The sequence below is a fragment of the Protomyctophum parallelum genome (genome assembly GCF_964188405.1).
Source record: "Protomyctophum parallelum genome assembly, chromosome: 22".
Lineage (NCBI taxonomy): Eukaryota > Metazoa > Chordata > Actinopteri > Myctophiformes > Myctophidae > Protomyctophum > Protomyctophum parallelum.
In genome coordinates this window covers 29179638-29251726 of record NC_139714.1, presented here as the reverse complement: position 1 = coordinate 29251726, position 72089 = coordinate 29179638, and the positions used below count along the sequence as shown (strand labels likewise).

General features: G+C 41.0%; 3 protein-coding genes and 2 long non-coding RNA genes across 5 annotated transcripts; 3 read left to right on the top strand and 2 right to left on the bottom strand.

Moving 5' to 3' along the window:
* The first annotated feature begins 25202 nt into the window (after window positions 1-25202).
* On the top strand, window positions 25203-32521 carry LOC310853686 (tetraspanin-8-like). The gene is made up of 9 exons (XM_083758081.1): window positions 25203-25456; window positions 27195-27251; window positions 28299-28424; window positions 29063-29137; window positions 29487-29585; window positions 29804-29905; window positions 30605-30637; window positions 31195-31278; window positions 31767-32521. Exons 1-9 carry the CDS (start codon window positions 25397-25399, stop codon window positions 31866-31868), a joined length of 738 nt encoding a protein of 245 aa, XP_083614207.1. The 5' UTR covers window positions 25203-25396; the 3' UTR covers window positions 31869-32521.
* Window positions 32522-34827: 2306 nt separating this feature from the next.
* LOC310853687 lies at window positions 34828-36288 on the bottom strand. The gene is made up of 2 exons (XR_014568820.1): window positions 35565-36288; window positions 34828-35214 (listed from the first exon to the last, which is right to left on the bottom strand). It is a non-coding gene; the product is annotated as an uncharacterized lncRNA (long non-coding RNA).
* A 5304-nt stretch (window positions 36289-41592) lies between these two features.
* On the top strand, window positions 41593-46976 carry LOC310853453 (tetraspanin-8-like). The gene is made up of 7 exons (XM_083757789.1): window positions 41593-41772; window positions 42898-42972; window positions 44392-44490; window positions 44789-44932; window positions 45832-45879; window positions 46022-46105; window positions 46245-46976. Exons 2-7 carry the CDS (start codon window positions 42910-42912, stop codon window positions 46344-46346), a joined length of 540 nt encoding a protein of 179 aa, XP_083613915.1. The 5' UTR covers window positions 41593-41772; window positions 42898-42909; the 3' UTR covers window positions 46347-46976.
* Window positions 46977-47166: 190 nt separating this feature from the next.
* LOC310853195 lies at window positions 47167-50871 on the top strand. Its single transcript, XR_014568749.1, has 3 exons — window positions 47167-47261; window positions 48594-48698; window positions 50806-50871. It is a non-coding gene; the product is annotated as an uncharacterized lncRNA (long non-coding RNA).
* A 3502-nt stretch (window positions 50872-54373) lies between these two features.
* Window positions 54374-58607, bottom strand: LOC310853114 (uncharacterized protein; the record flags this gene model as incomplete). The annotated part of the gene is made up of 5 exons (XM_083757352.1): window positions 54374-54649; window positions 55248-55376; window positions 56056-56193; window positions 56432-56500; window positions 58443-58607. 5 exons carry the CDS (start codon window positions 58605-58607, stop codon window positions 54545-54547), a joined length of 606 nt encoding a protein of 201 aa, XP_083613478.1. The 3' UTR covers window positions 54374-54544.
* Between the last annotated feature and the right edge of the window lie 13482 nt (window positions 58608-72089).

Genomic DNA, 72089 nt, shown 5'->3' with positions numbered 1-72089 from the left:
TACAAACTCTTCTGACTCAAACCGTGACAGTTCTTTTTCACTACTTTAGCATGGCAATGTTCCACAACGAACTAAGGCATTCATTTATGGAAGAAAAATAAAAATCATTGAAATATGGAAATTTCTGCCTGACATCAAAAAATCTATATTGGGGTTGTATTTTCCATAACCGTTATTCTCCTGTGATGTTATGTTGTGTGTGATGTGTGCTAAAAATGAAATCTGATTTGATTTTGGGGTAATTTAATTTCCTGTGCTGCCAGAAAGGCTGCCAGCTAGCAGAGCCTCCCAAAAATATCTCTCTCTCTCACTCACACGCACACGCACACCGCACACGCACACGCACACGCACACACACACAATGGAAAACACTTGAAGAGTGAAAGCAGCTGAGGTGAGATCAGACAGACGACAGACAGAGTGTCTCTGTCTAAGAGAGATTATTCATGTGAAACAATGTTAGATAAAACCTCTGGGAACAAATGGCAGTGCTAATGGAAAATTGCTAAAAGCTAATGGTAAATACTAGCGCACTGCTTCCAACACGGGTCCAAAAGGACACTTACAGTACGGGTCTGTAAATGTGAGTGTAGCCTATACAAATGGCAGTTTCGACAAACAGCATGCTGTTAGAGGTGTGCTTGTCGCAAAAGTAACAGTATTAGATTAAGCACAAATAAAACTCATGTATATTAATGTACTTTAAACTGAAGAAGAAAAATCCACTGCAGAAGATTTGAGAGCAGAAATCCACCCCCACCCACCCACCCACCACTCCCCGACGAGAGTGTTGCGTTTCCTCATGCTGATCGGCTACTTTCGCACAGTGCGTATGTCTAGCAGCGGAACTGTTAACTAAATTAAAATGGTCCAATCATGGTGCAGAAACTGCAGATGGTCCGTATCGTAGACCATTCCCAACACGTGGGCCACATGTGGCCCACTGGTGGGATGCGAGGATATTGCAAGTGGGTCCACAAATAATTGGCAAAAGGCCCCTTTAGGCTGCTCAACAGTGCCACTTTCGGTCAGCCAGCGGTATTGCAGCTGTTCGTACCACAGACAGACAGGCAGACAAAATCATGGCACACAGTGACACAAGATGTTTTCAGCCTACAGATATATAATGTAAGTTCAATAGTCTGATAACAGATTGAGACCAAGAGAACATTTCACTTATAAAATGTAAATACAAGTGTGAATATTATATTCGATCTTGGCATTCAGCCTATCTGCTCCATTACTCACATTATGCACATTAGCAGACAACCCTTTAAAGGGAGATGTACATCTGCTTTCTTCGAGGCTATTCACACTTTTCCTGGGCTGTGTGTGCTCCAGTTCCTGTTGATTTCATTGGATATCATTGGTCATCTGACCAGTTTAATTGGATTTCATTGGATCAAATCGACTGGAGCACACACAGCCCAGGAAAAGTGTGAAATTTGTGAATACATCTATAAAGCTGAGGAAGCCTATCAGGTCCAGACGTGTCCGTTGCTTGTCCATGAGAGGTAAATAAACCATGTGAAAATGACATGTATTGTGTGCTGGTTACTGTGTGCGGGCCTTCTGCTTTTGCAGATATTTTCTCTCAATCTATAAAGAAAGCAGAGCCTAGCCTGGTGGTGTTGATGGTGGGAGCAAACAAAACACACAGCCTACAACCATAGACCTAGATAGGTTGACGCCTCCTTCAGCTCTGGGGCGTGTGTATCGTGTAACGTGACGCGGAAGCATCGCGGGGATGTTCGGTAGGCCAATCAGAGGCAATGTAAAACGCTTGTTTTCTCATGCCAATAAAGCTCATTTGGATTGAATTGAAATGTCTTGGAAAAGACATGGAGAAATTACAGTTGTATAATTTGCCATAGGCTATTAAGAGATGAATAGTGAGCCATGCTTTACAGTGTTGCAGCTGCACATACTGGCTTAAAAACTGTGCCGCGAGTTGAGACTTGACATGAGCTTTGATTGTAGCTCACATCCAAATAAATACTGAGCTTTCTGTGTCATTGAGAGAGAGAGAGAGAGAGAGAGAGAGAGAGAGAGAGAGAGAGAGAGAGAAGCATGAGAGTGTTGTGAAATAATGTAAACATTTTGTTCATTTGAATAAGACTAATTGAGCAAAGGTCTGCACCCAACATTACAATATAAACTAGAAATGCACTCTGTGGAGGTGCCAACTTGAGCCTTGCACACAAGTAGGGCATACATGGCCACCATCAGCAGCCAATAAGTGTAAAATGTGAAAAAATGGCACCCAATGCCTCCCTGCTTTGGCACTCTGCTTCAAGGGTTGGACTAGGGTAAGTCACTCGAGGTTCCCCAATATGGCGGCCCGCGAGGGCTAATGAAAGTTACAGGTACAGTATGGTGTGTGCATAATAACTTGCACATCAAGGTGCCTCACGCTGCACGTGTCAGGCTCCTGCCAAAATGGACCTCAGGATCGGCAAGGCTTCTATTGAGACATTTAGATTGTGTCAAAGGTCATGTCTCACCTAGACACATGATCTGACACAAATTTTGACCTGATGATCAAGATTCATTCAATTCATCCCCTGAGCAAGCAGGCAGCTATAGGTTCTATTGGCTCAATGGTAAAAATTAGGGCCCGATCACAATTCTTTTGCTCCTGATCCGATTCCAATCATTTGATTTTGAGTATCGATACCGATTTTTCCCGACCCGTTATTATTATTATTTTACACTTATATATTTTTACACTTATGCCATATCACAATAGTACAATATGCAAAATGACAGATGATATCCAGTCTAATTTCATGATATGGATATTGATACTATGAATGGCCCGATCACGTTTTTTTGCTCCGATCCAATTCCGATGATGTGATCGGGAGAACCCTAGTAAAAATGGCATCACTTGCGCAGCTAGCCGGTATTGGTTTAACTAATTTAGCTGGGGGAACCCCAAGGACATCTGGGGTCCCCGAACCACACTTTGAGAACCATTGTAGGGTTTCAGTAGGCCTACTGTAGTTCACAGGGTCTATTGTGAGGACCCACTTGGATTTTGGTTTTTAGGATCTGACCCAGGTTCTATTTATAGAGGGTTTGATATGGAAAATATTATGCAGAGCTGTTTTCTTTACTTATCGGGGTGAACCAATGAACTCTTCATTTCGTTAGGGACATCCTGTCGCCATTGTTTAGTTGTGTCTTGTATGTTTCTTTGTCTATTTTCGGCATCAGTGTTATTTGTGTTTTATTTAATCCGACCGCCACTCTCCACAATAACATGACAGATTTGCACATATTGATGATAACATTTATTCTGTGTTCTGTTTTATTGTATTGTTTTCTCAGACTGTCCAAGATAAACAGACAGGAGGAGCAAAGCTGAGAGGGAGACGGTGCAGGAGAGACAGACAGACGGTAGGAAAGCTATGATGGCGAATGTGTAGGACTCGGGAGATACAGATGGGAAACCTGAGAGGAAGGCAGAGCAGGAGAGACAAACAGGAAAGCTGCGAGGGAGACAGAGTATTACTTACTTTATAATAGACAATCAGACATTTATTTACTGCCTGGGCTGTGGCTCAGCAGTCCAGGCACCCTGGCTGGTAGCCCAGACAGGCAGTGTACTGCGGGTTCGACTCCCGATCCTGACGGTCTTTACTGCGTGTCACCCCCCCCATCTCTCTTCCCATTTCCTGTCACCCTACTATCTATCCCTCTATAAAAAAGGAAGAAAAAAAAAAAAAAAGTTGAATGGGACGGCCTTGTCCACAAATCATATAAATCTTGTTTAACCTTTCAGAGTTTGACATTTGAGTTTGTTGATACTATACAGCCCTCAAAATGATAAAATCATTGATTTACAGGTTTACAGCTGTGGGCTGAGAAACTAGATGTCTTCATTGCTTATGAATTGCTTATCGTTTCTAACGCTTATTGTATATTTGGGTATATTTGTACCTTCAGTCGATGCTTCATATCCATATGAGTGAAAAGGCCAGGGTGATCGGTTTATTTTTCAAACAGTTCTTATGAGGCGATCTAAAATCCCCCTATGGAGATTACAATGCAAATAAAAAGTACACGAGCCTGGGGACTGACACCCTCTACTGAGAGTGACGTCAGGACTTCGGTGCTCTATTTTGATACAGCCTGCCTGCTCATTTCCATCTTTCATCTTTATGTTTTTGTTTTCATAAATTAATGCCCTATTTTGTTCTTTGTGTACAGTGTTGTGGACATGTAGTCGCACACGTGTCGCAGTGCAATGTGTTGCTGTTTTATGTTCAGACAAGTCTGTAGATTTCATAAATATTTAACCAGTCAAATCTATTAAGTATTAACAGTTTTCGCCTAAATAATAACTGCAGTGGATCCATTGGAACATATTAACAGTTTTGGACATAGGCTACAAGGTTTCCACCCACTGCAACGATATACTGCGTAAACATGTTGCTGATATAGGATATAGTTCTAGTAAATGTTATATGCAAGCTTGAGGGTTGTGAATGAATCTATGGGTAAGGTATGCAGTGAGTTTCCTGCCCATTACATTTTACAACGCCACCATAAGTGGTAGTGGAAAAAGTACTCTTGAGTAAAAGTAGCAAAACCACAGTGTAAAAATACTTCAAATCAAAGCACAAAAGTATATTGGCATCAAAAAAGTACCTACAGTCTGCTGTATGAAACCAGCCAATCTACAAGCACATGTCATGAATGTAATGTAACACTTGGTGAGCTTGCCTTGTAGATGTCTGCAAAGTATAGTCAAATGGGTGTAGTATTACATAAATTACTTAAATATTAAATATAAATACATTTAATTACTCAAGTAAAGTAAGAGCACCGTGAAATTGTACTTTACTACAGTATACTTGAGTGATTGTACTTGGTTACTTTACACCACAGTGGGGTATGGCTGCTTTATTTGTGGGACAGCTAGACCACAGCGCAGCCAGACGCATGCACAGTTTGCTCTTTAAAAGACACAGGGAGCCATGTTGTCTCCATAGTTCAGCTCTGGGGCTGTTGCTTGGTAGCCCCGAAAAAACGAGGCCACACAAGGACACACTAGTAGACATGAATCCAGTTTGCCTGGGATTCATTAGGCCAGTGACTCATTCACACGCACGCACCCACACGCATGTGTGCACACGCACGCAAAGGTTTGCATTACTATGCTTGTGAGAACAAGCATTTTGACCCTAAAGCCAAAAATACGGCTTGCACACACACACTCACGCACACACGTGCGCGCGCCCACACACAGTAGTGAGGTAAAGAGAGACTGTTTGCTCTATCACTCAGCAGGATCATACAATACATAACACAGTCATCATGTTACAGGGCTCCATGCCAGTGTATGTACATACCATACAGTTACAGTACGCACGGCACGGCAAGAACCATTTCATCTAGGGAATGCTTCATGTTTCTCATAATGGTTCTAGAGCAGTACGTGGTTCCCAAACTTTGTAGCTCGAGACCCAAAAGAGAGATATGTGATATGTCTCCCTGGGACCCAAACTAATGGAAATAGCCGAAAAATAATTTGTAGATCTGCTATTTTCATTATATTCTTTCTAATTTATTTGAAATGCATTTTATTCATATTTTTATTTTTGTATTTGAATGTTTTTAATTCAATTTTGAAATTATAATTAAAAACAAAATGTAGGAAAAAATAAATAAAGGATTTTTATTTGCGACTGGGTCCACAACCCAATAATGGGTCCCGAGCTAATTTTGGGAAACAATGTTTTAGAGAACCTTTTTACTTCTTTGAGGAATGTCTTAATAGGTGAGCAAAATATCAGATCTACAAGCTCACAAGAGCTACTAGTGTTGTGAGCTAGTAGATCGGCTCAGAGTTATGGGAGTGTGGCCTACAGTATAATGCATAGTAAAGTGGGGGTCCTGACTCGAGAATGAAAAGAGAATCGCTGTTCTATGGCATTTCTCTGAAGAACCAGTCTTTAGTTCCAGTTAGCATACTCATACTGTGTGTACAGTAGAGAGGAGAAGATGGTCTGTTTGCTCTCCGTCACTCAGTCAACAGTGTTTTGTTTGTTCCCCGTCACTCGGCTCAACAACACAATAAGGTCTCCCAGCTTCTGTTTGACCCCAGCAATTACAGGTCGTTTGCAATGGCCCTCCCTCCCTCGTTCAGTCCTGTGACACTATTGGCTCCGCTCCTTATGGATAGGCCCGGGTAAACCCATAATCTTCCACAACATGCTTTCCGCAACTCGTGAAGTTCTGGGATAAATTCTTTGTTTACAACTGGAACTGGGGAGCTACGTCATTTAAAAAAATCTAAATCTGAATTAAAAAATCAGACGAGTCTGAAGTGAGTGGTACTGTACTGTACTGTAAGCTCACACTGAAGGTATGAGTTAATACCATCTCCCGAGCAGGGCCAAATCAGGCTCTCGGAACCTTATCTGATACAGAGCCGTAGCGTTTGAAAACAAGTCCAGTCCAGAACCCATGACATGCATACACGCCACAACATGGTTCACTTGGTTCTGTAGTAAAAAAGAGCCATACATGTAGAAAGCAGAAGAATCGCCACCAGCACTCACACAAATATCCTTTGCCTTTTTATTAATCTCAACCTTTTTGAGTGGTGCAACCACTCCAAGGAACAGCAATGTCCGTGTTCACCTATGTGTCCGTGTGACGTTAATGAGCACCAGTATAAGACTATTAGTACCAGTAGGGGCGCTGTTGTGCCAGAAACAGAGAGAGAGAGAGAGAGAGAGAGAGTGCTACACTGTTGCCTGCTGAGAGAGAGGGGGGGAGGTGGGTGGGAGGAGTTGCACAACTCAGTTTACACGCGTGTGATTTTTATTTAAAGGATGCCCAGTATGTATACACATTATAGGCCACGGACCTAATCTGCGCTGTATAATACAGTGTTAATTTAACAAATCAAAACGGGTTTGTACAATTTTGTAACAGTTTTCACTCTCTCTTAGTTACAGACCCGTAGGGTTAATTTGGTCTCTATCAATCATTTTGTCAAAATATTTCCAGATGGGGGGGGTTAGTCTCCAGCCACATTCAGATCAATTTGGAGGTCCTTGACATGAAAACGTTTAAGAAACCACTGCTCTAAAAGCATCAGTCTGCAGAGCGCTAATAGATGTTGACAGGTCTCATATGGATCAATACCACTGGAGCCTGGGTTCTGCTACTTTAAATATCTTTGCCCATCATTCACATGCTGAAGATGTCTGCTCTGACCAACAAAAGAATTAAGACTGATGACTAATTGATGAGGATCACTAATCAATATCTTTGTTTCCCTTTTCTATGAAATATAAATATGTCTTCGATGCATTGAGCTGAATGTTTGAGCTGAATGATTAGGCCTAATGGTCGAGTATGATTGTCTTATAAACCTAAAAACATGTTTTACTACTACTTTACTTTAAGATAAAAAAAAAAAAAAGGTTATGTAACAGATCTCTGCTAGTATGTACCACAATGGAAACTAGTCTCCAGATTTTTTTTGTGCTATTGTACCTCTGTGCTCTTATGTTGACTAATAAAGTATACTAAAAAAACAGTTAAATGGGTTAACTGGTTACTTTGTAAACCGTTCTCATGGAACCCTACAAATGGAACCATTTTTATGGGAGTTAGTTTGCCATTTTATGGGGAACTCTTTTCGTCATTCTTCGTCAACTTCATCGTCATTCTACAAGGAAAACATTAGAAGGAAGAAGGATGGAGAAAATAAGGAAAGAATTAAGGAGCTGCCAGGCAAGAAGCAGAAGGACAATTATTGGCTGTTAAACTTTCCCCTCTCGGGGGGGGAGGGGGGTGAGAGAGATTGGAGATGAGGGTTCTGGGCGGGAGACGAAGAGGAATGCCGGGTGGAGGGTATCGAGGGAGTAGTAGGAGTGGTGCCAGCCCCAATGTTATGAGGCTCTCTGTTTTGGTCCAACCTGGCAACACCCCACTCCGCGCCCAATGAACTCTGTCAGTTCGTCCTCGTCCATTTTTCTCCTAAGGGTACTAGAGACTACTGATTGATATGAAATTGCACTGCAGGGCGTGAGGAAGGAGACTGTTCACACAGTAGTATGCCATGGGATATGCCGCAGCCCGCAGCGACCCCTTTTAGCCCCCGCCCCCTTTTTCCAGAGAAAGCATTCCATGTAACTTGATAAGATCGAGGCTTTCAAAGCTAGCTCACCATATTTAGCTGTTTGTCTGATCAATGTGTGTTGTCCGTTGAGAGAGTTAAGACTATAGCTATTCCACAGGTTTTTCTTTTAAGCCCAAACCCACACCAGTTGCAACTCATTGCAACAAAACCGTTGAGGTCAACCACACCAATGCAACTTCTTCCAACTCAAGGAGTTTCACTATGGGTTGTCTCCAATAAATGCTGCAGCTTTGATACAGGCTTCATAGAGTTGTTGGAAAGCACTATCGGTGTTGTGTAAATAAATGTGTAATTTCAGACATTTTTGTGTGTGGGAAAAATACAAAATGTTCCTATCACACAAACATTTGGTCGCCCTCTTAACAGGATCCCCTGTTGAAGACATCTGGGCTATTAGAGTATACTGTATAGTTGCAATTGCGGTCTCCGCAGGTTATGGGATCTGTAATCGCAGACTGTACACGGTCCTATAGGCCGGGTGAACCTCAAACAGTTCGTTTAATTAGCCCTTCGCTAAATTCCACCCCAAAAAGTGAATCCAAATAGTGACAATCCAAATAGTTGATCAACTGTTGCTATGCAGGTCAAGCTTTCACCACCTGTCAATGTTATTTTGCATGAACATGTTGACGTTGAACATGCATGGCTTAACGTCAAAGTCACACGACTGACCCACCCAGGTGATGGCAATAATACTAATGACCGTAGTCTTGTGGTCTTACCATGCAACATGAAAACTCTGGTAGGATGTTAAAAGTAGTTTTCTCCCTCTGTCATTTCTTCGTATTTCTAGTTTATTTAAAGATGGAGTGCCACCCTACAACATGATCGTCAGGTCTTATTGTTCTATAAAGAGGAAGAAGTTTTTTTCTTTTTAATGTTTTTATGTGGGCACGCCCACAAGTATGCCTGGTTTGCCTGGTGGGTGGTGATGGTTGGTGATCCACCTGAACGTAAGCCGCACCCACACCTGTTGTTGTATGATAAAGGGGGAGGGGCTGATAATGTGATGTCACTATATTACTGGTCAGCCTTCAGGAAGAAACCCTAAATACAAAGTGAATACACCATTGCACATAAAAACGACTCCAAGGTGTCTAATGAAATACTGTCACCTCATAGACACATGACAAACTGGAAAAATACAAATTGTGGCACCCAGAATTTTTTAGTCACAACTTAGTTCTTGTTAATGCTTTCCAATGGTTAAATATTGGAATCCCTACCCACATCAATGCAGACAGCAGTGACACCTATACATTTAAAGAGGAATTGACACAGAAGTTGGACCTGGAATTATCCTTTTGGAATCATAGTTCTTATTGATTGAAAATGTCAATGAGTGGCTGGATGAGTTTGAATGGGGATGAAAAAGGTTTAGAGACAGACTCAAGCACGTTATGGATCTTCCTCTCCGTTAGAAAAGATCCTTGTGGCCTGGGCCATGGCTCAGTGGTCCAGGCACCTTGGCTGGTGATCCTGTCTGGCAGTGTGCCGTGTGTTTGACTCCCGATCCCGACGGCCTTTACAATTTACAATTTAGGCATTTAGCAGACGCTCTTAATCCAGATCGACTTACATTTAAGCAAGAACAAAAGCATGGGAATACATCACATAAAAACATTTATCATGAAACATGCGTAAGCTAAGAAAGTAACAGTGGAATATCTATATAATGAAACTATACATACACTATACATATAAACTATACATATTTACTACTATGCTATACATATGTACTATGGCGTGCTATGACTATATACAATACAATTATAGTGCTGTCTACATAACATGCTATAAGTCTGTGTCAAATGCTATCTAAGCCAACAGAAATGCTATCTAAGGGGTTAGGGTAAGTGCTATGGGCCATGATGGAGTCTGAAAAGGTGGGTTTTCAGGCTACGGCGGAAGATTGGGAGTGATGCTGCAGTTCTGACTGCAATGGGAAGTGCATTCCACAGTTTTGGAGCCTTTACTGCATGTCTTCCCCCCCATCTATCGCCCCATTTCCTGTCAGCCTACTGTCTGTCCCTCCATAAAAAATATAAAATAAGGGCGAAAGCCACACAAAAAAAAGATCCTTGTGAAAACTTACAGTAGGCCTAGTTAGATGCAATTAGATTGTTTCTGTTCTGTTTGATTATATCTAGGCCTACTGTAAATTCTCTGACCAGGGAAACAATGCATTTTCATAAGCCAAACTAGCATGGAAAGGTTGACAGACCTTTACAAATCCCTCAGGGGAAATTAAGCATGGAACAAAAGGATATGCACGTACATGTAAGAGTAGGGCGTTACAACTAGGATTGAATAAAATGTATAAATAATAAAATAAATTGGCAGTCATCTAGAGCTGACATCCTTGGGGGCTTATCTTTAACAAAGCTGTGACCCTTTCACGCACGCACGCATGCACAGACACACAAACTTCAGTTTTTCAGACATCTTATGTTAATTGTTAACCACTTAAGCCCTATTTGTACAACGAATAGCGAAAATAGCCGATCTAGACACTCAAAGCTTGAAGATCTTGTACAGCTTGGCAGAGCTCTGTATGTTGATTTTTGTGCTACATGTTTTTAAAACATAATGATATGGTGAAAGTCTGCAGTCTCTGGAGTTTCCATGATGCAAGCCTTTTGTTTTCCTTTCCTGGGTAGAGGCCGGGTCCCAGCAAAGATATTCACAGCACAGTAATCTAGATTTGTAGGCATTGTTTCAGGAAAAACTACAGAGAACCGCCGTAATGATAATATAAGGCTCACTTTATTTTGAGGGGAAATGGGGGGAGAGAGAGGTGCAGAGTATCCGAGTAACACCCAGCAAAGTTTGTCGAGATCAGGATTCAAACTCACTGACACGCTGTCTAGGCTAGGACCACTATACGCCAGCAGCCTGGGCCTCATGCAATCAACTTTTATATTTGACATGGAAAGGAATATATGACAAAACAAAAAAGTGATGTTTGAAGCAGTTTTACAATTTGAAACCAAAATAATTTGTTTTCTCATGCCAGTAAAGCTCAATTGAATTGTAGCCTGGCGCAGCTTGCCTTCATCTGCCTTTGAAATGTGGTCTATTAGTATCGCAACGCAAGCCTAAATGAATTGATCCCAGAAAAGAGGGAAGTGTAGCTATAGGGTTAAAAATGTAAAAAGAAGCGAGACCATAATCCACTCAGTCTTAGTCTTGGCCTCACTCCACTGGATCCCTTTAAGCTTTTAATGTTATTAAAATAAAAAATGGGTTGGCTCCCCCGTCTAGTGAGACCACATTACTCCAGTCTTGGCCTCAGTCTACTTACTCCCTGTCCACTTCCGAATTGATTTTATTAAGCTTTTTTTAAATCCAAAATGTGTTGTCTTTCCTGCCTCTTGCAGAACTTTTGTAACCACCAGCGTTGCATTGGTCACTATTGCACGTGGTACCACGCCTCCGCCCAGAGATTTTTCAGGAGCACATGCATGATGCACATGCATTGATTACAAAAAAATCACACCCGTGTGAACTGATTGGTGCAATTAACTCCCCTCTCTCTCTCTCTCTCTCTCTCTCTCTCTCTCATTAGCAGGCAACAGTACAGCACTATCTCTCTCTCTCTGTTTCTGGCACAACAGCGCCCCTACTGGTAGGCTACTAATAGTCATACTCGTGCTCATTAAAGTCACATACATAGGCGGACACATAGGTGAACAACACGGACATTCGGAAAAACAATTGTCTGAAGTAAGGGGTGCTCTTATCATCATACATCACATTTCGTGCTCATACACACAAAACTGTGCATTCCAGGCCCATTCCGTTCTCTCTCTCTCTCTCTCTCTCTCTCTCTCTCTCTCTCTCTCTCTCTCTCTCAATTCAAAGGGCTTTATTGGCATGAGAAAACATACGTTTACATTGCCAAAGCACAATACAGCAATACAATCGAAACAAAAATGATGTACATTTGAAAGTCAGAATCTTCAATAGATCAATTTATATGTACCAAGATCACTGGATGCAGGTATAGTGCAGGGATATACACAATGATTAGTCTTTAGGGTGGTTGTGTTACGTTTGATATCCCAACCCTTAAGCCGGTGTAAACCTATAGGTTCACACCACACAACAAGGTTTACAAAGGCTGCCGGGTGTCACACTAGCGTAAATTAACATTTTCTTGCTTTTCCAGCAATGGATAGAACGCTCCCAAAAACAAATTAGTCTATGTGACACATCTAGGAATCTGCATTCAAAGATGTTCCTAGAAGCTTTGTCATTGGTAAAAAAAAAAAAAAAAACCCTGTCTCAATAGTAACCAATCAGGAAGTAGACAGGCAAATCGACCAATGACAAATGCAGATTGCAGCCCGCAGATGTGTCACAGAGACAAATGTTTTGGGAGCATTTTACACATTGCTGGCTGTCTGAATACCAAAAAAAATAAAAGGACATTCAAATTTAGACAAATTATTGCTTATAGCAGCTTTAAGTGACTTCTTACAGCTTTGATGTTTAATGTTTTCATAGATAACTCGGGGGCACGGTGGCACAGTTGGTAGTGCTGTCGCCTCACAGCTAGAAGGTCCTGTGTTCGATTCCCGCTCGGGGCGCTGTGGGTGCTGGCGGCGTGTTTCCTCCTCCACGTCATCAGTGCCCATACCCGAAGGCGGGGTTGGCGAAAGGGCCTTTCTGTGTGGAGTTTGCATGTTCTCCCCGTGTCCCCTATAGGGTAGGTACCCTCACAAAAACATGCAGTAATCCTGGTCTCTAAACTGCCTCCCCCTGGCCAGCCGGGACGCCTGATGGAGGGGAAAGGAACTGGTTGGAATAACGTGTTCCTTCCACGCGCTACGACGTCCAACCAGGGAAACTCCCCCCTGTCAGGTGTAAAGGAGCAACTTGGACACTCAAGCATGAAGGAAGCATGAGTTAAGTCCGTTGCTCTCCCTAGGTTGGCGGAGGGTGTGTAGAGCCCAGGATCACATCACAGGATGATTGACACAGGGGTGAAAAATGGGTTACAAAATCGTGGGACAAAAAAAGAAAAGAAAAAAAAAATAGATAACTTTTGGTTTGTTTGCTTACATATTGTCTTTGCTAATTATATTGGATTCATGTCGAGATGCATTTTCAGACAAGGCGACCCCCTGTAGTAACCGTAAGGACCCCCTGTTGAAGACGGGCTCTACTATAGTGAATAGGCTAATAAACAACAACAGTGCTGTGGTTGCATATTGGCTTCAGAGACAGAACTTCTAAACAAACAAAAGCTGAAAAGGCCCTTATAAACATCATCAAATGATGCATACTGAGTTCATTGTATGTTAGCCCACAAGCCCCGGGAAACTGAACATGTATTGTACTCCTCCTTGATTGTGTGGCTTCTCAACCGTAATTGTGATGTAATTCCTTGTCTTGAAAAGAGTACATTGATGTTAATCGTCATCAAATTATATTGTTTACATTTTAGCTATTGGTGGTTTTAAGAAAAGCTGGTGCAGTGCAGTTAGTTGCTATCTGTTGTTACACACAACAATCTATTTTATTTTTATTGGAAAATGAAAAATATAAAATGTTATGTTAAAAAAGAAAGCTGATAAATGTATATAAAATATGTATCAATCAACATAAATGTCAGGGGTGCTCACAAAAGCCAGAGTAATTGTTAAACTGACCCCAGACATGTTCTTGAACCTTATTTCTGAGGCTTCATAGCTTACATTAGATAATCAAGTTAAAAGTAAATCAATGATCCTGAAAATCTGAAAAGCAAAACATCATTCATTTAAGTGAGTGCATGTGTGGGTGCGTGCGGCGTGCGAGCGTGCATGTGGCGTGCGCGCGTGCACGTGTGTGTGTGCGTGCGTGCATGTGTGCACGTGTGTGTGCGTGCCTGATTGCGTGCGTGTATGGTTGTACATGCATCTGTGTGCCAACTGCCAACCCACAAGCTTGGCTTTTTCCACTCTCTCAGTGTTTTGGGCGGGAAGCAGGGGAGGGGGAGGGGTACAATGAGCCTGTCGTATCGGATGCACAAAATGTTCCTTTTACCTCTTTCAGCTTTCAAAGTTCTTGAGTTATTTTCGCTCATGGCGTACATGCCAAGCATGGCCCCTTTCCAGACCTGCCATCATGTCCTCGAAGGAATTTCACGATCCACTTTCTAATAGACCAGATCATGCACAGTAAAAGTCCTCGGGTGTTGACTTATCCATTTGTAAATTAACTTGGATTATAGCCTACAAAGGTAACCAAATAGGGTTACCTTTGTACTACACTCCCAGCGTTAAATGTACAACGAAGACTTTAACATGTCGTGTATACTGTGTAACTGGCTTTGCTGTGTTTACACAGTATTTTATTAGCTCAGCTGAAGACAAAACCAGGCTATTGGTGGTTCGGTCCGTAGAGGATAGGCGAGCATACCGCAAAGTCTGATTTAAATCTGTGTCATGCGAAAATAGCCAACATGCAAGATCACATATCGGCTATTTTCGGCATGCGACACCACCATACAACGGTAGTAATGAGACTTGAATGTGCTGGAGTCACTTCGTTTCAGATCCCACACTAGCTGGGGTCCACAGGAAAGGGTGGAGAGTGAAAGAGCAAGGAATGCATGTGAACTTACATAATAGTCCTGTCCTGTTACAACTGGCATTTTGTAATAACAGGCATGTCCGTCAAAGTGTTTTTTTTCCCCGTTTTTTTTTAATACAGGCCATGACAATGGTCCTGTTGTATATGGGCCAATTCATCTTTTAGTGGGGCTTTGGCCTCACATCACCCCAGCTGCAGCATCAATCTGGAAACCCATGGGCAAACAAAGGAAAGAAACGGCACCCTCTGCTGTTTGTTAGCTTCCTTTGAATTTGCCAATAGAATGTGGAAAACAGGATGTTGGTCCTCCCTCATCCCTCCTCTTCCGGTGGGGCGCTTATGTTTTCATTCCACTAATCCCCAATGTATACACAGTAGCGACACTAGGAATCTGTTCTTGAGAGATAATACTGCAGCACTGATATCTTAACTCGCTGAAATCTTGATGGATTTACAAACGGTTTGGTTTATTTCAAACATTATCAATGTGGCTATGATTCAGCATGCTTATCTTATGTTATTTTTTATATAAAAGTCCATTAGGCCTATAAGTATGCAGTATCATAACTACATATCTTTACGTTTACAACAAACCAAATTATGGTTATTGAAAAAGTACATGCACCATAGACACACATTTCAATGTTGTGAGTGAGTGAGCTGACTGTAGCAAGATGGCCGCCATGTGGCAACGTTGCTCTCCATTGGCCAGCAGCTCGAGTCATCTATAGCCTTTATATGTCTATTTCTATTGTGTCTATATGTCTACATGCGGAAACATGTATTGTATACCTTTGCTCATGTTCTGTGCTTGTACAAGTTGCGCTGCTTAAATGCTAAGTGGCAATATTAAGTATGTGTTGCTTAAATGATAAAAGGTCAGGCAAGAGAAATAAATGTACAACCCAGAAAGATTTCTGGCCATGAAGTTTGTTGGAAATGGAAAATGGGGTACAGTAGCAAGCGTCCTGTACTTTGGTCTGTTTACCAGACATGCAAGCACAATAGAATACATAGGGCGTGGGATTGCATTATTATCATTATTGCTTCAAAATACAGACATGTGTGGAGCACATGAAAACTACTTTTTATATGCATGTGATGTATTGCCATGCTTTTGTGTTCTTGCTTATTGTAAGTTGCCTCTAAATGCCTAAATTGTAATTGTAGGAACCAAATGGACCCTTATGGGTCTGCAACTCAGACAGTGTACAAATAGGTTCCATTTGGTTCCATGCATGTGTACACTCTCAGAGTTAAATTAACATTTGATTTTACAATATAAATTGGGGGTCCCAGAGACTGAGGGATAGAAATGCCATTAAATGGGGGTCCGTAGACACATGCATGTCAAACTGGGGCCCCTTGAAATTAAACGGGTTGAGAATCTCTGCTAGAGACGTACAAATCTTCTCTTATGGGGGGGTCCCTAGAATATCTTTTCAAATGGGGGTTCGTGGGCTAATTAGTGTCAATTTGGGGGTCCTTGACGTGAAAAACTTTGGGAACCACTGAACTAGCACACCTAAAAACCACCACCTCCTACAGTATAAGGGCCTCGACAACCCAGGCTCCTGCTACCTCTCTGACCTCCTCAAACACCATGCCCCTTCCCGCTCCCTCCGACCAGGTGATGCCAACCTCTCTTGGACATCCCCAAAACAAAGAAACGCACCTGGGGTGACAGGGCGAACTCCCACACACATCAAAGCCGGCCGCAACTTTCCCCTGTTCAAAGCCTCCCTCGATCAAAACCCTCGTTTTCAGACTCGCTTTCCCGCCAAATTCAAATCCCCCTTTATGCCTTTTAATTTTAATACTTTTTCTTTGCTTAGTTTTTAGACTTTAACTAGTTATTCTCTTAATTAAGTTGTTGTAGCCTACCAAGAAAAGCTCCATAGTTTTTCACAGCAGTAAGTTAACAGGTGTTACCAATGACACTTCCATGCAGTGTGAGTGCTGCTATTGTGTATGTTCGCTCACTGGAAAGCTTATGATACAGTGACACTAAGGAGCGCAACCATAATAAATTATCATTAACACCTGTAACATATCCTGCTATTTCATTTCAATATGTCTGGCATTAAAGTCTGCTTACAATTGGCCACTGCATTCCTGGAAGGGGAATTTGAGATCCTCCAGTCTGTTCAGAATAAGAGACCTGTAGATTCAGGGGGCTATCAGGAAACCAAGAAGAAAATAGAAAATGATTTGGGGAGTTTAATCTAGCCAGATAGTTCTGATAATGACAGACACCGTGCTCCTGGCGACTGATGTCTGTGGTGCAATACACATTTGATTTGTAAATATAAGTGTAGACTTGAGAGTTTGAAGTGTGCATGGTGTGTAAGCCGGTTTGCTGTGACTTGTTCTAAAGTCATAATAAGAACATTCTTATTGCTATCATGCTTTGCCAAAAGTGCCAGCTAGGTCCCCTGCTTGGTTGGCATGTGTGTGCCATAGATAATACTAACTAAACTGACATATTATGTTGCCTTAGCCTTACACAGCAGACTGGCTACAGCAGCCTGTCTACAAAATACATATTTACTTGCGCAAGCAGAGCGTGCAAGTAATGTTATCAGTCTGGTGCTACGATGCGTATGTCCCTTTACTGTATCACCTTTCCAGTGAGCGAACATGCACAATATTCTCTGAATGGAACAGTGTCATTGGTAACACCTGTTAAATTACTGCTGTGAAAAACTATGGAGCTTTTCTTGGTAGGCTACTCCAATTACTTGCGCAAGCAGAGCGTGCAAGTAATGTTATCAGTCAGGTGCTACGATGCGTATGTCCCTTAGCAGCATATGATATGACGTCATATGCTGGCACGAAGCAGACCGTGCAGGTATGTTTTCCGCCATGCTACGAAGCGTATGTCCAATGACGTGATGAAGATGTACAAATGCCAGGGTATAATTGGTTTACGATGGTGACGTAATTATATGTTTCAGTGTCGGGTGGATTAAAGGGACATACGCATCAAACCACCCGAGTAACCACATTATACCACTAATCAACTCAGAAATTATATATACATACATATAGACATACATACAGTACATGTATATATAGACATATGACGTGATGAATATATGTACCAATGCCAGGGTATAATTGGTTATCGATGGTGACGTAACGATGACATGTTTCAGTGTCGGGTGGACTAAAGGTTATGCCCCTATGTATACATGTATGTAATCTGACACCACTGCCATAACGGGCATAAGTAATCATTACCATACTTCAAAAACGTTCTTTCACAGAGAGGCTGAGATTAGAAAGTTTGTAGTGGTCTACAGTACTTGCACGCTCTGCTTGCGCATTACTTTATGGCCTAAATGGCCTACTTGTGTGCAGGGACGGATTAACCCCCATGAGGGCCCCTGGGCCGGTAATATTTGCAGGGCCCCCATAGCGCGCAACATTTTTGTGTTTTTCCGTGTTTTTATCATCTTTTTAACCTAAATTTAAAACAATCAACAGCCAATGAAGGGCCCCAGGAGCCCTTTTCAGGGCGTCAAAACTAGTACCTCACGGTCCAATTTCCCCAAAGGGCCCCTGATAGCCAAGGGCCCCTGGGCCACGGCCCCAATGGCTAATTTGTCCCTGCTTGTGTGCAACAAGCAAGTAGGCACTCGACAGAGTGCAGTTCTAGTTTACCATAATACAAAATCTGCTTCAAAGTGTGTGTGTGTGTGTGTGTGTGTGTATACCCAAAAAAAACACTAAATTATACAGACATCTCAAAACAAACTTAATAGGCCTTTTCCCAAGGACTCACCTTATCCCAGCCCGCTTTGCTAGTCTGGCTTGGCTAGTAGAGGACAATGGGTCTGGTCTACCCTTAGAAGAGCAATCACGGGAAAACCCGTGAAGTAATAGCGTTCCGTAAATGGGGAATCACTGGAAAACCCGTGATTCTGTTTCTTGATTAATATCGATATATTAATAACCTCCGCATCGCTGTGTGAAGTCCCTTTGTTGAAATTCCAACTACAATACCCAGAAATCCCGTGTCACGTAACACGCGCGCACATCTTGGCTATAAAACGTGCCCGCCCCCTGGGGATCTGCATGCCTGGCCTGCATGGGGAGCAAGCCAGCTGCTTGCGGGCTTTCCGAGTTCGCTCTTCCCGGCCTGGCTCGAGCGATGACACCGTACTACGATCTGGACGGGTGACCAGATTTTTCTATGGTAAGAATCTTATTGTCTGAAACATTATATGCTATATCTATTCAGTGTGTATTATAGTTTCTAATCGCTGTTTGCCGCGCCGCTGGGGTAAGGCAGGCCGCTGAGCTAATGTATAACCAATAACCAATAGATCTGTATTGAGCTTACATGATCAAATGAACGTATTGTACCGTGGTTTATATGCTATATATTATGAGAAATACTTCCCCCTCCCCTCCCATATATTCAGATCGCTATTTTAAGATCGCTGTTTTTTTTTCTTTGCCGAGCCTCTGGAGCGTAGCTAGCGTTACAGGCTGCGGCCTGCGCTCCAGAAGCTCTGCAAAGTTAAAAAAAACAAACGCTGCACAAATGGTTACATACATACGTGATACTAATTATACAATCATCCATTTGTAGCGACGACTCGGCACAATAAAATCATTTGATCGCTAGCAGTCATCGGAGAATATATAAGGGTCGGTATTAGCCCAAACCGACCATGTAGCTGCTAATTAGTTAGCATTACTATTAGCTATTTGTAGCATCGGCCCACGGCAGCACAATAAATGTATTTGATCGCTACCAGGCGGGTAAAAAACACCATGTAATGGACATCGTAGCGATCGAGCACTGACTACAGCTAAATGTTTCTTTATTTGTATATACATCAGGCGAGTCGCGACGACGACGATGATGATGATGATGATGATGATGAAGAAGAAAAAGAGGCTGGGATGGACTTCGACACTGAACCAGATACATTCATTCATTTCAGGGGGCAGTTGTGATTTCTATTTAGCCTACACAGTACACACCGTCAATAACTGGACTGCAGTGGTTTGGGGACACTGGGGGAGGCGTAACTGTTTTGTATGTAGAATGAATAGTTTATTTCGATCTTTTGAGAGGGAGACATTACACAAAAACAGTTTACTTTTTCTTTTGTGATCGAAAAGGCATAGGCAGAAGTTAAAGCTTATTAGTGCCTATCCTTATCTCAACGTATTCCAAAATACTGTTGAAGATATGCATAACAATCAACATGACAACAAAAGCAAATGACATTTATAGAAGAATAGAAAATTAAACAAACAAAACAAAACAGACAACGAGAAAACAAAACAAGGAGGGGAAAAAAGACAAACAGCTACAATGTTATACCTTAGTCCAACACTATACATGGCATAAACAAGGCTCAGCTCCCCGCCTCATTCCAGGTTATATCTATGCAATAATTCCTGTTTGAGCCTCTTTTTAAATTGTTTTAGGCTGTAGGCCTATTTATTTTCTGTAATATGTATTATAATTTTATTATGTTGGTAGTCAGAATAAATAAAAATGCACTATTTCAATCCGAGATACATGTCATTTTTTTTACACTATTCTGAGGTTTATGTTCTGACTAAGCGAGTTTCAACTGTGATTTACTCTGTAACGGTAGATGGTAAGAACCCATTTTTTTTTAAATATAATACAGTATACATTCAAGTCTACATTTCTATACATATCATAGGCACCAAGTCCGGAAAACTATGTCATTGGATGTGTTTTTTATCAAAACTGTGTTTCTTCATAACAGGTTTTTGAGATGCATGAATGAATAGACTAGGGTACTGGTAAGACAATGTAAACATATTATATATCAAAATATGCGTAATTTAGTCAAGTTTGATGAAAAAAGAACAATGAGTTTCTATCTTGTTCCAGTAGGGGGCAGTAGGCAGTTTTATATGGGTTGGTGCAGTTTGGTCAGGAGTGACTATGCTATTTATAGATGGCAAAATATCTACAGTGGTACATGTGGCAAACTTTTTATTTTTTTATTATTGAACTAGACAACTCACCCTTTAAAATGAGATATGTCATAGGTATGTGCTCCCTGTAGAAAAAAAGTTGTTACCAAAATAAACCTTAAAATCGCTGTATCTTTTTTTCATGTGCTAAAAACACTACATGGTGTAAGCGCACGTTTTTTTAAATGGCTTCCAACACAAAAACTATACATTGTATCAACTCAATTCATTTTTTTCCTGGAAGCAAACTTGTCAAGCTTTCTCTGAAGGTCTTTTATTGTCGCAGAGTCACAACAGAGAATTTTCAATAAATCATTCAAAAACGCATATTTCCCATAGAGAAAAGCAATAACAACATGGGATTTGACTTGAACACTTCAGAGGGTTAAGATGCTCAGAGGATCATTTCCCAGATACAGTACCTGTTATCTCTAGAGTGAGTGATGCTCATGGACATTACACCAGAAGGAGCTCATACTGTATCTGACCTTGTTCTGCCAAAAGTAAATTCAAACATAATGGCAAACAATAATGACATACTCCCCTGCAGTCTACTGTCAATGTGCCTAGTATTCTGTTTTAAAGTAGCGCCAGGCTAATTACACTTTGAGAGAAAGTACCTGTTTTTTTTGTGATTGGATAATAAAATAATAGTACCATTACAGAGGTGTACTGTAGTTCCTTCAAAGCCACCAGGATTTTGTTTACATAATGATCTGTGTTTTAGTCATTTAACCTTGTATTGTCTCAATACAAGGTTACATATAGTTTTCCCCCCTTTGTTTTATAAAAAAAAGCAAAGTTTGCAAGCTCTAAACATTGCAGTTGCCTCTTTCTGTAACTGTGAGACACTGAAACCACCTCGGGCAGCTGTTTTTTACCATGGGGAATGTGTTTTTAACCTTTCCCTGTTGCACGAGCTGGTCTTTGAAGTAGCACACTATAGTAGCACTATTATGAACACTAGCTATGCCGACTGCTATACCCAGACTGATGACTGACAGCACATTATGCACACACGGCTGCATAATGATGTAGAGACGTACCGATACAATGTTTTCCTTCTTGATTCAGATACTGGCATACGCAACAGCGTTTACATATAGCCTACTCATATTAGAGTTGTCGAAACAACACAAATATGATGCCAATGTTTCTAAAATAACCTGTACCTTGTCTGCTGCATACGATGCAAATGTTCTAAACATCAAGTATATTCCTGATATCACACGCATTATCGGGACATGTATGTATTTGTTCAATTGAACTTGTTTTCTATATCTTTCACCCACTTCTTTACACCATGATTGTTGCCTGTGCCCTTCAGACAGGCGGAGTCCGTCAGTGGCAGGAGGACAAAGGGGAGGAGGAGAAGGGAGGGAGGGAGGGGGAGGTCCAAGCTGCATGTGGAGGGGGAGGGGTGCTGATGGAAGAGAGGAGACATGCTCGCATGCAATCACATCGATGGCACGCACGCGCGCGCGCACGCACCGAGAGAGTAAGTGGGGCGTAGCCTGGTTTCCCCTCAGATTCAGAGGAAAAACAACATAGACCTACAACACATAGATTGGATCTCCCAATATGATGCTGGCTACATTACAATTTACAATTTACAATTTACAATTTAGGCATTTAGCAGACGCTCTTAATCCAGAGCGACTTACAATAAGCAAGAACAAAAGCATGGGAATACATCACAAAAAAGCATTTATCATAAAACATGCGTAAGCTAAGAAAGTAACAGTGGAATATCTATATTATGAGACTATACATATAAACTATATATATATATACTACTATGCTATACATATGTACTATGGCGTGCTATGACTATATACAATGCAATTATAGTGCCGTCTACATAACATGCTATAAGTCTATCAGATGCTATCTAAGTCTACAGAAATGCTATCTAAGGGGGTAGGGTAAGTGCTATGGGCCATGATGGAGTCTAAAAAGGTGGGTTTTCAGACTACGGCGGAAGATCCTATTCCTTGCATTAGATAATAGGAAACTCTGTATTTCACACCTCCTACTAGGAAAGGAGAATTCATGGCCTGTTGACGTGCAGGTGTCAACTGGAAAACATCCGGAAATTGTTTGTCTATACTGTCAAGCCAGGGAGTTCTCTTTGTCTTTCAAATTAAAAATAAACACATGCGCACACAGCCACACACGCGCATGCGAGCACACGCACACATGCTAAATAGCACTCACTTGACGCAATCATAGGGAAACTTTTTTCATGTTACACAGGTCGGGCCATTCTTAACGATGCTGCATGGTGCTACTGTATATAGAACCATTGGTTACCCAAACTGAGCCAGAGAACCATTCAGACTTGGTCATTAGTTCTCATGTTTTTGTCAATTAGGCTTGTTTTGCCGGACCTTTTGATGGCCGATTGACAACACGTGACCTCTGCTGGAAACGCCCTTATACTCTAAGGAAACGCCGTGCAGCCTTTTTTTAAGGCAAAGAAGTAGGGTAAGGCAACCGCGAAAATACGTCCCCTCGTCCGCTGGAACATGGTTGCAGCCAGCGGGCGGAACAGAAATCGATCACCACTCGGGTGCTATTCAAACCAAAAGTTCCGGTCAGATCAAGAATCCGACATGCGCTTTCTAGGGAAAATCACTTTATTGCCATAGTCACTGGAGGAAGTGGGGAGAATGCGGTCTGTGTTAATCTCGTGGGAAAGTGGAGCTATTTTACTATTTGGACATTTTCTGCCACAATGTTCTGTCCCTCGAAGAGTTCAGTCTTCTTTACCCTTCCTCAGTTATACAATAGTGTAATCAATCAATCAATCAATCAATCACTCCATGGAGAAACACCACACAACAGATATTTAGGTTGGACTGTCATTTATTAATCACAATCCCTGTCACTTCTCAGCCAGGGCTAATCTTCTTCTATATACATAACTATTTCACAATCTCCGAATGCTTGAGTCTGGAACTACAGAACTCCAGAAAGCAGAGAAAGGACTCTCATCTGTTCGTCATTTCCGTTCCGTTAGAATACCTTTGAAACATATTTTTAATTCCCATTTCTGCTAGGCTGCAAGCTGTATATGGTTTGACTAATATGTTTTACATTAGCATAAATTCTCGGCACTGCAAAATCGAAACGGAAGTGCGGTCGATGCAGGACATCCGGGGGAGGTGGTACATATGCAGGACATTTACCCCCAGATCATTTTCAGAGCTTCCGTGCTCCAGACTGTATGACGGAAAGCATTTTAAAACTGTGGCAGAATCGCGAGACTACTAAATGCCTAAAAAGAGAAAATGTTTCTCAAAGTGCATGGTCCAAGGACTCACAGGGTTCCTTAAAGGACAACTTTAGTTTTTTTCAACCAAGGTTCATGTTTTAGGTTGTTATTAGAGAAACTAAAAGGTGAGTGTTAATTTTCTTTCATTTGCTGCTTTCTTTCGTTTTGGGGATTTTAGCAGTTTTTGACAGGGGGGCGGGGGCATTCGAGCATGGGGCTAAATATGTATTGTTTTACAAAATATTATGGCGATTTATTTATTTATTATTTACTATAGTCCTAATAAACCCCAAGAAATTACATCTGGCCACAAAAGATCACAGGATCTATTGAATGTGACAAACTGACATATTGAGCCTATACACACAGTATAAGCCTTCCCCCAGTAGGCTACCTTCACATTCAGTAGATCATGTGATCTTCTGTGGCCAGATGTAATTTCCTGGGGTTTATTAGGACTATAGTAAATAATAAATAAATAAATCACCATAATATTTGGTAAAAAAATACATATTTAGCCCCATGCTCGAATGCCCCCGCCCCCCTGTCAAAAACTGCTAAAATCCCCAAAACGAAAGAAAGCAGCAAATGAAAGACAATTAACACTCACCTTTTAGTTTCTCTAATAACAACCTAAAACATGAACCTTGGTTGAAAAAAACTAAAGTTGTCCTTTAAGTGGGTTGCAAATGATGGACAGGTCAATTACAGGTGACAGGTCTGTAACTCTGACACTGTACAAATTTGCACAATTATTTGCACGGCACAAGTTGAAATTAAATGGCTTGTGAACCTATACTGCTCTACGGAGGAGCCATGCATACAGGGGCTCAACAGGGTTTTTTTTTTCTGGTGCACCTCAACCATCAGAAAAGAGCGGCGGAAGAACCACAGGCGTATTTAATATGAAAGTAATCAGAAAACATATAAAGCCTTCATCATGTAACGTTCAAATGGTCCGTTTTGACCTTGAATGGGAGGGAGCAGCCAATCTATCTGCTTCGGTTCTAGATTACAGACCCTCCTCGTCGCCCCTCAATAGATTTATTCCAAACTCTCTCTCGCGCTCTCTCTCTAACACACGGACACACACAGACACACGGACACAAACGGACACACACACACACACACACACACACACACACACACACACACACACACACAAACACACACAGTCTCACACACAGTCTCACACACACACACACACACACACACACACACGGTCACACACACACGGTCACACAGACCAAGCCACACCTTAGTGTTTGCAGCAGGGGATCCATCATCCATCTGATTTACCTTAAACTTGAACTGTGCAGACAGGAATGCAAAGCTCTACAGCCACTAGAAATATCTAAAGGTCTTATTATTGTTGCTACTGGGACCAATTCAAGATGGGGAAAATAAACGGCTGTCTCAAATGCCTTTTTATCTTCTTCAACGTGTTGTTTGTGGTGAGTATAGAAGCAATTTATTAGTATTATTGTTTATTACTGTTAATACAATATGGTCCTTAGTGTAGTGCATGATGGAAAGAAAAGCATGAATATAAAAAAACGCCTAATTTGTTCTTTTGATTCCTGTTTATTAGATCTGTATACATTTTTCATAGAAATCTACATTTGTATTAACTTTTTTAGTTAATTCAACTTCAAACATGTAAAAAAATATACCTGCACAATAAAATCCATTTGACTTGATAAGTCTCTACAGATGAGTGAAATGATCACTGAGGATTCTAGCGTGTGGTTTAGGGTTTCAGTGTGCGTGAGCACAAACCAGGTTGTTGACATACTAAAATGTACTCTGAGACTGAACTGAGATCAGTTGGCGTTTTAAGGGCAGTCAGGGATGGATTAACCCCCACGAGGGCCCCTGGGCCGGTACATTTTCTTGTTTTTATCATCTTTTTTTTACCTAAATTTAACAAAATCAACAGCCAATGAAACATGTAAAGCAGAGAGACAGCAGACCCATACATTTTTCCCATACAAAAGTGTTTTACACATCATAAAGGTCACATTCCCGACATCCCAACCACTGCCTGAGGGCAGAGATAATGGGGTGCGTGCGTGCGTGTGCGTGCGCGTGCGTGCGTGCATGAGTGTCTTCCTGCATGCATGTCTGCATAATATAAATAGAATTCACGTAATAACATGTTATTGAGGAATAACATGCTCCTTCGGAGCAATGGTCCGTCGGATCATAGGGTGCTTCTCGTGAACGTTCTGCTAAAATAGAAGATCTACAAGCTCACATCGTGCCGCAATGAGTTTGAAGATTGGTATAGAGATTTTGTGTAGTATCGGAAAACTGTTTTTAGACTCTGCCTCCGGTCTTAATGGGTTAAATGGTTATTGTTTTGAGAGAGCACGATCCCAAAAAGGTTTCAGCATCAGAGCATACCGCTGTAAACAAAATCATTTACCAGCTCATTGTTTACTCTTTGCGGTCGGTCAAACAGCGACACCCACTGCTTGCTTCCAAAACTGCCGGTGGCGCAGCAAACAATTCCTGTGGAAAACTATCTTACCATTAAGGCGAGTCAGGTAACTAGTTAAGGCAGGGCAAGTTTATTAGAATAGGTGCATTTCAACAACAGGGCATTTCGAAGTGCTTTGCACAAAACATTAAAGGAGATTGCGCCTCACTAATGTTGTTCAATATAGCCTGCTGCACTATGCAGAAGAACAAACAGGAGGTCCCATGTTTCTGCTGCTATACCCCTGATGAGGCCCCATAGTCTCTGAAGCATGGCTTCACTTGTGATCCGATGCCCTTCAGGTCTATAACACTTAGCTAACACTCAAAAGAGAGCATTGTGCTCAAATTGCTCTCTGAAATGGCCTTCCAATTTGACTGCCATTGGGTGTTTGCAACAATTAAGGCTACAATGCAGCTTTATTTAGAGTGAGTGATTTTGAACCAATTCCATGTACTGTATATCCTGGCAGGTTTTGCTGACAGTAAAGCAGTGCGACTCAAACTGTCCATGTCAAGGACCCGCAAATTAATATTTATTTGCATTTGTTAAACTGTTTCAAAAACATGCATCTTTCACATTCTTTTTGAATGATTCTTTTGTAGATCATCCATTTGATGATCGCCGATCTACAAAAAGAATCATGTGCGTAATGATGTGTGATGATGTGTGCGTGGTGATGATCTGACTCTTGCTGTCTCATTGGATAGCTCCTTGGAATCCTGGTAGTCGTGGCAGCTGTGAAGGTCCAGGAGTTTGCTGATGTGGTAAGGTCACGCTCACGTCAGACCACGCCCACCCGCGCACTCTACACTCACTATAAACACACATCACACCACAAAAAAGTATGTGCAGTATTTGTGTAAATGAAATGTACTTAATTACTTTCCACCACTGGATCACACCCATGAAGTAGATCATGAGTCCACCCAGTCACTTTCTATTGTACTTTAGAGGAACACTACATTTAGGCAGTGGGTAAAGTAACTACAGTACTGTGGTTAAAGGTATATTCAGTGATTTCACTTAATTCAAATATCACTTATTTTTTTGTTTTGTTGTGATAATCCTCTCTACTATAGTGTGCTGACCATATAAGGAGTTCCTCCCTGTCCTCAGTTAACCCCTGGTGGTCAAAAAACCTTAGGTTTCGTTTTTGGCTCTCTATCCTGATTGGATGAAAGGCTTAGGTCCCAGCCAAAAACGAAACCTAAGGTTTTTTGAGTGAAATCACTGAATATACCTTTAAGTACAATTTTGAGGTATTTGTATTTCAAGTAAGTAATTCCAATTTCCAATACTTTTACCTCTACTCCACTACATCTCAGAGGGAAATATTGTACTTTTACTCCACGACAATTATTTGAAAACTTTAGTTACTTTGTAGATTTAGATTATTATTGCAAAACAACTTCAGACAATATCAGATCTACAAGCTCACAATGTGTCACGATGCGATGCATTGTGATTTGTGAGTTTGTAGATTTTCTATTTTCAAAAGATTTTTATACATTTGAAAACATGAAAGAGTATTTCAATGCAGTATGGATACTTTTGCTTAAGTAAAACAATTGAGTACTTTTTCCACCACTGCATTTAAGAAGCTGTGTGTGTGTGTGTGTGTGTGTGTGTGTGTGTGTGTGTGTGTGTGTGTGTGTGTGTGTGTGTGTGTGTGTGTGTGTGTGTGTGTGTGTGTGTGTGTGTGTGTGTGTGTGTGTGTGTGTGTGTGTGTGTGTGTGTGTGTGTGTGTGTGTGTGTGTGTGTGTGTGTGTGTGTGTGTGTGTGTGTGCGTGCGTGCGTGCGTGCGTGCGCAGTTGAGTCTTCTAGGCCTTCCCTCTGGCTGGACTGCCTGGTTATGGTTGTTTGCTATCGGAATGCTCCTCATCTCCGTGTTTGGAATCGTCGCTGGATGTCTAGAAAGAGAGATAGTCCTTAAAGTGGTGAGTATAAAAGAAGAAAGAACCCCAGTGGTTGTGTCAAGAACCCCCCCCCCCCCCCCCCCCTAAATTAACATGTAGGCTATTTGGCCTATACCCCATCTGAAAACATTTTGTGCCAGTGGACCCACACACAGGATTTGTGTTGTAGTAATGTTTCAAAAATATTAAGGTGTTTTGAAAATAGCAGATGTAAGCTCACTTTAAGTAGTCGATGTATAGGGATTAAAGTTGTTAAACAGATTTTTGCTGGGGACATCTCCCTGGAACCCCCTCAAGGCCACCTAAGCTTATATATATATATATATATATATTATATAGCTATTATTTTTACATTTCTAACTAAAATCTTTGCCTCCTGCGGGGCCTCCCTCCCAGTTGTTTCTGATTTCTATTTGTATTTGATTCATTTAACTCAAATCTTTTCCTCCCGGGGTCTCTTTAACAAAAATGTGGGGGTGGGACGCACGGCCGTCGGCCAAATATATAGTTTTGGGGGTCCTTGACATGAAAAATGTTGAGAACCACTGATATACTGTAGGGTGTAGAACATATATTTTTCAGAAAACTGTTTAGAATACATTTTCAGAATCGGCCTCAGGTCTTAATGGGTTAACCGCTAATGGATGTCATATCTACAGTTTGCAGGCATCATGATACTTGGGGCCTTAATCATGCTGATCATTGGAATCATCATCGCTGCCAAACGAAACCAGGTAATTTCCTGTCTGTCTGCCTGCCTGGCAGATCTACAAGCTCACAACATCCCACTATGTGACACGTTGGGAGCTGCCTTGTAGCCTTGTAGATCTGCAATGAAATATTGCCAAAGACTAAAACTATGGATGATTTGATTTGATTTAATAAACAGACAATAGGTTTTCTGTTATAGCTTTGTGCAAAGGCTCATTTTTTATTTTATTTCAGTTGGCTAAAATGTTTTTCCAATTCTAGTTTCAGTTATTTTGTTAGCTTTTGTTAACCATAGTAACTCTGGTTATAAATCCCCCTGCTCTCTTGTCTGTCTGTCTGTCTAACCGTCTGTCTCTAACCGTCTGTTGACAGATGAAGAATTACTTTATGGGTTATTCTGACGATCTGTCCCAGAACTACATGTCGGATGAAAACTTTCGGAATAAGGTCACAGGTGATTGGCAGCTTCAGGTAAGTGTAAATGACTCGCTAATATGATTTATTAATAAATGAATTACCTCACACTGAACCAGCGTACATTCCCATTTAGACCACTTTTCAATCTATCGGTGAAGTGGTTTGGTGTAGTAGAAGAACAAAAGAGCAGATCAAGTACAGAGCCAAAGGTCAAGTCTTTTAAGTATTGAGGGCTGAAGTCTGTCCGTCTGAGTCTGTCCATCTGTCTTCAGTGGAAGTGCTGTGGAGTGGCCAGCTATAAGGACTGGGTCAATGACATCCCAGATACCTGTGAATGCAGGAGCAGCAGCTACGATTGTATCGACAAACCAGCGGTAAGTTGATTACTATACGCTAACCACTACAGCGGGATCTCTGAGAACACCAGTTAAAAAAATATATGTAATGTAATTCATTTATTTTATATTTGATTTCAACCTATATTTTACAAACGAGGGGCCAAATGCATACTTGCAATTTGTACATTTAAGGCCCAATATTAAAACCTGTGATAAGTCAGTCATTTGGGGAACAAACAAGATTTTTTTAAATTAAAATTTCTTTAATTTTGGAAGAAAACAAGAACTGCCAATTTAACGTTGAGAGATGCACCACAAGGTTCAGGTGCCTACTGGACCTGTATCCATACTACTACTGTAACTAATTCAGAACCAGTTCAGGTAAAGGCAGGAGGTGTCCTCAGCTCAGCAGCAGCCTCATTCGCTAACAAGTTAATACATATAACGCACCTCATTCCCACAGTTCAGTTTAGGCACAGTCTTTTTTTTAAGCAGTCCAACAGTCACTGTTCATTCTACATGCTCAGCATTGTCACAGCCCAAAACATGGGGGCAATGTTTATTTTTGTGTTAATCTGCACTAGTATCACAGGGGTAGAGTCACACCTCCGGCCAAACTCAATGCAATAGCATAACATTTTGAATAATGTTTAAGTGCATTTAATATGTGACATTTTGAGGTACATTTTGAGTTTTTTTCCAAATGTTAAAACAATATATTCTGCTTTCTTTCAGGATGCCACTGGTCCTGCACGCATCTACAAACAGGTATAATATGATATATGATATGATATAATATAGTACTTTATTGTCAGTTCACACTGAAATTTGTCTTGCGACCCAGCAGCCAAGTATGCAGAACACATATACACACATTTGACACAACACAAAGAACAAGACAATTTATAAAGACATGAAGACAAGAACAATATCGACCGCCTAGATGACCCCATGGCTACTACAACTCCTGATTAAGCCTCAACTGGTGGACAAAGGACCTCTTTAGTCTCACCTTATTGTATGCTGGTACATCATATATCCTTCCTGTTATACACAATATAACAATAATGATAAAATAATATAATATAATATAATAATAATAAAATAAAACAATATTGCACAATTACTACTACTAATAGTAGTAATTGTTCGAAAAGGAGCATACTAAGCATATGCTTATCTGGTCCTACCACTATTTCAAAATGAACTTAAATCAGGCCTCTATCAAGATTCTACTAGAAACAGTACTGAACCATACTGTACCACATTACACTAAGTAACACATCTGAGTACATCTTCCTGACTGACTGTGTTTCTTTCTATAGGGGTGCGGTACAGCGGCCTGGGCGCTCTTTGACTGGCTCTTTAAGATCCCCATGGGTGTGTTCTTCACCCTTGCTTCCACGGCGGTAAGATCGTCCCTTCATCACTGTCGGCTTTATACCGTTCTCATATTAGTCTTGATGTTACAGGGCAGTGTTGTTTTCGTCGACTAAAACTAAGACGACAAATGTTCGTCGACTACCTTTTTTCACTGACTAAAACTAAATAAAAATGAAATAAAAACGAATCTATGATGACTAAAACTAAGACTAAATATACTGACAATTTCGTCAACAAATAAAAACTAGACTAAAATGTTAGGAAGGGACTAGTGGACAAGAGATCCAGTTTTATGCAACACTAGAACCGTGTTGTTTAACAACTAGCCTACCAGGATTTATTTACCTTCCTTGGCCTGACTAGAACATTCCAGGTGACTAAAATGTGACTAAAACTAAGTGAAAACTATTCAAGAGACAACGACTAAAACTAAAATAGAAATTTGCTGCCAAAAACAACACTGTTACAGGGATACTTACGGTGAATGTGTCGCGTGTCTTTCCTCTTCCTCCAGATCCTCGGCCTCCTCGTCTCTCTCCTCATGATTCGAATGGTCCGACGCCACGACGGGGGGACTGGGGGACAGAACATCGCCATGAAGGGCTCTGGGTACTGAACCCCACCTGAATTTTTGATTGTAGCAGCGAGCACAGTGTCTCTGATGTCATGGACACTGGCCTCACTACCTTCCTGGACTACAATTCCCACAATTATTTGGTGCACTGCTCCTCCTTGTGGACAGGGGGAGAGCTGTCTTACTGAGACAACATGTAGTCCAGGAAGGAAGTGAGGCCAGTGTCCATGACATCAGACACCGGGCTCACTGCTAAAATCTAAAATATCTAAAACCACATATTACATACATAAAGACCCCCAGGAAAGTGTTGTAAAGCTTCTAAACGTCATTAACATATATGTTTTTGCAAAAAGGGTGAAGTGTCCCTTTAAACCCAACAGGTCAGTCTATGTACCACTCTTGGGGCATGGGGGCGCTATAGACCCTCCTATGTCCAGCTTTGAAGGTTTGTGTAAACACAAACATTGTGTTAAGACAAACAATGAAGGTTAGGACGCAAATTGTGATTGGCCGGAATGAAATGATGCATGATGATGTACGATGATTTTTGTACCGTGACAAATACACAACGCAAACGCTATACCTATCAAATTCTGCCGAGATCACTGCTCGAGAGCAGAGGTGTGAAGCTGGAACTAGGCCTGTGTGACACGTCCGGCCCGCAAAAGGACACCTTTCATGAGCGCCAGTGCCAAAGCAAAGCAAAGCAAAGTTACCATGTTTTACCCAGGGTAACTGGACTAAGCTCAAGAACTTGTTTACAGCAAAGGCCCTGCTCATAGAACATTTCATGGTAGGGGTTCAATGCCTTGCTCAAGGGCACTTCAGCGGTGGTAATTTAACGTGCCGGTCCGGGGGTACGAACTAGCGACCTTCCGATATCAAGACCGCTCCGCAAACCGTTCGTCCACCGCTGCCGGGCAGAGATGGATGGCCCAGACTGGCTTCATGGTCTTGCACTTGGTGGATATAACCAGGCTGCAATCTGCAAGTAGGGATGCCGCAATATACGCCCCTGCTCCAGAGACAGAATTTGATCGGTTACCAAATACAAATTTGGAATTAAATGTAGAATCATATGCACTCCAGTATTCTGGTCGAAGGCAATCATCCAATAACGACATTTCTTGTCATAATCTGAATCTGAATTAGACTTGGGAATCAAGTGCCTGGCTGAAATATAAATATATTAAAAATATATAATACTGTATTGTTGACAGTTCTTTTGAATTGTGGAATTTCCCTGCGAAATATTAATCTTAACTCTTCAATATGGATGGTCTGTGTATAATCCTTGTCTTAAATTCACCACAATTTAATCCACATCAAACCATAATTATTAGTACTAACTGAGAAATGTCAACAGACATCAACAGAGTATTGTGTGCATGTAAGTGACACCCTGTCAACACGATCACACCCAGTAAAGCTTGATTTAAACGTCATCGTACCACCTGCCGTCGCGTGCCGAAAATAGCCGATCTTGTACATGCAGATCGGCTATTTTCTGCATAGCAGCTCATTCTGTTGCTGCGTAAGATTCACTGCCAAACGCTGAACCTCTGAGCTCAGATAAAACCCTACTACTCCTAACAACCCTGCATGGGGAGAGGGATGTTTTAAAATACACACTTAAAAAAAGCATATGATGCTACTACGAGTATACATTGATTGGTCTGTATCTACACTATCTACACTGTCTAGTGTCTATCTATACCAGTGGTTCTCAAAGTGGGGTCCAGCTGGGACCCTCAGGGTTCCGTGGGTGGGTTCCAGATGGACCCTTACAGGGCTGTAACTCTGAGAGAACCATAGACAATATATTTCAGATGTGCCTGGTTTCCGTTCTGCTGTACATACTGGTCCAAAAGCAAGCTTTTTTTTTTTTTTATCAACTAACTGGTATGAAACACTAACCACGCGTAGCCAGACAAATATGCCATTGCAAAAGAATGAAATAAAAATTGCCCCAGGCAGATTGTGTTTGGCCCCGTTCAATTGAGGGAGGATTTCGGGGCACCGCAGTAGTGAGGAACCAGATTCGTCCGGAATCAGGCTTGAACCAACCAGGACCGTGTCCATATGCAAATATGGGGCGGGCTTATCACCTGTGATGTACATTGTAAGAGACTTTTTCACAACAAAGATGAATGCCGCCATAGCGATAAACGATTTAGAAAATATAATCATTCACATCAACCAATTTTTCTGTCTCTCCCTGTTGTTCTTCAATAAGTCTTTACGGGGAATACGAGTAGTATCGTCTGGCTAGCAGGCTAAAGGAGCCAGTCCCAACAATGCTTTGTTTACAATTTCACACTGCCAATGCCAGCGCATGTATGTTACATATAGTGGGCTGTGCTGCTCTGATTAGTAGCTTGTATGTCTGCAATAGTCTGTTTGAATCTTTTTGTAACCGAGACTAATAACCACGAAGTGATGTTGTCTGCCTACGCGAGGCTAATGAAACACAGACATGGACAGACAGGCAGAGAGAGGAAGACAAACGAGGGCATTTAACAGAATATTGTAATATGTTTTGATATTGATGATAGCTTTTTTTTAATACTTTATCATGGTGCCTTTTCTGCTTTGCTAGATTGTAGCGCAAAGACTATACTATCGTTAAGCAACGTTTGCTTCATTGTATCCAAATTATAGAAGGGCAACAAAGCTTATCTTTTTGCACCTTATCCACTGTTATCAATCGTTTTGTATGAACAGGCCTCATGTTTTCGGGGGAAAGCTACAGTATGATCTTAGTTTGAGATGGACGAGAGAGAAAGAGAAAGGCGGTGGCAGATTTATACTTAGTTTAGCGCTGGTGGCCGAAAATAGCCTACTAAGTATATATCAAGCCGAGAAAGAGAAGAACCAACATGGCCGACATTGAGCATGTGTTTTTTTGCTATTGACTATTTTTGACACGTAAAGTTTTGTTTGTAAGCACTGTACTGAAAGTTATTTTTTTATTGTTTGCAAATAGATGTTTTGTTTCTGTCCATTGTTAGCAAAGTGAATATATGCATGGAAAAACTGAATTAATTTAGGATGTTATTTTTTATACCGGGACCTCTAGTATTGCTGATTTTATATCCTACCACTACCACAGCCCCTTGCGCTGCTAGTTTTCTATCCTATAGTACCATTAGTACGGCTCATTATGCTGCCACAACCACTAGGACTGCTGGTTTTCTATCCTACCAGGACCTCTAATACTGCTGGCTTTCTGCAGCTGGTGTTATGTCCTACCAGGACCCTGGTAACCAGCAGTAGGCCTACTAGAGCTCCTGGTCTGAACACAAAGAAAGATGTCAAAGTTTGTGGCTATATGTTTATATTCAATTTCGGTGTGCATTTTGAAGTTGAAGTCTCAGTGAGGTGCCTGCAATGTTTAATAAACCTGCAACAACAAGATATCCTCTGTTGTTTGGTGTATCGCGTGTGTGTGTGTGTGTGTATCGCGCGTGTGCGTGTGCGTGTGCGTGTGCGTGTGCGTGTGTGCGCGTGTGTGTGTGTGTGTGTGTGTGTGTGTGTGTGTGTGTGTGTGCTTGTCTCTGTCTCTCTGCACACCAGAGATTACAAGTCTATTGCTAATTCTATTAACAACCCACAGCAGCTGGGAATTCTGCTATTCTTTGAGTGTGTGTGTGCGTGCGTGTGCGTAAAGGAGATTTAAGGTTCATTATGATCAGAGAGCAGATTTTGAAGTTGAAGTCTCAGTGAGGAGCCTGCAATGTTTAATAAACCTGCAACAACAAGATATCCTCTCTGTTGTTTGGTGTATCGTGTGTGTGTGTGTGTGTGTGTGTGTGTGTGTGTGTGTGTGTGTGTGCGTGCGCGCGTGTGTGCACGTGCGTCCATGCGTGTCTCTGTCTCTCTGCACACCAGAGATTACAAGTCTATTGCTAATTCTATTAACAACCCACAGCAGCTGGGAATTCTGCTATTCTTTGAGTGTGTGTGTGCGTGCGTGTGCGTAAAGGAGATTTAAGGTTCATTATGATCAGAGAGCGCTGAGTGATGAATCGTGTGTGTGTGAGCAGATGCATACACAATACTAAAACATCATGACAACACAAATAAGGATTTTCTATTCAGGATACCAATTTTATCCGGTCAGGAAAGAGAACCCATTTATCAGCTTCAATTTCATACTGTTGTATTTCCAAAATGTGTTATTCTTTTGTTTCATCACTTCCAATTTCACTTTTCCTGTATGAGTGCACTTGTGATTAGATTTTAAAAATCCTGAAAATGTATTTGTCTTTTTATTAAAGAGCTGGATCGAGAGACAACAAAGCTCCTGATATAGAACAAACATACTATAGTGGTTGCTATCAGAATATAGAGCTATTTAACACACATTTTAACGAGAGGAATGCCACTGTAGGCCTACTTAATTATTAACTAACTGGTACAATAGAATTCACAACTAGAAAGGTGGTGGAACACCATGTTTTGGCAAATCTACAGACGGTGACATTCAACTATGACGTATCTATGTTGTATGAATGTTGGGTTCCTCAAAGTGGGTGCTGTGATGCAAGTCCAGGCGTGCCGCAAAATACTTGATATGATAATATTTGCAATCACTTCAGTTTACCATTTAGACTCTCTATGCACACTTTTCCTGGGCTGTGTGTGCTCCAGTTCCTGTCAATTTGATCCAATGAAAGCCAATGAAACTGGTCAGATGACCAATGATATCCAATGAAATCAACAGGAACTGGAGCACACACAGCCCAGGAAAAGTGTGGATACTTAATCAAATGTTTTAAGTTGCACTGCACTTTGTGAGTTATTGTCTCCACCAGGCCGAAGGCATGTGGGGAGAGTATGTTTTGCACTCCGTCCGTCCGTGTGTCCGTGTGTGTGTCCGTGAACAGCTAATCTCGGCCACCGTTAACCCGGTCGATGCCATATTTTGCACACACACTCCCTGGATGCCAACCATGAACCTCTGCCCCAAACTTTCCAGAACGGCCTGTTATAGCGCCACCAGGAGGCCGCTTTGTGCAAAACAAGTTTTTCAATGCCATATTTTGCACACACACTCCCTGGATGCCAACCATGAACCTCTGCCCCAAACTTTCCAGAACGGCCTGTTATAGCGCCACCAGGAGGCCGCTTTGTGCAAAACACGTTTTTGCACAGTACACCTACAGATTTTGTCCAAACATCACGCAAATTGGTACACAGTCTCTCTAGAGCCATTCAACGAAACGGGTCTTTCAGATTTATCAGACTCCATCCTGATTGGTTAAGATTGGCTTCCAAAGTTCACAGGAGTGCTCAGTTTCAAACAAAATGCTGCAAATCATGAACACATCGCGTGATTTCCGTGAAATTGTGCACCCACATTCCCACTAGGCCGAGGACGAAATGCCACATGAACAATTTCAACTCAGCCTCAAGGTGGCGCTATAACTGGCCGAAAAGTGTTTTTACCTCTAACTGCACGGATCTGTGGATAACCTGGTGGAGACCTGTGCCCGGAAGGGCACTTTTTCTAGTTTTTCTATCTTCTCGCCAAAAATAGCACAAACTCACGCCGCGTTGTGAGCTTGTAGATCAGCTATTTTTGGGATGATGGAGTTCAAAACGTATATACACAAGTATATACACAACAATCTCACGGTTCCCCCGTGAGCCGTGACAATAGTGTATCTTGTGGAGAAAGACTTATTACGTACCGTAATAAATGTAAGGTGCTACAAAGCAACAATGTCATTCAGGGGTTATTTAGAGGGGGTGACCACCTGAGCCAAAGATGTTTGAGAACCACTGTTCTATAGAATTCAAAGCAAGCAAGAGTAGTCTCATTTAGAACGCCCACGTAAGTCTATAATCGTTCTCCAATATTGTTTCAGAGGAAACGAAAGGAGAGAGGAGAGGAGCTCGGGTACTGTCAGGATCTGTCTTTCACGAGTCACACCCACATTCCTTTCTGGTTCACTTATCCTGTGTTGATAGTGTTCACCTGTGTCCTGTTAGCAGCTGTCTGTATAAAAGCCCTGCTGTTCTCTGTAAGGCCGTTATCAGATAGATTGTCTGTTGTTTATGTAGACGAGTTATGTCGGTTGATCAGTGGTGGAAAAAGTACTTTTTTACTTAGGTAGAAGTCTCTGAGATGTAGTGGAGTAGAAGTAAAAGTATAGGAACATTGGAATAAATACTCCAGTAAAGTAAAAGTAAGCGAGGAAAGAGGAATGTGTTATGTAATAATTATTATGTTATTATTATGTTTCTCGTGTGAGTGCGTATGTGTGCGTGTGCCTATATGTATGTGTACACAAGAGACGATGGGTACATAACACACATCAGGGGGATATGCAATAGTAAAAGGATACCGGGCACTGCTCTACCTGTGGGGGTGTGGAACGCGTGTGCCGATTTTGAAGTCTGTGGAGCAAACGGTTCTCGAGTTACGTGCACTACAACTGTACACACACGCAGACAGACAGATACACACACATACATGCACACACATGCACACACATGCACACAGAGACGTGGAGCATTAATTGTAGGATTCCCAATTTTTTTTTAAACTTTCAATTAAAGAATATTTGAAAATAGACGATCTACAAGCTCACAGCGCACGGTGCGACGAGTTGTGACCAAGTTGACCGTCTATCTTTGAATAGCAGAAGTATACAGGGTTAAAGTGGTTCAACTGATTTTGATGCTACAGTATCTGCGCCATCCTGTGAGAGGGTTATCTAATAGTCCAATAAACAGGCTGTACACTTAAAATCATGGATTCACAAGATCTGGCATTTATTGATTGCCCACAATTATCCCAAATTGAATGGTCATGTGATATACATATGAACAGCAAAGACATATATATGAAAGCAAATACGACCTGTTACATCACAAATTCAGATTCGATCATATCAGTCCGCAGATCGGTGGGGCCCCGCGAAGTGCAGGCCAGAGGCCGGGTTAGTCTGTCCTGGAGAATTCTGACGTGTCACTCTTTTCTCAGACGCTATATAGGAATCGCTCTGTCACTCCGTGACCTTGCTTGGGCACAGCCCGGCTGCACACTCTTAAAAGTAATGGCAACTGCTTAAAGGGTCTACTTTCCCCCATCAATAGTAACACGTTTGAAAAACACGTTTGAAAAACGTTAACAAGCATGCATGCATGCTTGTTAACGTTGTTCGTTTCATTTCCTAGCCTAGGTGACATCTTTAAGGGAGGGTGGGTGTACACTACAGTATGTGTGCGTGTATGTGCAGTAATATTCTTATTCATATAGTTTTTCGACCACATGGAGCCCTTAAGGCAGGTGTGTCCAAACCTTTTTCAAAGGGGGCCATATTAGAAAATATTAAAACACCCAAGGGCCAACTACATCTCCTCAACTGACATAATGTGCCTATGTAGATTATAACAAAGTCATATACTGTACATATGCATCTCATTTAAATGATTCTATTTAACTATCATCATCAATATGGTCTTTTGTTAGGTGTGCTGTGAACAATACACAAAAATAACTCAGCCTTTTTTCATCCTTATTTTTAAAAATAGACTTTTTTTACCCCTTCAGAATGAGACAAGGAACAAGGAATCGTGACAAATTATATTCTGGGAAATGCCCAGGTTAATAAAAAACGTCAACGTAAAGATGTTGGGGGTTAAACAAATCTGTGACTAATCTGGGTTGGGAAATAAATTCGTTATTCACAAAATGTGTTAATAAAGGTGGCAATCACACGCAAACACTCACACACTCTCTCTCTGAGAGATTTCACAATTCTGTGACTCCCCCTCTGCAGCATCTGTGGCTTTATATGGTACTGAGCTCACAGGTAGCCACTGTGCACACACACACACACACACACACACACACACACACACACACGCACACACACACACTGCCCTGACTTCACTCATCATCATAAAACAAGGTTCGTTTCATAGTTAATGTTTTTAATTCAGTTGTTATAGTTTGGTGTCTCAATTAATTAATTCATTGTTTAGTTTAACATAATTGCCTTTTCTTTCAGCTCGACTTATAAATAATTTGAATCGCATTGTCTGTTTAGTCAGTTCTAAGATGTCAACAATAGTCATTTAATGCTGTCTGATAGATGTCATGCTAATTAAGCTAGTTCATTGAAGTGCTCAGCCTGTTTTTAATAGCATCTTTTACTTTGACGTTAAGGAATTATATTTGACAATGGACAAGCCCTACAGCACTCTGAAATCAGCCCTTATTCTGTTCTGTCTGCTACTAGGAGTAAGTAACATGATTATGATTATGATTATGATGATTATGATTATTATTATTATGATTATGATTATGATTATGATTAGTAGTAGTAGTAGTAGTAGTAGTAGTATGCCGTAGTGCACTGTAAAATCCTACAGGTTAATTGTGTACAAAAGTAACCCAATTTCTAGTGTGTTTTCTAGTGGTTACATAAGGCTGTATTCCAGTAAGGAATCTGTTTACATTCCAGTTTGGCTGAGATGCAGAAATTGTTCTATACAGCTCTCACATGCACACGCACGCACGCACACACACACACACACACACACACACACACACACACACACACACACACACACACACACACCGCAGTAGCAAAGACAGTGGCCATTTAAGGAAAATAAAATAATGTTGAACAGATGTTTCAGGCACACCTTTTTATTCTAGTCAATTAGGCAAAGTAAAATCCTCAGTGTTCATTTAACCCTCTGGAGTGTAGGAATCAATAATACACGGTCCGCTCTGTTTTCCCTCTCTACACCAAATCTATTCGCCAAAAATAGCAGTGGCAGCCATTTTGTGGTGCCACATATTTATGCCCATTCTTTTTTAGTTGTTTTTCACATAATCAAATCACCAGGAGCCTGGATGGCTTGGTTCCAGGCTTAACCCATTCTGACCTGAGATCAGATTCTAAAAATATCTATTACATCCTGACAGTTTCATTATTAATATCAATATGCACCTTGTAATAAGAGTTGCTGACTGATTCAGCTGCGGAGCTGCTGGGATAAGGAGAACTTGACGGGTGAAGAACAGACTTCGAGACGGTTTAGCAATGTTTTAAGGAATACATTAGTTTGTTTCACAGATAAAATGTGTCAGTGCATTTATATTCGCCAATTGCAATTAGACAGCATAATTCACGATCAAGTTTCTTTATTGTTACATCTTATATGGGTGCGTAAGAGTCACATTAATTTGTTATGGTTATATGTAGCAGCCATAACAGGTTGAAGGGCCATTTCACCGCTAAGAAAAATAATGAAGTCTGTGTGTTGACTAGGGTTTGTTGAATTCCTAGTTCCTACAATGGATTGTAGGAATTCCTACAATGACCATAATGCTTTGGTGCACTATCCTCTATGAACTGTACCATTTTGTCCACCGGGGGAGTTAAGTTTCTCTCCACCTGTCCCTATCTCCCCACCTGAGCCCATCTGTCCATCCTTCTCTGTGGTCTCAGGCACATCTTCGCGCACAGCCGCGTCTGAAGAAGCTGACGCCCGACGTCAACCCCGGCTTTTTAGACAGCTGGTGGATGGGAAAGAAGCTCCACCTCCACGGCTGCCTGACGCGGAGGACAGCGTTTCCGGGAATCTGTCCGTCGCGTCAGTCAGCTTCTTTTCCATCCACCAGCTGTCTAAAAAGCCGGGGTTGACGTCGGGCATCAGGTTCTTCTGACGCGGCTGTGTGCGAAGGTGTGCCTGCGGGGTCTGTCGGTCTGTCTGTCTGTCTGTCTGTCTCAGATATATTTTAGATATGTGTTATATATGTTAATTTGTTCTATACTTTGAAACATTATTTTATGATTAGGTGCAGTCTGTGTCTGTAGGCGTGGTGTGGCTCTACATCCTGGCAGGAAGCTGTATCCTTCTGTCCTGTTTGGGAGTGTGTGGAGCGTACAAGGAGAAGAAACTCCTTCTACGTCTGGTACAATATATTATATAATACTCTATGGATGCGTGGGTGTGAACTTTACTATAGTTTTGAGGGCCAAATTACAAATAGGCCACCTAATAAAAAATTAAAAGGTACTTACTGTAGTAAACGTATCAATATCATATTATAGAAATAGTATACAAATACGAGTTTGGCATTCAATTTACTTGACGTACAAAAGTATACCAAAAGAAAAAAGTACTCGTTATGCAGAATGTTTCATAAGTTTTCTAATGTATAAAATGTATCAAAATCCTTTGGAAATAGCAGATCTATAAGCTTGTATACTATAGTGACTAAAGTTTTCAAATATCCTAATTTCAGAGTATAAAGTACAATATTTGCCTCTGAGAGTTAGTGGAATAGAAGTAAAAGTACAGAAAATTGCAAATACTACAGTATAGGTACCTGCGAGTGCCAGTTGTCCTGCCACGGACCTAGCCTGGTTAATAAACCAGACTAATATCGCACAGATCCGCGGGATATTAGTCTGGGGAGGCTCAGCTTGGATTTCATTTCCAGGGAAACATTTTCTCTTTGACGCAATTGGTCAGAGCTACTGTCAGTCAAAGGTCTCAAGCATTGAACGTCACTGTACCAAAGCCCGCCCATATTGCATACCGTGTCCCTATTGGGCGCACACGTTTTCGTGTGTAGAAAATGGGCGTACAATTGAGCCTCTCCAGACCGAAATCCGCCGGTAGGCAATTTTTTTTTGCCAACGGCTGATTCGGTCTGGTTTATTAACCAGGCTACCACGGACCGCCCTAGGGCCCCCCCCAGCCGCCGGTCTCCCTGTCTCAGGGATCTGTGGCTGTGCCCGGTGGGGGAGCTTCCGAAGGCGGCTCCGGAGAGCTCTCAAACCGGTGCCACTGGAGCGTGCACTGGAAATAGCAGATCTGCAAGGTTAAGGTTAAAAATGGCAAAGAACAGAAATTGATAAAATGCCATTCATAAAATCTGCATCCTGAAATTTGACTCACAGGTAAAACGTGTGTAAGTCTGTGCATGAGTGCGTGTGTGCGTGCATGTATCTCCATTGTTGTTTGAAACCAGACGCAGACAATTAAGCCAAGCATAACAGGAAACCATTCCTTTGTTTATGTAACTTGGCAGTTCCTTGGAGCAATGCTGGGAGGATCATTCAGTTTGTTTATCTTTGGGATGCACGGGATAACCGCCAGCGCACAGGTACGTTATTTGTCAAAGGTTTCCAACAAACTTTGCAGCCCAATATATATTAAGCTCTATTTAAAGTAGTGAAAATAGCTGATGTACAGTACATGGCTCATGATGATGTGTTGTATCGCGACTTAGCTTGTATTTCTTTCTGGGATATATATCAGTTAAGGAACATGGAAGGGTTGTTAATGTATTTAACTAACTAATTAAACACTCTAACTGTCCCCCAATACCAGAATCACAAATTTGCATGGCTCAACTTAAATGTTAGCAAATCCACCATTATTCATTAATGGATACATTCTTTTCTAAATAATTATATGAATTCAAAGCACAATTATTATTATTATTATTCCAATTTTGTATTTTGAGCTGGAAAAGTATACAACGAATTCCCAATTCCCAATAAAACTTAAAGGTATATTCAGTGATTTCAGTCAAAAAACCTTAGGTTTCGTTTTTGGCTGGGACCTAAGCCTTTCATCCAATCAGGATAGAGAGCCAAAAACGAAACCTAAGGTTTTTTGACCCCCAGGGGTTAACTGGGGACAGGGAGGAACTCCTTATATGGTCAGCACACTCTATAGTAGGGAGGATTATCACAACAAAACAAAAAAATAAGTGATATTTGAATTAAGTGAAATCACTGAATATACCTTTAAATTCCCAAGTTTATATCTAGGCTAATATTATCAAGGATGGTGGATGTGGAACCTCTTGATTCAAGTAGTCTCATCATAGACTGCTATTCATTCTGGTCTGTTTCATGCTCTTGATTGCCATCTGCTGGTGAAACAGAATCTCAATGTGGCACATTTGTCCATCCATAGGATACAGGTCCAGTGGGCACCTAAACATTATGGGCAGCACAACGTTAAATTAGCTGCTTTTGTTTTTCTTCCAAAATGTACAAAAATAAAGCATAAACTTGAACATGCATGAACAGGTACATCATTATCAGACATGAGGCCGATTCTACAAATGCCTTCTGCGTTCTCAGTTGTAAGTTTTTCAAAAAAATTAAAGAAAATAAAATAGCAGACGTCCAAGCTCGCAGTGTGGCACAAAGTGACGTGCTGTGAGCTTGGATATACGGTTAAACGGTTAAACTTGCCCTGGCTTCAACTTCTTGTTTATACACAATATACTGGCTATATATAATAATATAATAATATAATGGCTGTCTATCCATGGGTTTTGTAACATCTGCAGCATGCATCAAATGCAGACCCCCCCCCCCCCCCATTTATAAAATAATATATAAATAAAAAATGCAATATAAATCAATACATATAAAAAAACTGGTGCCCAGAGCGGTGCCATGCACTGTTTCGGTTACACTTTTCATATAATATCCTTCATTTTGATCACATATCTTACCTTGTGGTGAACAGGAAGGTGGTCTAACATGTCATTTCCTGTCCACAGATAAAGGAAGGGCTGAGAGGAAGTTCTATGCCAGATGTGGTCAGAGCCATCATGGCAAACGAACAGCAGAGGACCAATCTGAAGGTTTTAGAGGCAAAGGTGACACCTGACGGACACGCACAGCATACACACACACACACACACACACACACACACACACACACACACACACACACACACACACACACACACACACACACACACACACACACACACACGCACTCGCACACGCACACGCACACACAAGACACTTACTACTACCATATGGGCTTGCCAATTAACATTTGAAACATTACATTGTGGGACACATTGCACTGTGTGTGTGTGTGTGTGTGTGTGTGTGTGTGTGTGTGTGTGTGTGTGTGTGTGTGTGTGTGTGTGTGTGTGTGTGTTGTAGCTTGGCTGCTGTGGTCTGACTGGTCCCAGTGACTGGGAGACAGATGGAGGGCATGTATCAGACAGCTGTCTGTGTCCCAGTGAAGAGCAGCAGGACACACTGCGCTGCGCCAACACCACCTACAAGACCTACTCACGATATCTGGTAAATAAATACAATAAACCACCTACAAGTCCAAGACCTATACTCACATGTGGACGTGGTGAATACACAGTAAATGGTACACCAGTGGAGTCACTCCACTGCTGAACTATTTACTGTGTATTGGAGTGAGTGTAGTAGTCTACTTGCCAGCCCATAGAGCCCCATTGTGAACCCAGACATGTTGAGTACAAAAAGGTTTTATGTTAGAAATGTTGAGCATGGGTCCCGACTCCCCAGCATGTAGAAACACTTTGCACAAATGTGCAAATAACATCATCACATCTGTGATGACGGCTATGGCCGTTTTTAAGCCCAAGGAGTGTTTTTTGTGCAAAACTAATGCTTGGAATGGATTCACGTCACATGTTAAAGCATGATGAGTCACATACTATGCCAATTATGAAAATTGCTCAACATATGCAAGTTAGCATCCGGCAGTTTCTACATGCTGGGGACCCATACGCAACATTTCTAACATAAAACTTTGGTGTACTCAACATGCCTGGGTTCACATTCATGTTAAGTGGACTATAGTGACAGGGGGGGGGGGGGGTCAGAGGTCAATCCACAGGTTGGGATTCTGGAGGGAGAAGTCTAGCATGCCTGGAACTTTGGCTATAGGGAACAACATAGGTCTACTGTACATTCGGACAGTATACTATACATTAGACACAACATAAATTCAGACAGTGGACTATAGCCTACATTATTAGACACAACATAAAGTGTACATTAGACAGTAGACACAACATAAATTCAGACAGTGGACTATACATTAGACAGACACAACATCCATTCTGAATAAAAATGTTTTTCCAGTATTTGGCATCCACTTGGAATGAAATGTATGTCCAATATTTGGCCTTGTTGTTGAGGAGTGTGTTGTTGTTTGTTTGTAGTTTAACGGCAGAGAGGAAATAACGCACACAGTCAGCATCTATAAAGAGGTAACGTCAAACGCACACACGCAGTGCCACACACGCACGCACGCACGCATGCAGACACACGCTGCACACACACACTAATATTCAAGTAGATGTGAATTCATTCAAGTGTGTGACGTGTGTGTGTGTGTGTGTGTGTGTGTAGCCTTGTGGTCCAGTACTACTTGACTTTGTGGATCGGGGGATCAAAGTCATCTTAGGAATCACCTTTGGATTTGCTATCACTGCGGTAACTATATATAACATTTATCGATCTATCTATAATGTAATAAGCAAGATGAGGACATGACTGTGTGTGTGTGTGTGTGTGTGTGTGTGTGTGTGTGTGTGTGTGTGTGTGTGTGTGTGTGTGTGTGTGTGTGTTACAGATAGTGGGTGTCATGCTGTCCCTGTCTCTCATCTACAGTATGGGGGCGACAGAGCAGCAGAGTGGATCAAACTCTAACATCCCGTTCCATAGATTTGCATAGACTGACTGACTGACTGACTGTTTTTAGTGTTCATGTTTGACAACAACATTATCAAGGTTTTTGGATAAAAAATATCAGTGACAGTCGTGGAAAGTAACTAAGTAAGCTATATTCCATCAAGTACTGTAGCCTACTTAAGTTCAATATTGCGGTACTTCTACTTTACTTGAGTAAAGAGCTCACAATGTTTGAGCTTGTGAGTTTGTGAGCCTTTAGACACATTTTTGAAACCTTTGAAAAAAGCAGAGACAGTCTACAATGTCTACATATAATGGGAACCTTACCTTTGCACTTTTACTCAAGTCAAATTTTAAATTATAACTTTTTTTTTTACTTTTGCTTTTTTACCTTATACTATATATATACTTTGGTTATTTGAAATTTGATTTTGAAAAATGTTAATCTATTTTCATAGTTTGAACACCTTTGCCTTATAATGACCAGGTAGAAAGTTGTTAAGTTTCCTAATAATGACGTATGCACATCACTTTGTTGCCCTTGTTATGATGATGATGATGATGATGATGAAGATTGTTGTTTTTGTTGTAGTAGAGTACTTGCACTGATGTGTGTTTGTTTGATTTAAACATGCACTATGTTTTTTATGAATAAAATGACATTTTGTCTGAGTTCAAATTTCAGTGTTATCTGCTTTGTCATCACTTCCACGTCTAGAAGGGTAAGCAGCAGTGTTCTGTATCGTGTGTGTAATGTTAACTACATACCAGTAGATGGCACCAGAGTCCATCATGTGACTGGTCCCAGCTGCTGCTGATGAATAATAAGTTCATCACCGCTGCCTGCATTCCAAGTTCCAACACGGAACTGTTGCGTCGGCGACATGAGCATTGCCTTCAACAAACAAGTTCCATGAACAATTTACACTGGTGAACAGTAGCCTACAGTACAGTGTAAGTACACTACACATATTGTAGCCTACATGCTAATGCTTTATGGACAAAGAGCTTCCGTTTACATATTACTCTTGTCTTGCGTCAAGTTGCGTGCTTCGAGTTTCTAATTACTGAGGTTCATAATTATTTATGCATGGGCACAATAACGTGAATAAAGCGTATTAGGCCTGGCTGCTATTTTCATTTTTGTATTTATTTGAATTGGCTTACGCTTACTGCAAGTTATACCGCTGACTCTTTCGGCGGGCGATACCCTGGTATAAAATTCTCTCCAGGGCCAAAGAGAACAGGTTTCTCCTTACCGTTTACTAACATCACTCACCATGAGAGGCAGGGGCATGCACAGTTCTGTACTATAGGCCTATTTAACCAGTGGAAGTGGTTCCTGCTCAAATCCTTTCATGTCGGACCCCCAACTTGCTTATGTATTGGACCACACTTATTATGGGTCCGTTTAGTTTCATTTGGACACTACAGTAGCAGTGTAGACCTGATACTGTAGCCTATCATGTCCAAGCCAATGATGTAAAACACTATGTTCATTGTTAATTGATTTCCAATAAAAAATAAACATTGCATAAACCAGGGATATTTTTCCAGTGGCATGATGATGAGTCATCCCTTTAATGTGGGTATATACATTAAAACTTTCTAATCATTTTGAAGACACAAATATTTATTTGTTAACCTTACCACAGTTAAACATTTCTGCTGTTACCGGTAGTCACAAATTAACCCTGTGTATAATATATAGGCCTACTTACTAGGACCCCTCCTGTGCCTAGTTCTATATTTACACTAAATGGCTATCATCACCAAAAATAGCATCAAAATAGCACCAAATCTACAAATCTTTTAAATGTTTTTTTTGTTTTGTGGCTTTCACCTTTATTTTATATTTTGTATGGAGGGACAGACAGTAGGCTGACAGGAAATGGGGAGATAGATGGGGGGAAGACATGCAGTAAAGTCCGTTGGGATCGGGAGTCGAGCCCGTGGCACACTGCCAGACAGGATCACCAGCCAAGGTGCCTGGACCACTGAGCCATGGCCATGAGCTTTTAGATCTGCTATTTTTGCCAAATTGGGACACCAGTGTTTAACATGGTTAAAGCTGCAAGCTGGAATGTATCCGCAAAGCTATGCGTTGAGATTGTATATCTGCTATTTTCAAATGTGTACTCCTTTTTAGAAGGAAATAACCCCCTGTCATGACCGTTGAATGTTAAAGAACGATAGTCTTATGGTGATTCTAATTGTGTCTCTAATGCAGACAGTCATGGGGTTTCTATACGTGTCTAGTTTCTGTTTTCTGTTGTCTTTTCAGATGCAGCACATGTGAGTCAGAGAGAGAGAGAGAGCGCCCACATACAACTTCCTGCGTGCAACAGGAAGTGACATTCAGGTTCATGGAAATGCCACAACACCTCCTTCCCTGGTATGTAAAGCGCGTGTGTGTGTGTGTGTGTGTGTGTGTGGGTGTGTGTGTGTGTGTGTGTGTGTGTGTGTGGATATTGGATATTGCTGACTGTTTAAATGCAATGAAACTATGAGTCACTCACACACACGCACACACATTCACAGGGGCGCTCCTGAGCAATCTGGCGCCCAAAGCTGGATTTTTCGCGGCGCCCACCCCCCTGGGTAGACATTGGGGAGGCACTGGGGAGGCACTGTGGAGGCACTGGGGGGACACTGGGGAGACACTGGGGAGGCACTGGTGGGGGACACTGGGCACTGGGGAGACACTGGGGAGGCACTGGGGAGTCACTAGGGAGGCCCTGGGCAGACATTGGGGAGGCACTGGGGAGGCACTGTGGGGGGGGGGGGGGGGCACTGGGGAGGCACTGTGGAGGTACTAGGGGGACACTGGGCACTGGCGAGACACTGGGGAGGCACTGAGGAGTCACTAGGGAGGCCCAGTTAAATTATGATTATTTCTTCACGGCCTGAAAAGGTTGAGAACCACTGATCTAGTTGACAGGTGTGTGAGACGAGGTCTCCAACAGCTCCTCATTCTGGACCGATAAAGGACAGCTGGTTTGGTATGCGGTTAACCAATCACATCTGAATGGACTGAAAGAACTATGTCACACACTTCATAACTGTTTGCATCATTTATATCTATACTATATCCTGGTCCTCGCAAGTGAAAATGTTGTTTCATGACTTGCACTCAAACACATTCTCTCTATTGCACACACCATACTACGTCGCCAGAACAGTGACGTGCGCACACATGCATGCACGCACACGCGCACAGTGTGACCACAAGTGAGAACAGAGATGGAAATAAAGACACAGAAGGCCACATGCGAGAGAGATTTTCTGCTGATTTCCATTAGCCATTTATTGGCCATTGTTGTGAGCTTGTACTGTAGATTGCAACCCATTCCAAGCATTAGTTTTGCACAAAATACACTCCTTGGGCTAAAAGCAGCCATAGCCACTTGCCCAAATGTGCCCAAAATGTGCTGACCTCATCACATTTGTCATGATGTCTATGGGCGTTTTTAGCCCAAGGAGTGTATTTTGTGCAAAACTAATGCTTGGAATGGATTCAGAATCATGAAAACCCCCTAGTTTGACATGTCACATGCTACTTAAAGCAAAAGGAAAGTTTGACATTTTTGCCTGCCATAGGATGTTAATGGTAGGGTCACAAGAAACCCCTATACAAAAATTGCCCAATACATTCAGCCGGTCAGAAAGTGGATTCATGAATGTATACATGTATATAGACAATATTTTAGGCCAATAAAAAGGACTATATACGAAATTTCCCACCCGGGCGTCCACCTCGGCTGCCGGACTATATAGCAAGGATCAGAATATAGCTTTAGGTATTAGTTTTAACCAAAAGATCATACCCGTGTGAAGTGAGGGGGCTAATATATTAAAGTCTAACTCATGTTCATGATTAGGTGATATGTAATGCTGATATAAAACAAACGGTGCCAACACAAACATTAAATGCCATTGACAATAAAGAGAATATGACGTAATGAGGGACAATAATATGACGTTGAAGTGTTCCCTTCATTGTCAATGGCGTTTTTTTTAAACAAACTAAACTAAAAACAAACATCAAACCTGTATATAGGAGGGGAAATAAATATCCCTTTAATCCATTCTGACCGGGCACCCATTTTGGTGTCGGCATCATGTTATGCTTTAGCTATTGAAAAATAGCAGATCTACAAGCTCATATCGCGCCACCGAGTGGCGCGATACGAGCTTGTAGGTCTGCTATTTTTTTTTAAATCGAAGAACGACTGACATTTTTTTAATCTGATCTCAGGTCAGAATGGGTTCATCAGACCAGTGTGTGTCCGGCGGAAACCTCGTATGAATCTGATCTCAGGTCAGAATGGGTTAAGTAATTTATTGCCCATATATGGAGATTCCTGATCAGTAGCCTATAGCATACTATAGCATACTGTAATTATAGTAGCATATATGGAGAATCCCTTTTATGACCAATTATGGAGTATATGCCCATATTGAGCATGATACTTACTGGTACTGCTGGTTTTGTCTTCCAGCTGGCCCACAGGTCCTTGAAAAGAGAAGACAACGTGTGTCGGACTCGATCGTGTCAAAGGAAAGGTAAGATGCCTTGCTTTCATTAAAGTTCTAAACAGATGAGTGGCATACAGCCATTGCGGAGGTGTTCTGGGGCAGCCAGGAGCTTGGGCATATTAGTGAAAGTGTTACCTACATAACTTGTACTGTACCAGTACTGTATCTTGTATTATCTTGTACAGCAGTACTAGTGGTTCTCAAACCTAACCCTAAACCTAACCTCAGTAAAACCTTGCCTAAACCTAACCGTAAACCCAAACCCTATAACCTCAGTAAACTATGCCTGCCCGGGAGCCAATCAGACACATGGTAAGGCAGGTCTAACCCAGAACGCGGGTGGGATTCATAATCACGTGTCAAGGACCCCCACATTTATATTTGAGCTGTTGAGCAGCAGTCCCCTCCCCCATTTGAAAATGTTCTGTATCAGTGACCCAAATAAGATTTGTATTAACATTTTTCAATATTGTTCCAAAAATTTCAAACCTTTTCTTTCTTTCTTTTTTTGTTTGTTGCTGATCTACATACTCACAATGTGCCCACAATGCAACACATTGTGAACTTGGAGATCGGCTATTTTCAAATTGGGGTTGTTCACAATGTGCATTGTGTAAAAGAGAACAAACCAGACACTGATGGATGGCATGCAGGTTATAATATTATGTAATCATGTCGGTAAAAGTTTTGACCATAAATACTGTCCAATAGTGGTTCTCAAAGTTGGTTCCGGGGACCGCCATGCAGGGCTCCTTGAGGTAGCTCCCGACAGCGGATCCCCATCCAAATGCTCTATTAGCATTTTACACTTCTTATTTCGTGCATCGACGGGAACCCTTTCTTTTTTTAAACTCCTTCAGCGCCACCTGGTGGTCACCAGTTTAGGCTCTGAGTGCCAATTCTCCCATTATAAAGAAAGAGAGGACTTTTTTTTTTTAATTGTAAAAAAAAATATATATATATATTTTTGTATTATTATTATTATTATTTTTTGAAAAGACGTCTTGTCGTCTTTGGCACCCATTGCAAAGACGTCCATAAGACGGGATTACGTCCCTGGCACTTAAACAGGAAAACCTGTGAAGTTGTAACAGAAACATTTACAAAACACAAGTGACGTTCTGATAACTGGATTCTTCTTTGACTCTATAAGAAATACTGTAGGCCTATATTTCACAGAAAATCAGGGGCATTGTGAACTTCCGTTTGGCTTCTTGTAGTACTGTGCATTCTCTGTTGTAGTACTGTACGTTAATTTTTCTCAAGTAAGTAGTAAAATTCATGCTACTGTAACTTACTGTACAGTATAAGTTACTGTACAAAGGTGAATACCCATGTGTAAACCCCCCTCAAACTGCAGGGATAGTTAATGCTACATACTGTAGGGATGCAGACAGACAGCACTTTCTTGGCAGTGTGTGTGTGTGTGACTGTGTGGTTAATGGACAGGCTTCTTTCTACTCAGTATGTGGTATAGGGGGAGGGACTTACGGTAAAACCAGACTGTCAGCCATTTACCTGAAGTGACATGACAGGAAGTGACATCACGATTGTGTGTGTGTGTGGGGGGTTCAATTCAAAGGGGGATTTATTGGCATGAGAACACGTATGTTTACATTGCAAAAGTGGAACAATCTATCTTATAAAACCATAAGAATTGTGTATTTGCTGGTCTCCGCTGGATAAACATTTAAAACAAATGGCAGCAATATTTCAATCTTTTGCATTCATTTGGTATATGAAACCTTTGTCTGTCTGTCTGTCTGTCTGTCATACTCTTCGACGCTCTGTAACTCTTTCTTATAAAGAAAACAATAGAGCACTGTTGGTGTCAACACAAACTGAATAGCATTGTGCTGTAATGTTTTAGCATTGCAGTTTTTGTTTTGGTTTGATGTTAATTGATTTGCATGTGGTCCCTGGGCCGCCAGTTGTCCATGTATGTTTTAGAATGTGTAGTTTTGAATCAATTTTTTATTTCTCTCAATGAACTTGATAATAGACACACAGCAGAACAAGAACAACAACAACGCTTTACAAAGTCAAGTCAAATCAGTTTTATTTCATATACCTATAATACAAAAAAATGCCTCACATCAATCACACAGCCAGTAAAAAAGAAAAAGAGATGGCGAACACAACATTCACAAAAAGAGTGAGAGAAACTTCTTCAAAGTCTTCACTATATTCTTTATTTTTTTAACATATGTTTATTAATTTTCTTATTCTTATTTTCTGCAAATATTGAAATAAAATCTTTATAGAAATAATTATCTTTTTTTCTAAATTTTTATCCCACGATTTTGTAACCCAGTTTTCTTTTCACCCAGTGCCAATTATCTAATGTAATCCTGGGCGCTACACTTCCTCTGCCAACCTGGGGGGGGCAGCGGACTGACCTCGTGCCACCTTCTATGCATGAGGAGTCCAAGCTGCTTCTTTTCACCTGACAGAGGGGAATTTCCCCGGCCGGACGTAGCGCGTGGAAGGGACACGTTATTCCGACCAGTTCCTTTCCCCTCCTATAGAAATAATTATCAATAGGTCCATGAATACAGAAAACAAAGACAAAAGCAGTTTGTACTTTTATTCAAGTACATTTTGAATTCCGGACTTTTACTTGTAACAGAGTATTTCTATATTGCAGTATTGATACCTTTACTTAAGTAAAACAGTACAGTACTTTTTCCACCACTGCCCCATTATACAGTACTTCCATGAACCCCCACAGACCCATATTGATTTCCATGTACCCCTCCACATGCCATTTTCTCCCACCACCAAATCCCACCATTTACTATACCATTGTTATTTACTTATATTTATTTATTTATATATTATATTTATAACTTTAACATTAACTGTGACAAATTAGATATTAATATTAACTATAACATTGTTATTAACTGTAACATACACAAACTGTGACAAATTAAAGGAAAATAAATGAGTGGAGAAACATTATAAATGCCTATGCTTCCATACAGGCCTAGCCTACTGCATGATTCGATTAAGCAATTGACCTTGATCTTGAATCAAGATGGCAAGAGAAAATATCTAAGTGATAATAAAAGAGGGTTTGTTATCAGGGTATACGGAAGGCACAAGTTTGCATTCACAGACTGCTCGGCTGACCAGTGTTTTAATAGGAACAGTGACTAAAGTGACATTATTAATGTGTTTGGGGTTGAGAGAACACCTTTGATGACCGCGATGCTGATGCATTAATGTGATATGTAAGGAAAAACAGAGGAGTGTGTCAACAAGAACAGTCCATCAGATCGTCAACTATACATAGACATGTAGAGTTGCAGTGCGTAAAACTCCTCGTGGGAGAGACAAATGCACATTTGAGAGTTCAGCGGCGCAAAAAGCCATAGGAACTGGTTTGGAAAGTAGTGAGATGTTCACATGAGTCATTCTTGAACATAATTCTGAAGTATGGGCAAGTAAACAAAGTCGTTTGCACACCCGGTCAAGGTTCAACGACGGGTGCTTTGGCAGAGCAGTCGCAAACAACCTTATACAGATTTACCCCAGAACAGCATAGATAAAGATATATAATTGTAATATGAAAAACATTTTAGATCTAGATGAAACATTTAACAGGCTTTTGCACAAAAATAAATTAACTAAAAAAAAGTCGACCAAATACAGCTGTAAAAAAAACATTTTTTTAAATATCAACACTCTGTATCTTATCTAGTGGCGTTTGCGTTCCCAGCGTCTGAAGCTCCGTCCCTCAATGTACAACTCCAGATTTTCCAGTTCTGACAAAGCCTTGTTCTGGACACCAGTGTCCTTTAGCTTTACACACACACACGCACACACACGCACGCACACGCGCGCACACACACGCACACGCACGTCCATTGACCCAATCATACAACAGAGCAAGAGAGAGTTACAGATGTCATGTGACATAGGCGTGTTGGACAAGTGATTCTGATGTATGTAGGCGACCGTGTTCCATTTCTTCTTGCACATTCAATGTGTTTCAGTTTGACACTGTTGCTAAAGATACGGTATTGTGCATGCCTGCTGCTTCATTACATTCTTTTTTTTTTTTTTTTTTTTTAACCTTTCTTTCATCCCAACTAATATTTTGATGCTTGTACCTGTATGAGTGAGTGACAAAATATGATATAGCTGATTGACTGGTCAGGATTGTAAATGTACAGTATCAGTGGTGGGTTTTGCCCCAGCTAGTAGTGCTACACCAAAAAATTAAGCCAACATGTACTATGTTATCACACTAGTTTATTTTGATAAATGAAAATGCTCTTATTTGTATTTCAGACCCTGCCTAAAATACAAACGATATTATAAGAATCCCGCTTTGTGCGCCGGGAGCCTTCGAAGCGGATGTGTGTGTGTGTGTGTGCGCGTGTGTGCGTGCGCTTACCTGTTGTGTAGCTGTGTCCAATGTGTGTATTTGCAGTAGACTCAGTTTTCTGGCAGATAAGTCAGACAGGTTCTGGGTGAAGGACTCATTCATAGATGCTGACCGTAGCGCATCACACACCTTATTTTTCTGACAGACAGACAGACAGACAGACAGACAGACAGACAGACCATTATGTTTGAGTTACATTCATACATTGTTATAGTAACCTTTTCAATTAAATGACAAACCATCAAATTCACTAATTGTAAATAAACAAGTCATATAATACATATAGTAACCTGTTACTAACTTGTAATTTCTGAGTAATATACCAGTAATATATAACAGTAATGGTGTTTCAATGGTGGGTAATCTAGGCTATACTTACTATATACATCTGCATTAATGACGTGTATTACCTAAGTATATCTATTTTATAATTATCATTGTGTAATTTCAAATCATTTTACTGTTTACTGCTTAACTGAATGACTTGAAGCCCAGCATCCATATTCTAGGGGAGCGCAAAAGTAGCTAATCTAAAAGCCCACATTGCGCGTCGCATTGCGAAGCGTTGTGAACTTGTAGATCTTCCTTATATTATTTGACAATTTTGGCCAATATTTGACCAGTTTTTATAGTATGATTTGTTTGTTTGATGCCATTATGGTCTTTTTTTCTTGTCCTTTCTGAGGTGTTCATCTGCACCACTGGTGTAGAGGATACAAGCAGTCCAAGCCCACAGCCAATTCAAGTCCAGTTTACTAAGTCTAGCGGGTTTAAAGTTTTAAACTAGTGTTATTGTAAATCAAAAGGTCAGCCTTACATGGCGGAATGGGCGGATGCAGCGTTTGATACTTTGGAGGAAGTTGGTGAGATGGTCACGCTTGGCAGCAGAACCAAGTCTGTGTTTGAAGAGAGACTGATAGAAGTCCAGAATCCTGGTGACTACACAGCCATGGAGCTAGAGGGAGAGACAGACAGACAGACAGACAGACAGACAGACAGACAGACAGACAGACAGACAGGTAATTGCAGTAGCAAAAGGTAGACAGTAGATAGCAGCAGAAAATGTTAAGAAAGTTAAATTATACAACTCACAAATCAGTACAGTCTGTAAGCAGTGAGTAAAGGGTCAGTAAATATAAACGTTCTAATAAACTGTAACCATGAAAACAATCAATGAGTCTGTAACCTCTTACCTGAGGGTCTTTTCTGATTTCATCAAACGACTTTAGGGGCAGCAGGAACCTACTGTTATCAGAGGTGTTCTGAAACACGCACACACACACACACACACACACACACACACACACACACACACACACACACACACACACACACACACACACACACACACAACTCTAATTGGTCATATGATGTTATAATACATAAAGGGAGGGAAGACATGCATATCATATATCATATCATAATTAACTCAATGTCTAAATGTGAAACACTGTCCTAACTCCTCACTGCCTGCACCAATCGCTCCCACTTTTCACACAGGCATTGAACATAATATAAGTAGTATAAATTAATAACGAATGTATTAGTCAATTCAACATCCCCATCCACTTACATGGGAAAATGCGAAAACTCACATAAAGTATTTTTCTCTCAGAAACCGTCGGAGCTACACTTGGAGGGGAGGTTCATAATAATTATAAAAATTAATGTAATGAATAATTACATCAGTTGTCCTCATGGTGGTGCTTTACAATTCGCCTTGTAACTCTTGAACCGTAGGTCGTAAAATAAAAACTTTTACTAGATTCTTTGGGTCATGACGCATCTCCCCATATAGGCCACGCCCATTTGCGTCAGGATAGATTTTCCACCATTTTGACTTTTCTTCAAAACACACTTTTTGCTCTTCCACCTACAGCTTTTGTGCAAATCTCACAAAACTCGGTACAAATGATCTCTGGACCTATCTGATTAAAACACCACAGGCAGAATGTTCATAGTCCGTATCGTTCGGCTGTAATCGGCGTCCAAAGTTAGTGGGAGGGGCCTGTTTCATACAAAATGACACCCTAAATTTCATTCACATGTCGAGGGTGATTAAATCAACGGAGAGCCCAAAGCGTAGCTTACGTGCACTATAGCGAGACAGGACAATCCCTCCCAATCAGTAATGTGATCTATTACATCGCATCACCCACACTGTACATCTTGTGTGTGTGTGTGTGTGTGCGTGTGTGTGTGTGCGTGCGTGCGTGCGTGTGGTGTCTCCCCACTCTTGCAACGCTATATATATACTATAGTATATAGTGACGAAGTGTCCTTGAGCAAGACACTGAACCCCTAATTGCTCCTGATGTGCTGGTTGCTGCCTTGCATGGTTTATGCCGCCATCGGTGTATGAATGTGTGTGTGACTGGGTGAATGTAATGCACAATCTATGTTAAGCGCCTTGGATAAAGGCGCTATATAAATGCACCATTTTATATGGCACCAAAGTCTGACGTCACTATCAGTAGAGGGCGCCAGTACACAGGTTCATGTATTTTTTTATTTGCATTGAAATCACCATAGGGGGATTTTAGGTCGCTTCAAATATCTATGAACTGTGTTTGAAAGATAAACCGATCATCCCGGCCTTTCTGTCAGGGGGGTGGCTGTGCGTCGTTAATGATGTTCATTATTTGATACAGCCATATGAAAGCAATGTCGCTGTTAATATATGTCACGCCCGGCTGTCAACACATTGCGTTCCTGAGATTCCTCGTTGACGTAAGCTCAGCTGGCGGTGACTCGACTCGTACTAACCACGAAACATTAAATATCAATAAATAAATAAAACTTAATTAACATGTCAGTTTCTGTTATGCGACGGGCAGCTGCAACCACGGGGTGATCGGTTTATTTTTCAAACACCGTTCTTATATGAAGAGATCTAAAATCCCCCTATGGCGATTTCAATGCAAATAAAAAGCACACGAACCTGTGGACTGGCGCCCTCTACTGACAGTGACGTCAGGACTTCGGTGCTCTATGGCTTACAATTAGTGCAAACAGCAAAAAAACAAAAAATACACAAACATTTTATACAAGTTCAAATGAACGGTAAAGGAATAGTTTTAATAATATATAAACAGCTGGAAAAACCAGTCAAGCGACATACAACAGTCAACGGCCGTGTGTGTGTGTGTGTGTGTGCGTGCGTGCGTGTGTGCGTGTGCGTGCGTGGCGTGCGTGCATACTCACTCTCTCCAAACTGATGTTGCGGACCAGTCTGTTGAGTTGCCGCAGATCAACACAGAGCGTTGTGTTCTTCCTTGGCGGACATTTACATTGACACTCTGATGCTCTGCTCTGCTGCCCCCCGCAGCACAGGAGGACAATCACCAACCCATAACATAGCCTGGACATGCTGAATGAATGACTGAATGAATGAATTATTAACTGACTGACTTGTTAACTAACTGACTGACTGACTGATTGACATACGTTGTTCCTCTGTCTTGATTTCGGTCCTCTATGTCTGGGTTCCTCTTATCTCTCTCTATTTATACCTGACGGAGACACTCAGGTAACACCTCTTTCCTCCCTCCCTTTCTCCTCTCTCTATCGCTCTCTCTCTCTGTCTCTCTGTGTGTGTGTGTGTGTGTGTGTGTGTGTGCTTGCGTGCGTGCATGCGTGCGTGTGTGTGCGTGCATGCATGCATGTTCAGGGGGAAGTGTAACCAGGTCAAGATTGTCTTCAGATGGTCATGGTGGTTTACGATGTCCTGGAAAGTCCCCTCACAGTCCCATTTAGCATTATGTTTCCTATTGTCTAACTATAGAGGGTATGCGCATGCATAAAGTGAATGGCAGATCGAGTGGCAAAGTGAGTGGCAAAGTGAATTTAATGTTGATTAAAGTCATATAATGCAATCAAACATGACTTTTCTGTTTGGATGTATGGGCTGTCAAGGCCAGAAAGTAGTTTTTTGCCACTCAGTAGGCATTTCTGCATAACTTCCTGGTATGATGATGATGTCACACGCATACCCTCTATTCAGTGTAGATTTCAGATTTTTATTGAAGGGACAGCCCCTTGAGATGCAGCATCTCATTTTCAAGAGGGACCCATAAAAAACAAAATACAGAAAAGCATACTGTACACAAATACACAGAATATGCAGTACACAGATACAAACAGATATACAAATACATACATATATACACAAATAGCTTGCTCACCATCTTCCACCTACACCACCAACCACCACATAATACACAGTGTAGATAAGGTCACAGTGCAGATATCTCAGGGTCATAAATGGTTACAGTCAGGTTAGAAGCATAGACAAGTTGAGTCTAGATGTGAATGTAAGGAGGTCCTGAAGCAACTATATGACGAGATGGATCTAAGATATAGAGGGAGGTTGTTCCAATCGAATGGGGCTTTGTAGGAGAAAGACCTACGCCCAACCACATTGGAGATTTTGGGGATTTTAAAGTAAGGGTATTGTAGATGTCTTAGTGGATAGGACGAGGTAGACTGAGTCAGGTACTGTTTTAAGTAAGCAGGGCACCTAAAATAAATGCATTTATAAGTGAAGAGATACCAGTGTAGTTGCCGTCTTGATTTAGGCTGAAGCCAATTGAGTGATTTGTACATGAGACAGTGGTGGGTATCATATGGGCATCTCAATACAAACCTGCACAGGGAGTTGTATAAAACATTTAAAGGTTTAAGATGAGAGTCAGTGGTGTTCAGATACACAACATCTGCATAGTCAATAATGGGAAGTATCACTTGAGCAATAATTATTTTCCTAACATCAAAGGAGAAGCAATTAATAGAACGGTAAAGTGAGCTTAGGCAACCATATGTGTGGTTTAAAGGTAAGCTCTGGGTCGAGCCACACTCCAAGATATTTAAAGGAGTCAACTTTCTCAAGTTGAGAGCCATTTGAAAAACGAATGCCGGGTAGGGTGTAGGGTGAAAATAACATTTCTATTCCTCAATTAGACATTCATATTCTTCCCCGGCCGTCACATACTGTAGCATTACTATGCTTTGCCATCTGTTTCATTCAGTAGCACATAATAGGACTATGATGATAACTATAATAGAAGGAACTACTATGCATTATGCAAATAAAATAAACTCAACAGAAATGCATTTCAATTAACTATTTACTGGACAATACAACCTGCAAACCTGCAAAGCAATTTTGAAATTATACAGGCACTACAGGCCTGACAATGGATAAAATAAATGAAACCAGAAATATAATCAAAATTGTAAACTTAACAAACTTGTCCACCATAGCAGCACAGCTATGCACTTTTTAGGTTTTGTTTGTCCATCACAACACAAGTCTCTCAGTTTTCTCCATCACAGCAGCAACTATAGGCAGGTCTGTCCACACAGGTAATTCACATTCAGCACCATAGAAAGTCTCTCAGTTTTCTAGAATAGAGTATAGAGTTTTGTCACATGGGAGTTCATGAACCTGGTGTTTTTTAGCTCTCTCAAGAGATTCTCTACACAGGCAGGTGCAAACACGTCTGTAACTATGGATGCTGCCTTGGTACGTCCACATGACATTTTTGCAATATCACTGTCTGAAAACATGACTGATTGCCACAGTCTTCAGATCGGTATGACTGGGCGTGTTTCACTGTTTTCACTGTTTACACTGGTTATTTCAGCTGCTGTTTTACCTTATCTGCGGTTGAATCTTTTACAGTCTATGGTTTACTTTGAATCTTGCTTTGGTTTTAAAACAAACGTGCCCATGCACCAGGAAGCCTCCTTTTGAGCAACGCGCTGCTTGTGAGTCTCGCATTGTCTGTGTCGCTTCACGTCATATTCACCTCCGTGTGTCACTGAGAAACTACTTTTACAGACATCACAGAAGACTATCAGAATCGCTATTTCACTGACTTGACCCACGGGTAAATAGTTTCCCAGTCTTTGTTATAGCTGAATTTCCTTTTCTTCGCGGTCTTTGTTTCTTCCCTTTTGTCCTCCTCCATGTTTCTTGTTTTATTTCTCGTTTCGCTAATGCTGCTGCTAACTCGTTGTGCGATGTGTAATGTTGTTGTTTTTTTTTGGGTGGGCGTTCACCCCACGCTGTGACCGGCTGTTTGATTGACTGGTTGAGAATCACTGCTAAAAGCAGGCTTTGCTAAAGCCGTACAAATCTTTTCAAATGCGGGTCCGCGGGATAATTGGTGTCAATTTGGGGGTCCTTGACATGAAACGTTTGGGAGCAACTGTTGTTTGTATAACATTATGGTTCGAGATTTATTGGCCAAAACCTGACGTGGCCTGTTACAATGCCACAATGCCTTGACCTATACTGAGAGAGAGAGCGTTCAAAGTTTCACAACGTTTGGTCCAGCAGTGTCCGAGATTAGCTGTACACTGACAGTAGGGTGACCAGATGTCCCTCTTTGCGTGGGACAGTCCCTCATTGCCAGGACTTTTCAGGCGTCCCACAAATTGAGACCCTGTCCCACATTGTGACTGGCAGGCCTCACTGCTGAAATGCCTTAATAGTTAGTCCCCTAATAGTTGCCTCTTTCCTGCAAGATGTGTTATTATTATGTCTGTTAAAATAACATGAGAAATATCCCCTAGGCTATGGTACCAAGTCGGCCATACCACCCATGACCAAAATTTGCATTTAAAACAAAATGTGAGACATCAGTTTGGATCTGATTCTGGTCACTAAAAGGGCATGGAGGGCTTTGCTGTTGTTCTGTAGCTGCTTGTCTATGAGGTCTATAGTGGCTCAGTGCAGGGTGACAGGTTTGAACTGCATGGCCAAATTGTCTCCACAGAAACTCTATTCTCAGTTGAGATTCTGGAATTTCTGGTTGGTTTACATTATTTTACATTATTGCCTTCAGGTGTTAAAATACCAACATAAGTCAGAAGTCCATGAGCCAGAGCTCCAAATGTGGGCTTTTTTTTTTTTTTTTACCTAATCTGGGTTCCCAGGAGTTTTTGAGATGAGATTACCAAATGAGTAGGCAAAGCCATAGAAGACAATTTTTGAATTTTGACGTTAGGCCTAAATGGGTTAATATAGTTTAAACTGTTTCAAGTAAAGTACCGTATGATGACCCTTGTACAGGAGTTTTTTTTAAATATTTACATGTTATTTTCACCTAGGTGAATTGGATGACACATTTTAAGAAATTATCACCATGAAACTTCCCCAGTTTTCTGAAATTGTACATTTAAATATGCAAATTAGGCATTATATAGGAAAACATGCCAGATTTTGCATAACTTTCCAGAATCTAAATCGGAAAAATGTGATATAGCCAGAGGCAACCTTCTTATTTAATGTTGTTTAGAAGCAAAGGTTTTAAGTAATAAGTCGCTAACCCCGTTCCGTCCCCCCTGTCCCACACAAGTGATATTCTGCCCCTCAAATGAACACTTTGGATCTAGTCACCCTAACTGACAGATGGACGGATATTATAGGCCACTTTCCAGCCATTCTGAAATAATTAATTTTAATTCAAATTCAATGCATAAGATTATCGTGCCAGTTTAACCACTTTCAACCTGGTGTCCCTATTTTGGGATTGTGAAATAATAATAATAATAAATAAAATAACAATAATAAAACAGTGATGATGATGATTATTAGCTATATGATGATAATGATGATTGTTATATAGGCAAGCTATTTCGCTATAGAGGAGCCACAGCAAGAGAGGCTATACTATACTGTAGCTATTTGGGGGTCCATGGCATGTAAAAGTTAGAAATCCCCTGCCTATACATTTCAGTCATAGTGGAGGAGATGAGTGGGTTTGATGATGCTAAAAAAAGCTGTTTGACCTGCATAGCTGACCTGGATCATACTGTAGTTCAGATTTTCATATCCTGTGTGTGTGTGTGTGTGTGTGTGTGTGTGTGTGTGTGTGTGTGTGTGTGTGTGTGTGTGTGCGCGTGTGCGTGCGTATGCAGCCTAGGACATGTACAGTATATTGGTTGGCTGTATGGCTTCCAACAACTTGGGATGCTATAAAAGCAGCTAACGGCTTGCAAAATTCTGTGGAATCTCTTTATCTATCATTGACGGCCGCCGAATATGGTGACCCTCGAGGGGTGTATGGGTATTTGTCCAAGATATTCTAACTGTATACTTTTATACCTTGTACATATTTGTGTCCTTAAATTGTATCGCTTACGGTACATGGTCCTGAGAATATTTATATTATATTGATGAAGCATGCGTGATACGTGAAAAACGTGACCTGTACTGTAATGTATCTCAGGGGTTCTCAGTGTTTTTGGCTGGGGACCCCCGGAAATGCTTTGGCCATGTTTCACGACCCCCGCCCCCCCTCCCCACTCCCAATACAAATTGGCCGCTATACAATAACCTTAATAATAGAGAAAATACATCATAAATAAATACTGAAACCAGATATAATCATTAACCCATTTAGGCCTGACGTCGAAATAATTAAAAAAAAGTCTTCTGAAAGAATATATGTTCAAAGATTTGTGCCACATTTTCACGATTTTTCAAAAATAGCAGACCTACAAGCTCGTAGCGCGCCACTCGGTGGCGCGCTATGAGCTTGTTTCAATAGTTAAAACACCAAAAGGGGTTCCCATACAGAATGGGTTAAGGAAAGTTATGCATGTACTATGTCAACTCTTAATTTCCATTTTCCAGCCATTCAGTAAAACAACTCATTTATTTTTCTTTTAAAATAATCTGGGGACCCCCCAAAGTAATTTGGTGACCCCCAGGTTGAGAACCCCTGGTGCATCTGACACAGCTCTATCTCAGACACACCCAATGCTGTACTGTACGACAACGTTGCATCATCATCTCTGACTCCCATGATAATATGCACGTTTTGAATGCTGAATGTTGCATTACGTTACATCACATGTCATGCCATTATTTATGTTCCTGTTAGTTTACACAGTTTCCCGTAAACTGTGTGTGTGTGTGTGTGTGTGTGTGTGTGTGTGTGTGTGTGTGTGTGTGTGTGTGTGTGTGTGTGTGTGTGTGTGTGTGTGTGTGTGTGTGTGTGTGTGTGTGTGTGTGTGTGTGTGTGTGTGTGTGTGTGTGTGTGTGTGTGTTCTTTAGCATTGTTAGAAACCTTTTCAGTCGCACATATGTGTGTGTGCAGATCTGCTACTCGATCCAGTCAGGATCTGTCTCAAATGTAACCCGATCAAATGATAGAGAAGCTTGGTTTTGTGTGCGAGAATATCTTAACCTGAGATGCACGTCTTAACAGCTGACATTGATCTTGATACTTTTGCTATACCAAACTTGTCGCCTCCTGCATCTCATTCAAGACAGGGTGTGTACTGTATGTGTGTGTGTGTGTGTCTGAAGCCAGGGTTTGTGCGGGTATTTGTCCAACATTTGCTGGCTGTACATTTTGTAATGCACCTTCTAAATATTTGTCTCCTTGTATTATATATCTTATGTGGACATAAATCTATTGTATTGCCTTCCTGTTTTTGTTGATTAGACACTGTAATTACCAGCAGAGATCATGGGAAATTTGGACTTAGTAGGCCCCCACGCAGGCTTGTCACCGGAGGCCCCGATCAGTGAACTAGTGCTGCACCATTCTTGCTCAAATTTTGAAATGAGATCGCATACAGTAGGTGTCTGAATCTAGATTGTGATCTTTTTTTCATTAATTGTGCAGCACTCGTACCCAGTAGTTATGCGGGAAGCCAGGAACGCCTACTGAGTGGCAAAAAAACTACTTAAAATGTAATTTATATATGCTTCCCCTAGGACAAATAATAAGCAATAATAAAGTAAATTACCATAATTATGCAGATGACACGCAAATCTACATATCTGTTACATCAACTGACTATGGTCCCATTGATTCCCTCTGTCATTGCAATGACTGACACTATATATGCTTCCCCTAGGACAAATAATAAGCAATAATAAAGTAAATTACCATAATTATGCAGATGACACGCAAATCTACATATCAGTTACATCAACTGACTATGGTCCTATTGATTCCCTCTGTCATTGCATTGAGGAAATTAATGAGTGGATGCGGCAACATTTTCCAGTGTAATTTCTCACCTTGAATCGCGGTCTCTTATACCCAAGAGTCAGGTGAGAGATCTTGGTGTTATCCTAGACTCAGATTTAAATTTTAACAGTCATATCAAAACTGTAATTTAATCTGCCTATTATCACCTTAAAAATATTGCAAGAGTTAGAGGAATTATGTCCAAGCAAGACCTAGAAACACTTATACATGCTTTTGTTTCCAGTAGACTGGATTACTGCAATGGTCTGCTCACAGGACTTTCAAACAAAGCTCTTCGTCAACTCCAACTAATTCAGAATGCTGCTGCTAGAGTCCTGACGACAACTAGAAAATATGACCATATTACACCAATCCTAAAATCCTTACATTGGCTACCAGTGTCCCAGAGAATTGATTTTAAAATGTTATTACTTGTCTATAAATCTGTTTGTGGCTTTGGGCCCAGCTACATCTCAGACATGCTGAAGTCATATGAGCCCTCCAGAACCCTTAGGTCATCTGAGGCTGGCCTACTGATAGTTCACCCGATAGCTGGAACAAAACATGGTGAAGCAGCATTCCACCATTATGCACCACAAACCTGGAATAACATTCCAGGTTACATTAGGAAATCCCCAACCATAGCCGTTTTTAAGTCCAATTTAAAAACGTATTTATTTAACATTGCATATCCCAATTAACTGTGTTTCTATTAAAGGTGTTGTAATGTAATGTAATTGTATCTATTATAATCTGCATTCATTTCTCTGTCGGGTGAAGACATACAACCTTACAGGTTGTAGCTTTGAATCGAGAATATAAAGGGCACATTTGTCATTAGAGCAGAACCGTTATTAAAAATCATTGTTTATTTTGGTACATCAAATGCATATATAAATAAATAAATAATAAATAATCAATCAATCACAAAGATAATGTACCATTGTGTAGTTAAATAAATATAATAAATACAGTTTACACAAGCACATGCACGCACGCACGCACGCGCAATGGGCTGTCAAGCTAGCCCTCATTTGAAAATAAATAACATAAGAAATAGTGTACCTGTACTTTACTAATTAAGAATTTTTACCTATTCTTTCCCTGAAGTAACATACTTTTACTTGGAGTTTTGCCCCTGTTTAAGGGATCATTTTCAACATCAGCCATTTGGACAGTAGATAGATACTGTAGGTGTTTCTGCGTGCTAACATGAAGTCAGATACTTAACCACTAAAACCCGATCTATACTTGGTAAACTAATACTGAGTGGAATCAGCTCCTTACTTGATGATGAAATAGCCGATCTACAAGCTTACAGCACGTTCCCATTGTTCAAGTTGTTAAGCACCACCTTTTATACTTAGTCCTATGATGCACCATGGGAAGCTTACAAGCTTACAGTGTGTGACGAGCTTGTAGATCTTCTATTTGAGCTATTCTTGAAAATTGTGTACAAAAATAGGGAGGTCAGGTTGAAAGTGGTTAACTCTACAGCAGTGTTTCTCAAAGTGGGGTGCGGGCACCCCCAGTGGTCCTTGAGTGGGTTCCATGGCGTCCCCAGTTAAATTATTGATAGTTAGGCGGAACCAAATGGACACTTACAGGTCTGTAACTCTGAGAGTATACAGACATTGCATGTTTGAGAACCACCGCTGTCCATGCTGACACACAGCAACGCCTACGTGAAAAAACATCTATTCACGTTGTTAATGTTACTCAAAATGTCTGCTGTGAAAACGGTGCAGTCAAATGGCCTTCAAATAAATGACAGACAAATGTACATTATAAGTCCATCTATGTACATTTGTTTGTCAATATTAATTTATTAAACAATGAATTAAATATACTGACTGACTTATAAGGAGACATTGTTATAATAAACAAGTATTCATAAATTAATAAATAGTACAACGTTGTAAACTGCACACCATTTTGTATACGTACTAAACAACAACAAAATGAATGCGATGTTAATACGTAGGCTAAGAAAATGTTAGTAACTCAAGCTTTCAGAGTTTTGTTCCTGAAAGGCTGCCGTCTGCGGTGCGCCTGAGGTGGTCTCGGGACTCTCGGCTGAACCAATGAGCTGGCTTTGTGATACAGCCAGGCAAACTCACGCAGTGCCTTGTTCTGGATCACTGTATTGTTAGTCTGACAGAGAGAGAGAGGAGGGGGGGGGGGAAGAGAGAGAGACGGTTACTCTGACTGTCGGTCTGACTGTCTGACTGTCGGTCTGACGTCTGTCTGCCTGCCTGTCGGTCTGTCTGTCTGTCGGTCTGTCTGCCGTGTACCTGTATGTTATGTAGACTCAGTAGCTGTTTGTTTAAAGGACAACTTTAGTTTTTTTCAACCAAGGTTCATGTTGTAGGTTGTTATTAGAGAAACTAAAAGATGAGTGTTATTTTTTTTTTCATTTGCTGCTTTTTTTCGTTTTAGGGATTTCAGCTGTTTTTGACAGGTGGGCGGGGGCATTCGAGCATGGGGCTAAATATGTCTTTTTTTTACAACATTTTATAGCGATTTCTTTTTTAATTATTTACTATAGTCCTAATAAACCCCTGGAAATTTCATCTGGCCACAAAACATCACGAGATCTACTGAATGTGTCAAACTGACACTGAGCCTATATGACACAGTGTGGCTTCCCCCCAGTAGGCTACCGTCACATTCAGTAGATCCTGTGATTTATTTGTGGCCAGATGTAATTTCCTGTGGTTTATTAGGGCTATAGTAAATAATAAAAAAATAAATCTCCATAATATTTTGTAAAATAATACATATTTAGCACCATGCTGTAGCTGTTCGTTTAAGTCATTAAGTCTGAAAGAGCGAGAGAGAGAGAGGGATAGAGAGACGGTTTGTCTGTCTGTCTGTCTGTCTGTCTGTCTGTCTGTCTGTCTGTCTGTCTGTCTGTCTGTCTGTCTGTCTGTCTGTCTGTCTGTCTGTCTGTCTGTACCTTTATGTTCTGTAGATTCAGTAGCTGTTCGTTTAAGTCGGTGGACTCGTGGTATTTGTGCTCCAGCAGACCTTTGACCTCTCCCAGCACGTAACGCAGTCCCTGTTCAGCTGTGTGCTCCTGGCCCGAGCCGCGAGGCGAGCCCCTGGCCCCACTCTGGCCTGCAGCACTCTGAGCCAACATCTGTTCAATCAACTTCTCATAAACTTTCAAAACTCCTCCCATTAGGACCTTTTTGTCACCAACCTGAGAGAGAGAGAGAGATTGTAAATATAAGTGCGTGTGTGCGTGCGTGCATGTGCGTGCGTGCGCGCATGTGCGTGCGTGCGCGTGTGTGCGTGCGTGCGGTACAGTACCTCTCTCTCTCTGTCTTGTAGGAGTTTCACGGAGAACACAGGAGAGCCAGAAAATCTCACTTTGTTTGAAACCTTCTGCAAAGACAAACACAAACATGTTCCATTTGTAGCTGTGTGTATGTGTGGTCCTCGTTGGTCAAGAGGAAGTGAAACAGTGAAATAGCTCTCAAAGTCACTCTTTTAGAACGTAAACAAATGCAAACAAAGCAGTACAGTATATGTCATTACAGTAGGCTGTAGAACATCACAAAACTCTGTATGGAATTGTAGTTATAAGCTAGTTGGTTAGTAAGCTAGTTATTTAGTTTTAGGGACACTTCACCCTTTTTGCAAAAGCATATATGTTAATGACGTTTAGAAGCTTTAGAACACTTTCCTGGGGGTCTTTATGTGTGTAATATGTGGTTTTAGATATTTTAGATTGTAGCAGTGAGCACAGTGTCTCTGATGTCATGGACACTGGTCTCACTACCCTCCTGGACTACAATTCCCATAATTATTTGGTGCACTGCTCCTCCTTGTGAATAGGTGGAGGGCTGTCTTACTAAGACAACATGTAGTCCAGGAAGGAAGTGAGCCCAGTGTCCATGACATCAGAGACACCGGGCTCACTGCTACAATCTAAAATATCTAAAACCACATATTGCACACATAAAGACCCCCCAGGAAAGTGTTCTAAAGCTTCTAAACGTCATTAACACATATTTTTTTGCAAAAAGGGTGAAGTGTCCCTTTAACCCATTCTGGCCGGGCACCCATTTTGTTTGTTATGCTTTAGCTATTGAAAAATAGCAGATCTACAAGCTCATATCGCGCCACCGAGTGGCGCGATAGGAGCTTGTAGGTCTGCTATTTTTTGAAAAATCGAAGAACGACTGACATTTTTAGAATCTGATCTCAGGTCAGAATGGGTTAATCAGACCAGTGTGTGTCTGGTGGAAACCTTGTATGAATCTGATCTCAGGTCAGAATGGGTTAATATATCAAAATTAAATCTACTTTCTGCATTAGGAATTAAGACAATCCAGACTGGATACGTGGATCTGGATTTCAAATAATAAAATGTTTGCATTCATTTTTGTGCTAATGGCGTGACTCGGCGTCGGAGATCTGTTTGACAGTACAATGTAACTCAACTCATGGAGCAACAGCTGAAGATACGGCAAAGATGTGTCTCCTTTGCCATGATGTACTGTATCTACACAACCCAAACCTCTCTTTATTGTATAGCATATAGAAACAAGCAGAGCTGCCAACCTGCACACATTTTGTGTACCAACCACGCAATTCTAGGCGTATAGACACCTAGAATTGCGTGGTTGGTACACAAAATGTGTGCAGGTTGGCAGCTCTGAAACAAGTTATTGTGTGTGTGCGTGTGCGTGTGCGTGTGCGTGTGCGTGTGCGTGTGCGTGTGTGTGTGTGTGTGTGTGTGTGAGAGAAAAATAAAGTAATTCAAACAGAAAGAGTGACATAATCGAGAGGGGGAAAAAGAAAAATGAGACAGAAAAGGGGTGGGGGGGCCTCTATAATCTGTGATGTGATCAGGAATAGACTGCTACTACCACTCTTAACCCATTCTGACCTGAGATCAGATTCTAAAAATGTCTATTACATCCTGACAGTTTCATTATTAACCCATTCTGACCTGAGATCAGATTCTAAAAGTGTCTTCGATTTTTCAAAAATAGCAGATCTGCTATTTTTCAATAGCTAAAGCTTAACATGATGCCAACACCAAAATGGGTGCCCGGTCAGAATGGGTTAATACCACCACAGCCAATGGGTGTAGAGCTTGTAGATTGTAGAATTTCGATTTTTATGTGCACGACCACGTGATCGGAAATCGGGACCGATCACGTCATTTCCAAATGATCGGAATTGTATCTAGGGCAAAATAACGTGATCAGGACATTATATCCATATCATGATTTTAGACTAGATATTGTCTGTGATTTTGGATTATTGTACTATTAGGAAAAAATATAAATATCGGATCGGGAACAATCTGTATCGGCAGATACTCAAAATCTAATCGGATCCGGAGGAAAATAATGTCTAGAACTATAGAATACCTAGTTCTAATGATCAGTTTGAATGTCTAGAACTATAGAATACCTAGTTCTGATGATCAGTTTGAATGTCTAGAACTATAGAATACCTAGTTCTGATGATCAGTTTGAATGTCTAGAACTATAGCATACCTAGTTCTGATGATCAGTTTGAATGTCTAGAACTATAGAATACCTAGTTCTGATGATCAGTTTGAATGTCTAGAACTATAGCATACCTAGTTCTGATGATCAGTTTGAATGTCTAGAACTATAGAATACCTAGTTCTGATGATCAGTTTGAATGTCTAGAACTATAGCATACCTAGTTCTGATGATCAGTTTGAATGTCTAGAACTATAGAATACCTAGTTCTGATGATCAGTTTGAATGTCTAGAACTATAGCATACCTAGTTCTGATGATCAGTTTGAATGTCTAGAACTATAGCATACCTAGTTCTGATGATCAGTTTTCATACAGCCATACATAATGTCATAGTAAATCTGTGTCCTACCTGGAGACTGACATTCAGTAATTGGGTCTTATGATAAAAAATAAAAACATTTTGTTATAAAAAACAAATAAATTTAAAATCTTCCACGGACGAGGACAAGTCTTGCCACTGACTTGTACGGAAGACATCGATGACCCCTGCTACCTACTATACTAACAAGAACATTTAAAAAACTAAAATAAAACAGACAGGCCTTGAGTCATAACTTATACAAAGATGGGGCCCCCATGTGAACCAACTTTCTGTAACCACTGTAACCCTCTATACCAGGGGTGGGCAACTTTATTTCCACCCTCACTCCAGAGGGCCACAGTGCATATTACTGTCGTAGCAAATAGCCGATCTACAAGCTCAAAACGCGTCGCATTGCGCCGTGTTTTGAGCTGGTAGATCAGCTATCTTTGCTATATTTTAATTGAAAACCTGAATACTTTGCTATTTTTGAATTGGAATCCTGAAAAGTAACCTTTTTATTGAATTTCAAATGCATTTAGTTATATATGTTAACTTTCTCTCAAAGACAATACTAGTCATGAAGTAATTAAAGGGTTTGGAATTGTAACAGCTGAAATCAATATGTATTCTGATATTAACATGAGGGCCGCATTAAGTGAAGGTGTGGGCCGCATGTGGCCCCCGGGCCGCCAGTTGCCCACCCCTGCTCTATACTTAGTCAAACAGACCTGATTGGTACACTTGCTCTGCTCTGTTTGCTTGTACACTAGGGGCCCTATCTTGTGCGCCACCTTACCCCTTACCACTAAACCTATTAGCCGTATTTTACTATATTGAAAATCATTTTAAAATAGTTAAACTCCCCAGTCTACATCGACACGTGGTGAGCTTGCAGATCGGCTATTTGAACTTTTTTTTTTTTTGTTATCAAATGTTTTTTATTTAAGAAAAAAATCACAATAAGACACGTTAACATCATGAATGACTTAAAGAAAACAAAACACATATAAAATACATAA

What these genes read in the sequence shown, in the direction of transcription:
- LOC310853686 (XM_083758081.1), top strand. Translation starts at nt 25,397, where the DNA reads ATGGGGAAAATAAACGGCTGTCTCAAATGCCTTTTTATCTTCTTCAAC. An exon ending in GAGAGATAGTCCTTAAAGTG is followed by an intron (nt 28,425 to 29,062) that starts GTGAGTATAAAA and finishes TCATATCTACAG; the next exon opens with TTTGCAGGCATCATGATACT. An exon ending in TCGCTGCCAAACGAAACCAG is followed by an intron (nt 29,138 to 29,486) that starts GTAATTTCCTGT and finishes GTCTGTTGACAG; the next exon opens with ATGAAGAATTACTTTATGGG.
- LOC310853453 (XM_083757789.1), top strand. Translation starts at nt 42,910, where the DNA reads ATGCTGGGAGGATCATTCAGTTTGTTTATCTTTGGGATGCACGGGATA. An exon ending in GGATAACCGCCAGCGCACAG is followed by an intron (nt 42,973 to 44,391) that starts GTACGTTATTTG and finishes TCCTGTCCACAG; the next exon opens with ATAAAGGAAGGGCTGAGAGG. An exon ending in TGAAGGTTTTAGAGGCAAAG is followed by an intron (nt 44,491 to 44,788) that starts GTGACACCTGAC and finishes TGTGTGTTGTAG; the next exon opens with CTTGGCTGCTGTGGTCTGAC.